Source organism: Setaria viridis, chromosome 9, assembly GCF_005286985.2.
Source record: "Setaria viridis chromosome 9, Setaria_viridis_v4.0, whole genome shotgun sequence".
NCBI classification, from domain to species: Eukaryota; Viridiplantae; Streptophyta; class Magnoliopsida; order Poales; family Poaceae; genus Setaria; species Setaria viridis.
The window spans coordinates 40698473-40765325 of NC_048271.2; the positions used below are offsets into that span (position 1 = coordinate 40698473).

Sequence of the window (66853 nt, forward strand, 5' to 3'; positions counted from 1 at the left end):
GCGGATGAAATTAAAGCCACGAGTGGCTATATGTTTACACTAGCAGTGCTACAGTTTCATGGAGGTCATGTAAACAGACCATTTTGACGCGGTCAACCATGGAAGCTAAGCTTGTAGCACTTGACACGGCTAATGTTGAGGCCAACTGGCTAAGAGAGCTACTAATGAACTTGCCACTGGTGGAGATTCCAGCAATCCTTATGTACTGTGATAACCAAACGGTATTGATCAAAGTTATGAGTACTAAGGATAATATGAAGTCCTCGGGACATGTGAAGCGGAGGCTTAAATCTGTTAGAAAGCTGAAAAACTCCGGAGTAATTGCTGTGAATTATATTCGCAGTGAGAAAAATCTAGCAGATCCTTTTACTAAAGGGCTTGCACGGGCAGCTATTTCTGTTGCAAACATGGACATGGGGTTGAGACCCATTTAGTTGCAAAGTAATGGTAACTCATTTCTTTTGATAGGAGATCCCTGATTTGAAAAATGAGGAAAACAAGTTATTGTTGTAACAGGGAGTACAGATTATTTAAAATTACCCATGTTCCATATAATGTACTCTCTTCTGTATGGAAGGCTGGCTATTATACCTTAATGTATTCTAGTGTCCACTGAGGGAAAAGGTATCATCCTACAGGATACCTAAAATGAATACACCTATGTGAGCTAAACTGTTAGGTCGCAGCTCGTGAGAGTGGGGTAATCTCTGAAAAGCTCATGAGAAGATCGGGGAGCAAGACCTTTAAAAGCTCCGTTTGGACTTGGCGTTTTGGCAGCCTAGTACCAGTTGCATCTTCAAAAGAAATTTGACAGCAAAAAACTATGAATTCAAAGCTTAGTCCATTCACAAGCTGCTGGAAGATGGACCTTGTTGATCTAGGTGTAAGTTCAACCCGTACGGGACTTATACCAAAAGTCTGGTATATATAAAGAGTGTTTAGTACAGCAGCTTTGGAATTGGTGGTGGATTGTTGGATTTTGGCCCATATGTGGCCCAATCTGAAAATTCCAAAGCACGCACAACCATTAGTTCCATATTGCTAATTCAAGGAGAGGTTGCCTTGCTTAAATATGGGAGTCTCCTTTCTATGCAAAATAGGTGCAAATGAGAGAGAAGGAGACTGTTGCTACACGCACGCGCAGCTCGCGCGTATTTTCGCGTGAAAAATCGCGTACGTGTACAACAAGCTGTTGTTTGTGCAATTACTATTTTTTTTTGCTGAGCCTAATGGCGATTCAATGAGATTGAAACTTTTGTTTTAAACAGCAATAAGAAGCGTCAGTTTCTACAATTTGATGGTAGCAGTTTCTGTCATTCAAAATTGGCAGTTTTTACTATTTTATGAGGCTGTTTGATGGGGGGAAACTGATGCACTATTGAGTCTATAATACTAGGAGACGTCTTGGTTGAATAGAAGCTGAAAACACGCTCGCATGCCCACTCGCTGCGCTGAACCTTTTGTTGCTGCGCCTCATCGACCTTCGAACTCGGCATGCACCCTGGATCTCCGAAACCACTGCCGCGAGACTCCTGCATGGGGCTGGCAATCAGATTTTTGAGCAGCGTCTACACGTGACCGCTTGGTGACTCTGCAACACCTACAACACGTTTGACCACGTTCTGCGCGAAATTATTGAGTAATGTCCCTGCAACACCTTGTTCTAGTCAATATGTTGCCTGTTTACATGTGTTGTATGCTTGCGTCAATTTTCATCTATGTGTTTTCCCTCCAAATAAAATCCGGAATGTTTTTAGGCACATTATTCCAACAGTAGGTTCTCCGTTCTCCCCGCAAAAAGCGTCCACAATAGAAATCTTGTGTTTCTGTTGTAGAAATCATCATAACACCGCATTGCATTTGTAAAATATTTGTGAAAAGTTTTGTAAAATCGATAACATATTCTTGTCTGTAGAATTTTTGTCTTCACTTGAACGGTTGACCCTGTTCGCTTCAGCTTATAAGCCGGCTGAAAAGCTGAAACGGCTGATTTGTTGTGAGAGGAAAACACTGTTTGGTGGCTGATAAGCCAGCTGAATAAGCTGAAGCGAACAGGTGCCATGTTTTACTAGATCTGGAATGGTTTGCCTTTCTGCACCCAGAAGACCATTCTGAACATTTCTCAAAACTTGATAGTATTTGTCCAACATATATTTACTCCACTAAAATGTTGAGGTTTCATCATTAGGATCTAACAAAGATCATAAAAATGCAGTACATGTATTGATGCCTATACTGATATTTCATATTTGAGTATGGTTCAGGAGGCTGGGTACCTTCAAGTTTGGACCTGAGGCAGGAGGTGGTACTGCAGCCTCAAACCTCAGACGTGCACCGTTGGGGACACAGCCTGTCGGGCGAATACTCAGCGAGCTCTGCGTACCGGACATTCTTCCATGGTGCGACCAGCTTTGAGCCGGCAAAGAGGCTTCGGCAATCCTGGGCTCCGGCGCTGCAAACTTCTTGCTATGACACCATTGCCGGACTGCTGACAGGCTGCCCAAGCGTGGCATGCCACCTTGCATCCAGTGCGATGCTCGCTTTGTGTGACGAAGCAGATGAAGATATCTAGAACCTCCTATGAATCATGCTTATTGTTGTCCACATTAGTTATGATGCATCATGTTCTGGTGGAAACTTTTTATGGGTCACGCTTTTTTTTTCGTATTCATTTTTTTATTGCCATTTGGCGAGAAATTAGCAAATGTGTGATCAGTTGCGGATCAAGTTGTATTCTGACTCGCATGTTTCCTTGTATTTTTCCAGTGTGCTGGCGCCTCTTGCTCAAACCTGCAGCCACAAGGTACAGCTGGCGAGTTGCTTCTGCACCTCTGTGCTCCTATCGATATTTCACTGTTCTGGAATTCCAGTGATATTTGAGGAATTTCACAGGAATCAGTTTGGACACTGAGTTGTAAAAGCAAAGCCAGGCCAACCGCGCCGTGAAATTAGGCCAGGCCAAGCAAAGTCTTAGAAGCAGAAGCAGTCCACTTCCTATTGAGTTTACCATCAAAAAACTCCTGCCTCGGCAAGAATATATCTGCTACATATTCTGCTGCATGATTGACCACACCATTCTCAAGGAGATGAGATAACGACCTGCACAGACTCCCTCCACTGCATCTGCTGAACCTTCTTCTATCCACACAATCACCAACTCACCTGCCGATCATGCGCTTCACACCGCCGACTGCTGAAGCGAAAAGACCCAGCGGCGGCAACAACTGCGTGGTGCAGCGGATGACCATGCATCAGGTCACATGAGGAACCAATCATGAGATGAGCCCCTCACCCTCAGTGCCTCATATCATAGGTGACATGAGTAGCACATCATGAGCCATGAGCTCGCTACTCGCGGTTAGTTTATGCCTGTTTCATGGATGCCTTTCCACCTAATGCCTCTAAAAGGGAACAAACATGGCATGCGAGATCTCCTGCAGGATTTGCATACAGCTATGGATGTGATGCTATCAATCAGGGGATTCTATAAGCTAGCTTGCTTGATTCGCTGCTTTGCAAGGCATGCTTGAAGCCTGTGGTGATGATTTGCTGGTTTGCCAGCTCTGGAGGAGGCTTCAAGTCTCTAACGATCATGAATTCTAACCTGCTTTAAGGAAAGCATGGTCTTATCTGACCAACCAGATCAGATCTAAGATTATGTATGATGTGATCCTGAATTCATGTGCTCAACGAGACTTGACTAGAATAGCACCTGAGAAGATAAAGATTAGCTTGTGATAAGGTTGACACTACAATATGTTCGCACCAATTGTAACAGAGAACCTAACTATGATCACATCAGATATCAGACTATTAAATATGGACTAGCTAGTATCTACTTTGAGGAACTTTGCTTGTCCAGTAGGGTAACAAGTTGTGGTCTGTGTGTTTTTGCATATTTTTTCGACCTTTTTAGATCATAGGGAAAAAAAGAGAGACAAAAGAAAACCCGCCTGCAGGATCATGCTTTGGACTGATCTTTATGCCCAACAACATTCGCAATTTGGGACGGCGCTTTCAACCACGAATGGCGTGTGTCACGTGTGTGCATCTCATTCCATCTTTTACTTCTGTCACCATTGTTTGAGCTTGGGAGGAGCCTATGTGAAGCCTGACAGGAGTGCCTAGCTAAGGTAGGATGAGCTAATTGCACGGGTCCACTGCTGCTGTGATTCAGCACTCAGCAGATCCCTGACTGGTGAATTCATCTTCTTTTATCCCCTCCAAAGAAAACAGAATTCCCTTGCTTTATTCCCACTCTAGAATTGAAGTCTGGTCAGGACTTGATCGTACGGTAATTAAGAAATTCCAGATACTTGAGATCCTTTTTCTCAGGGAGCTTTTGATCGTCGCCACAAATAATGATTTGTTGAAGCAATGATGATTGATCACAGCACAAGTTGCACCGCTGGTCTTTGATTTGCATACCTCGGAGTAAATTATTGCCACATTTGTATACTCCCTCCGTTCCAAAATGTAGGTCGTTTTGGATTTTCTAGATACATAGATTTTGCTATGCACCTAAATATAGGATTATGTCTAGATACATAGCAAAATCTATGTACTAAAAAAAAGTCAAAATGACCTACATTTTGGAACGGAGGGAGTAGATATTTTGTATGCCTAATTTAGGCACTTCAGGTCCTGAAACTAGAGAGCCAACCCTTGCCTGATCGTTTAAAGAACTCGTACACTTCAGGTCCTGGCAGGAGTGCCTAGCTAAGAGTAACATCTTTGACAGATAGACTATGCTTATGTTGCATGAATTCTGTTTTTAATTAAAGAATTTAACACCATCCTTATCTTTCATCAGGAGAGTAACTGTGAGTGCGACAGGCAGAACGATTACTTTACAGTCCAATGCTTTTTCTCCGTAGGAACCATTATCATGATAGCCCTTAATTTCTCAATCATCTGAATGCTTTACCAACAGAAAAAAACAAAATACCAGAACCCACTATTATTCCACTATTATTCCAGAACCCCGTATATCCCTTTTTGTTGTGCAAACTATCACTTTCCTTTTGCCATATATCTATTTTTCAAATGCTTGTGCAGCACCCACCAAATGATTGGGGAATAAGAACCCAAAAATGGCATAATTCTGATGGCCTCTGCCTCTTGCTTTACCCTCCAAATCTCACGCAGAATATTTGTAGGCTGGGAAAAAGTTTGTGCCCTTTCCTTCTATAGAAAACAACCCAGGTCCCTATGATACTTATTTCCTAGATCGGGATATAATAATCCAGTATTTAATTTCCTAGGGTTTTAAACAATCCAAAGGGTCCGCCGCCATTTTTGAACTCTTCCTTTTGGCGCCACTCTTAACCTTTTTCTCGGAGGACATGACTCTAGGATTAAGTCCCATGATACTCAGTTTTGCATTTTTAATTTCAAGTCGCACCATGCATGACGTCAGGCTAACTCAGCTCACAGATTTAAAACATGGTTAAAGAAAAGATGTTGAACACTTTGGATGTCACCTCCAATGTTATCCTACTAAAGTGGAAACAAGATATGGTTCTAGTTGATGAGACATGAATATCACTTACTGTGTTCTAAATGTGAACTCTTTGTGACCAAAATTCCCTGTGAATAATAATCTTCGGTTGTTCTTATATGTACTACATTTGGCCACAAATTATCATTTTGGACGTACATAAACTAATTTTGAAACTTGGACTATAATCATTTTTAAATACCTATATTTTCCCACCTTATTATCTCAGTATTTTCCCTATGATACTATTGGAGGATGCTTCTTTCCTCCTACTACATTTTCTCCAAAAGACAGCATTATGCATCAATCATGATTTGATCAAGGAGTCAAGCGATGCACCTTTTGAACAGATTTATGTAGGAGTACCACATCTTTATTGTATGGATAAGGCATATAAAAAAAACGACTGTACATACCAGTAATTTGTTGGTTCTAGGTTGTTTTCTTATCTTAATATGTGTATAGTCAATATTTAAAACTTAAAAGTGGGCATACAATAATTAATATGAGGAAAGCATAATTTTATACTCTCTCCCAATTTAAAATACAAGGCAAGGACACATTTCAAGATTCAAACATTGTAATCTCACACCAACAATTAGCCTCACTTATTGTAATTTTGCTTTTCAAAACAATTTCATTGGATTGACATTTAAAAAAAAACCTACAAAGAGTTCTGGAGACATGCCAAGTCAGACTACACCTTATATTTTTTTATATTTTTGATAAAAACAACAATTCGATAGATTGGATAAGTTAGCTGTAAGCAGCTGTAAATCAATCCGGCGTACTTCATTCCCATATAATTGAGAGAACAAGAGAAGACGAGGAAAGGGAGAGAATAGAGGGAGACACTGAGGCCTGGTTTGGTTCCATTTGCTTATTTTTAAGCAAGTGTCACATCAATGTTTAGATACTAATTAGGAGTATTAAACGTAGACTATTTACAAAATCCATTACATAAGTGGAGGCTAAACGGCGAGACGAATCTATTAAGCCTAATTAGTCCATGATTTGACAATGTGTTGCTACAGTAAACATTTGCTAATGATGGATTAATTAGGCTTAATAGGTTTGTCTCGCTGTTTAGCCTCCACTTATGTAATGGATTTTGTAAATAGCCTACGTTTAATACTCCTAATTAGTATCTAAACATTGATGTGACACTTGCTTAAAAATAAGCAAAGGAACCAAACGCCCCCTGAGACGTGGCGCAAATGGCCATGTCATGCGGTACAGGCAGATTTGGTGGATGGTTGAATGTGTTTAGACATCAAACCGCAAAAATGGCCAGATATGCCAACACTAATGTAAATTTTGAATTCAGACATGCAAATTGAAGGAGTTAACTCTGTTGTAATTTTCTCAGGATCAAAACAGGTGCAGATAAATTTGTAGCATTCAAAAATTGTCTTGCCATCAAAATTAATCAAGGTCAGGTCATTTGGCTTCCACATATATTGTCTGAAAAATCATAAAATTGCATTTTTGTATGAGGCAAAGGGAATAACAAGTTTCCATGTTCAAAGTATCAAAACCAATGATATCAGAAACGAGATGATGAAATGTGTTCTTTTTTGTTTTGGAAGGAGCTCGAGCTCAACTTTCTCTAGAACAAAGCATGCATTAAAAATTTATAAACCTCATTTCCATGTGTCACAAAAACAGCCTCAGACAAAAACACGGTATAAAATACATGATTTTTCTACAAAGTTCTCATGAGGCATTTTCACACGGTATAAAAACATTCAAACATGATTTCACATCCTAGACACTCACATCTAGTACATGAATATAAACACATTCGCTGATTATACGTAGCTACTTAAACTCGAATCGATCCCAAATTAAACACATTCTCTGGATCCACAAAGGCAATCAAACGGCGCTACTCATCCTGCGCGCCACGCCATGCGCTCTTGTGCTTCGTTCTCACCACCTCGGGGTGGCCTTGCACACGAGTGGCTTCTCCATCTCCAGCGACATGCCCAGGCGCTCCGACAAGTCCACGCCGCCGCCGTCCGCTGGCGCCCACTCGAAGCGGTGCAGCAGCTGCGCGAGCCACAGGTGGACGGTGGCGAGTGCCATCGCCTTGCCGGGGCACACGCGCCGCCCGGCCCCGAACGGCGCGAGCCGCAGGTCCCCGCCCATCACGCTCACGTCCTCCTCCTCGAACCGCTCGGGCCGGAACGCCTCGGGCTCCGGCCACACCGCCGGGTCGCGCGCGATGGCCCACATGTTCACCATGGCCGTGGTGCCCGCGGGGACCAGGTGGCCGCCGACCACCGCGTCGTGCACGGCGAGGCGCGCCCACGACAGCAGCGGGCCCGGCGGGTGCACGCGGAGCGTCTCCTTCACGACGCGCTGGAGGTAGGGCAGCAGGGCCACGTCGGCGTCCGACATGGCGGCGCCGCCGCGGCCAACGACGGCGTCCAGCTCCGCCTGCGCCTTCGACTGGATGTCCCGGTGCAGCACCATCCGCGCCATCACCCACTCCAACAGGATCGCCACCGTGTCCGTCCCTCGGAAGATCATCTCCTGTTGCATGCACGAAGAAATCGAAACGTAAACACGATGCGCATTTCGTAACTGATGTTACAAATGCAATGTTCATGGATGCATGTCACGATGTAACAATTCACGATTCACTAATTAACTGTTCTTGATTTATTTCTTACCCAGAGAACAGCGATCATGTCGGAGTCCGACAGCTTCTCCTCGCCCTCCAACCCCAGCAGGACGTCCACGAAATCTCCGGCGGCGGCCGGCTCGCCATTGTCGCCGCTCTTCTTCCTCTGCCTGTGCTCTTCGATGATCCTTGCCACGAACACGTTCACCCTGCCCACCAGGGTCCTGCACCTCCTCCTCACGCCCTGCACGTCCAGCCAACTGAGCAGCGGCAGGTGGTCGCCCCAGTTGAACACGCCGAGCAGGTGGTACCCTTCCTTCACCATCTCCTCCAGCTCGACGCCCTCCGGGCTCTCGGGATCGTAGCAGGAACCGAACACGGTGGCCATGACGTGGTCCAGGGAGGCCGCGTGGAGCACGCGCCGCATGGCCACGGCCTCGCCGCCACCGCCGGAGATGCGCCGGAGCATGCCCTCGCCGATGGCGGCGCGGCGCGGGGCCGAGGCGGCGACGCTGCGCGGGCTGAAGAGGTAGGCGGAACTGATGCGCCGGAGCGCGCGCCAGTAGTCGCCGGAGGGGGCGAAGCCCATGGCGCGGTGGAAGAGGAGCTCCCGTGCCGCGTCCTTGACGGGGCGGTCGGCGAAGGCGGCGCTGGACAGGAGCTCCCGCGCCGTGTCGGGGCGGCTGGCCACGACGAGGCGCGTTAGGCCGACGGAGAACGCCGACAGCGCGGCGCCGCCGGGCAGGGACCGAGACAGGGACGCGAGCGCGTGGTGCGCGGTGGGGCCCGCGAGCGCGGTGACCACGCCCGGCGCCCCCGGCGGCGGCGGCGTGGCGGTGCTGGCGCGGCGCCGGGAGACGGCGACCGCCGCCCACGCGGGGCCGCCGGGGAAGAGCCAGACCAGCGAGGTGGCGAGGAGGAGGACGGCGAGGAGCGGGGAGAGGTAGGTGGTGGCGGCAGGGAAGAGGAAGAGGAGGTAGTCCTGGGTGGAGCTGGTGAGGGTGGTGGCGTCCATGGCGAGGGCGTGGTGGTGGTGGTTTCCTCGGGGAGGTGGGAAGGCTGGATGGTGTGGGTTTTGGGAGGGTGAGGAGGGTTTATATAGAAGGAAGGCGAGGGAGGCTGCGTGCTGAGCGTGACATGGAGGAGGTTTAGATTTCAATAGTAACAGCTCAGGAGAAATGAAACTCATTGTATTCTTTCCCCTTTTTATGGTGGAGAAAATAGCGCAGAAGTAATCTTTTGCGTTCGCTTCAAACCATTTGGAGCATTTGGTCCATACAGATAATAGTTATTGTAAAAAAAAAACTAAAGCTTATATAGAAACCCTCCTATTTCTCTAAATCATTAGTGCAGCTCTCAACTAAAAACAACATACAACTTCAGGAAAAAAAATAATATGTAAATATTTAACAGCAAACCTTTTCGCTATTCATGTCTCTAACTAATAGAATAAGTACCATGAAATAGGTTTTTTTTTATGATTTGTGATCAATTGTATATGGAATTTATAAGCTGTAATCTTTCGGTTTAATGGTTGCTTGATCATGCTCTTTCTTGCTCCAGCTGTAAAGGCATGTTTGTTTGAGCTGTAGCTTTTGAACTTTTCTAAAAAGTTGTTGCTGACTTTTTACTTCTGAAAAGTCAATACTAGTTTTTTTTAAAGATATGTTTAGCTTTCTGAGTTCAAAAAACTATGAAAAGCTCAAAAAACTGAGCTTTCCAGCTTTCCATATACACCTAGCTTTTCTGGACTTCCAGCTTTTCAAAAGTTGCACGATTAATTCGTTGTTTGTTTGAGCTCCTAACCTTTTTCATGCTGAGAAGCTGTCCGGAAGCCCAAACAAACATGATCTAGGATTAGCAGGATCCCCTCGCACCTACTAGGTGCAATGCAAGTGCAATGCAATGGTTCCGTGCCTTTCTCCTCTAGCTACCGTTGATCATTCATGGTGAATTTGCTGTGTGGATGCAGCAGCAGCTCACTGCATTAAGCTGGGGCCAATGTAACCGCTGCAGGCTCAAGAAGCACTAGCTGGTCACCAGCCGTCCAGCCGTCACAAACGAATTACGGGCGCGTTGCTTGGAGCAATTGAATCGCCTTCAATGGCGGTTATTAATCCTGCAGGGCCTCGATCGGCAGTTGGGTTGGGCCCCGGACAGGCAGGCAGGCGCGGCCAGCCGGCTGCTAGCTCGCTCGCTCACTTTGGCCCCCCCGGCCCGCGTGTAAAGTTTGCCGGCGCCGCCGCAAAAGGGCGCGACGGGATGCGCCGCGCGCGCGGCGCGGCGGCGCCTACACAGCACGCGCGGAAGCGTGGTACTTGCGCCGCCGGGGCGGGACCAGAGCTGAGCTAGGCGAGCGGTGCTGCTAGACGAGCGAGCATGCATCAGGACTTACGTATAAAACACTTTTTCTCTCTCCTGCGGTTGGGAATTGGGAGCTCGAATTAAAAAATAAAAAGATATTGAGACGATTGTAGCGTTAAAAGTATCTAATTTTGGCAAATACTACTCCATGTCGGTGATGGGTGATATTTGCAAGCTGAGTAAGACATGAGTAATTTGAGAAAAAAGTCTAAGTAACCCACGTATTCCCCTGAACTACAAAATCAGATTTTTTTTTAATCCCTCATCTTTGCAAAGCCATCTAACCTTGGATAATTTCGCCTCGCTGGCATGCTGAGGTGGACTTTGTGTTGCTGATGTAGATCGCTTACACGTGAAGCTCACATTTTTATCTCATCTTTATCTTCTTCCTCTGCTAGCTTCTTCTTCCATCGTACCTCCTTCGGTACGCCTCTGTTTAGCTGCGCATCCGCTTTCACGCCTTGCTCCTCCGCTCGCACACGCATCGCTCCGCGCTCATGAATTCGGCTCCCCTGGGACGCTCGGTAAGGTGCGGCCCAGGCCACCTCCCGGAGGTGTGCATCGCGGGGATGGGGTCGTTCCCGACAACGTGGCGCGCGGGGCTGGGCCCGGGACGAAGGCCTCCTCCAGGCGGGTCCTCCTCCCGACAGCGTGGTGTGCGAGGCCGGGGGCTGAGACGACGGATCTCCTCCCAGCGGCGAGGCGTGGCTAAAGAGGCATCCTCCTGGTGGCGTGGCGCGCGGGGCCGGGGGTCGGGATGGGGACCTCCTCCCAGCGGCGAGGCGCAGCCGGGGGTTGCCTACGGTCCGTTAGAGGAAAGGTGGGGCAGAAGGTACGACATGTAGGTCCAGAATGTAATTGAGAGAGGAAAAGGAGAAATAATGTGTACACACCCTGGCTGGCATGTGGGCCATTGCCACATCATCGTCCATCGTCAACCATCATGGTGGCAAAACCATCTTTAATTGCCACATCGTCGTCCATCGTCAACCGTCATGGTGGCAAAACCATCTTTAAAACCGCTTTAGGGGGGTTATTTAAACGGTATTGTATACTCCATCCGGTTTTAGAGCTGGGGCTACTATAGTTTGGGGATCCGATTGATGAACTCCTCTGACGCTCAGCTCTCCACTCCGACAACCGTGCTTAGAGCTGGATCAGGACTTGCATTGCAGGGATCCATGTGAGGTGAGGAGGTGTCTCGACCTACCTCGGTGATCAGAGTGGCTGTACGAGTGGCGACTGTTGAGGCAACGGTGCTGCTGCCTCCAGCGGCTCCAACTGGTTAGCGAGGGGACCGGAACGAGCTCCTTGGATTCACAAGCGGACCTATTCTCAAACGATGGATGACTAGAGCTCCACATTTGTATTTTCTTGCAAGCATCGAAACAACCATCCTCGAGCCTGCACATCGCTCTTCCTTGACTGAACATCAGGATGCTGAGGCCCAACATTCGATTCTTACCTGCTGCAACCTAACATATATCGTCACTCGCGCGATGCACGGCAGCAGTTCACCAACCGCGTCGAAACGCAGAAGAGCAGATAGGTCCAGCGGGCAGCAACCATACCACACCATCACAGAGAAAGGGTGCAAAGTGCAAACGAAATAAGGTTCAGGCATACGATTTGCCCTGGAATTTAGCGACAGCTTACGTGCCCATGCCGGAAAGGTTTTTGCCGCATAGAAACCATCCGTACGCACACAGCACGGGGGGGCACACACATGAAACGACAACAACGGTTGTTCACGATTTTCAGATAACGATGGCGGCGCGGGATAACTTGGTTCAGATAACGATGGCGGCGGAGGATAACTTGGTGATCGCCAGCACCGTCAGCATCACTTCCCACCGAACAGGTAGTCCAGGGAAGAGCCACCACCGGGAGCAGCGTGGACCTTGGTCGAAGGACGGTCCTGCAAACATCATTTGATCACCACAACAAACCAACCGTTAGTTTCATTCCCATAATTCTGCCATGATGCTGAATCTGATTGGGCAATGTAAGGATGCAGACATTAAACATTGGAGTATATAGCTGTCTAGCTTAGCTGTTTACAAAGGACAATCAGTGGCCATTAAAGGCACCGATGCCCTCAATCCAAGCCATATCAAATTATGAATCCTATTGCAATTTCGAAACTACAGATTCATATGAAAACTAGTGTTGCAAACTTAATATTTTTAGTGCACAAATTGCAGACAGCAGCGACCAAAGTACTGAATAAGATGTTAACATTGATAATCCAAACATTCAATACCAACCCACCCCACAACAAGACTAGTACAGTCTAAAGTAAAATACCTGATGGAACAAAGTTTCGCTTATCAATATGATTCTAGTGGGGTGCAAGAACAAGAATATCATATGACAGCGGTACACAGACCTCCATAATGCTTTTAACATGATATTCCCCAGCCCAACATCCCACAAAATATGACATAATCGCTAAGAATGTAAATGTATGACTGTATGAGCAGTAGGCCAGTAACAATAAATGCGTGTCAAAAAGGTTGGTATGAGAAAATGAAGGAAACCAGAATACCGTAAGGAAGTTGCCGGTGTTCTGCCCATCAGCCCGGTGATAGTTGTTGGTTTGGCTGGTGACCCCTGCAGCAACCTGCTTAGTCACATCAGGCTTGGGAGGAGCTGGTTTCCCAGCAGGAGGAGCACATGCGGCTGGTGCAGCTGGTGCCACTGCTGGCTTTGGGGCCTCATCATTTCCAAAGAGGTAGCCCAGTTGACTTGAACCACCACCGGCACTACCACCACGACTCATCTTGATTGTTGAAAGGAGAAACTGTACAAAGATGCAAATCAGGTATCAGGCATGATTCCAATACACAATGCGTAAAGAGAAACATAAGTGCATCAATTTAATCTTCAACACTCCAAGTTAACATCGACAATGATCTGCCATCGATGCTTGATAAGGATACCATTCTCCCAAGATCAAATCAAAATAAAGAAGATTTGTTTTGACAGGACAGGCTCAGTTACAATTTAAGCACTGCAGGTGCAAGCAGACAGTAAAAAATAGCAAAATATATCCAGATCTGCCATTAATGGTTGGTATTTCTGATCTTATCTAAGTATGTATGGAACCCCATCTCCCAGAAATTTTCAAAGACATTAGTACAGAGACACATAGTTCCTTCTACGTTACATGCTTGTGCAGAAAATAAGAAGTGATAAAACCAAACATAAATCTAATCAGATTCAGGGAGCAGTACAGGGAAAGAAAACACCTTCAGCTAACTCTACTTGGTAATATATATATATGACAGGTCTTGTAAAATAACAGCAGAAAAGAACCTAACTGACAGCATTTCACTAGTCAACAAAGATCACCATGTCCATGATTTACAATCGGTTATGTGAACAGGCATCATCTGGGAAGGTACGTATCCAGTGATCTGATTACCTACGCAATTCAGCACAACAACGAAGTAACATTAAACGAAACGAATCGACGGATCCTCCACCAAAAACCACAATGCCCAACGGATCTACACCTTTCTCTGAAGAATCTACGCCACATCTTCCTCCAAAGAATCTAAATTCTAAACCACACGGCGCTATCGCACTGAGCCAGGGCCGGCGGGCGGGGATACCCTACGGATCGACGACGCTGGCTCCTAAACGCCAATGGATCCGCGTCCGCCGACGACGCGGCGGACGCGCGCGAGCCAGAAATGGACGGGATCTCATCTCACAGGCAGATTCAGCCGCTCACGACGCAGATCAGGGAAGCGAGACGACGAATCGAGGCTGCACTGGGCGAGGAGGAGGGCGGGGCGGGGGCGCTTACCGAGAGGCAGAGGCGAGGAGATCGAGCGCGGCCGGCGGCGGCGGGGTCGGTGTCCGGTGGGGAGTGGCGCTGCTCTTGCTCTCGCTTCTGCGCTCAACGGGAGGGCCAGCGGCTGGTTTGTATAGGGGGGCGGATGGGCCCACCATGCGGAGTGCGTGGGCCGATTCCCTGACCGGCCGTCCGATCTCGCCGTTGACGGCCGAGATGGCACGGGGCGCCCGCGTGAACGAGACGCTTCCCTCCCTGCCGCCTGCTGTAATCGGAAACGCGTGATGCTGTTTGCAAATATTTTAACGTTTGCCGTTCGTAGATATTTAACACAAATATCTACCACTGCATAATCTCCGTTTTGTTTCTTCAAAAATTCATAGGGGATGTTTCAGGAATATATGGAATTTAACGCTCACATTAAAGTTGGAAAACTATCCCGTATTCCAAACAGTACCAAGAAGACCGGGACGGTTTCCATACAACTACCGTACCCAGCCATTCACTGTAGCTGCTAACGTTGCCCCACTTAGGCGGCACAAGAAAGAAAATTCACCCTACTTTAAATCTCAGTTGTGATTGCTTAAAGAACTCTGGAATTCTTTTAACTAGATTAAGGGAACCAGATCAAAACAAGTGCTAAACAGAGCACAAAATCACCATTCTTGTAAATTACATTAAGTGATAACATTTGATACATACATCAGCATGGCAAACATCTCGAGCTTATACACTACAATATAACAGCAGCATAAAGGACACGGTTCTACGCTGGGAAAGGGTAGGGGGGCCAAATAACTCCGACGAAGCTACAAATCACAACAAAATACTCTTGTTTCCTCTGCAGTAGCACATGCCAACTTTGTCGTTACAATGTAAGGATACACCACTACCCCTTAACTAGTCGTCTTAGTGTACATGGAAGGGGGTAAAGCAACTAAAAGGTCCTAGAATACTTCTTGATTTCGAACAGGATGGAGGATATGGACACCAGGTCCTTGTTGAGAGCAGAACCGCCATTGATCCTCTTGACACACTCGGTGAGCCTGGTGTAGTAGAGTAGGAGCTGCGCGAGCGCCGCTCTCAAGATCTCCATCCCACACAGGAAGTTGCTGAAAGATGTGATCACATCTTTGTGCATCTGCTCAATCGCAGCCTTGTACCGGCTCGCAAAATCCTTTACCAGTGGTTCAACTTCGGCAACGCTGATTTTCTCTGAACTTGTAGCCGTTTCATCCGCTGATAACGTTAAAGCAAGATCGAGGTGTCATTTCATGGTACAAAAGCAAAAGGGTTTAAAGTTCGGAGACATTTCACTTACCTGGACGAGTTTTGACAAATCTGATCAAATCACTGAAATGCTCCTGGAGCAACTCTTCCTGCAGGAATATGCATGCATCGTATCAAGAAACTTCAATGGAACTTCTTAGAAAATGCTAGTGTATTAATGCATACAGGAAATGGACATGACATGTATGTTGGATAAGCCCTCAAACAGTGACAAACTGCAGTTCCTTATATTGTTACTAACATCAAAAAACAAGCATGCTGGTGTGTTGCCACACTCTATGAAAGCCAATAGGCATATCCTTGCTCTGTACAAAACTAGCATCTTTCAGTCTGTTATGAACACTTGGCATTCGGCAATCATATAAGAACCTAACACCTCCAACTAGATTTATGTGTTTGTTTGTTTGGGAGTTCCACCAGCAAGCTTAAGAAATGTGGTGAATGGTATTTTGCTCGCCATACAGAAATATTGTCCAATCTATACAATGGCATACCACATATATTGCAATGTTGCTCTTAAGAACCTCCTCGAAGTGGAGTTGTGCCTTCCCACCCTCTGTTCCAGCTTCCTTTTATGTCAAAGATCAGATTGAATGAAGTAATGGTTATTTTATAGATTTGTGTCGAAAAGTTACAGCATAAAAAACTGCCCCTTAAAATTAGTTACAGAATGGCTACCTTCAGAATGGCAATTGTTAAATCATAGTTGTTTATTAAGAAAATAGTTTGCAGCTTCGGTTTACTGAACATCTTGGCCAACTTAACGAGCAAGTCCTCAATAGCCATCCGCAATCGCTCCAAATTAAGATCAAGCTGCAGATAGAAGCCAAATTTTGTAATTTCCGTGAACTTCAAAAACAGTTGACTTGTGGTATGGCATGTGTGAAAAAAAAACAATCAGAAAATAGTGAAAGATTTGTGATCAACTAACCTGACCGTCCCCATGTTCAACATTGAGGTGAACTAGAGAAGCCGTAAATTCAGCATATCTCCTTGTGACATAGTGTGGATGGACATCGTCCTCCCAAAGAGTCTTAATATTTGCATTTCGCAAGCTGTTCAAATGCAAGTCAAACACCATCTTGAAGCGAGGCCAGAGTGACATATTAACCTGTCCATCGTCCATAAAATGAGCTCAGTGATTCAAAATAATGGAAAGAGAGCAGAAGAAAGACTCTCATGCCGGTTCAACACCATGCCTTATAAATTTTCAGAAGCTAAGAACCGATTCAGACCAGACCTTGTCTAGGTAAGAGTCCAAACATGGGATTCGCCGCTTGAACATGATGAGCTGCACAAAATACCCATTTCAATAAGATTTAGTAAAAGTCTAGTTCTGCTATCTTCATCAGTTTATGCACTGGAAGAGAGCTAACAAACTTGCAATTAAATTACTATTTATTTTTAAAAATGTAAAAAAAAGAAACAACAAAAGGATACAAAAAATTGGTTGATTGTCACCAGTTTAAGAGAAAACCCACACAGCTGGCTACAAGACGATTCAACAAAACATAATTTTTCTGTAAACTAATCCCCGAAACTGGGTCGAAACTGATAGCTTCCAACCCACTGAACTGAGAAATCGAACGGGTGAACCAATATCACATTTCTATAGTAGTCCAATGACATAGTTTATGAAATCCAGATATGAGCATGGATGTGTCACATTTCTATAGTAGTCCAGCGACCTAGTTAGCCAGTAATTGCTAGTGTAAACAGAATATTGTGCAGTTTGTACCAAACATTGATCACAAATCACAACCACACTGAGAAGAAAACACCATTGTCCTGAGGTTTATTCCTAAAACAGGTATAGAAATGTCGATACTACTAGCTGTTCCATCATAAGGTAAATCAAAGTTTACCTGGTGCTGATGAATTATTCTGATCATAAGCATTATTCCGATTGCATCATAACAGTTCAGGAGTACAGCATTGAAATATTCATCAACCACTTGAATTGGTCCTGAGGAGGAAAACCAGTTACCACTTCAAGCATAAATCATTTTCATCAAGCAGAATGGCAAAGATGGTAATGCTAAGGACAACTTTAACAGCATTTAGAAAGACCCTAAGGTGCTCCTCGATGGAAACACCATATTTGTAGCTGAGAGAAAACATGAATTTTGCGATTAATAACAGTTCCATTTTTCTTAATCATTGGATGTATGTGTGATATGAAACTTAAAAATAGGGCATGAAGGAAAAGCATCAAATGCACATGGTAAGGCAATGCTAGGGGTCAAATGTGGGTTACCTATCTGATAAGACTACGGCACAGGATACAAATAAATGTGAAACAAACTTGATGAAAAGTAGGATGAAAACCTGCAAATATATCATGGAATATGGATTCTTCACCGAAGAAATCATCAGTGAACAGGTACCTGCAGTTTGTTGATATATGTCACACTGCCACATTTTGCTATGATAAAGAGGGAACTAGACGGCAATCCAAAGCTTACTCGGAAGTGGCTGTGTCAATAAGAAGTTTCTGCAAGCTTCTGAAAAGAACTTCATATGGATATTTTTGTGACTTTGCTTCAGCTATATGAGGTATCAATGCTGGCTGATCGATTTCCTGATACCAAAGAAAGCAAAAGACAGAATTTACACTACTATAGTTGCCACTTGTCAGTTTTGAGAGAATAAATCCTTCAGGAACAATAGATAGTCCAAAAGGTAAAAAAAAAAATGTGAGGCAACATTCCAATAAAGGAACAAAATCTGGCATATCTCAAATTTATAACAGTTTCTTTATTACAATTGCTACTATTCATGGGTACAAGTGCAAATACAGGCAAGCTGAGGAACTATGAAAGTATAGATAGCAAAAATGTTTGGTCTCAGCATAATGGGCTATGCTCCGAAGCCATGAAGCTTGTTAGTGTATAAGTTCTGATTAGTTGCTATGTACCCTATGCCTCAACTACACAGTTTAGCTCCCATGCCATGTTGCCACTAATGAACTTCAAAATTCTAGACATACTGTGAATGAAAGTGTAATTAAGTAAACTACCTTTAATATGTTTATTCGTTCACCCAAAGCAAACACTGAAGAACGGGTTTTTAGAGATTCTTTTCCAATGGAGAAAAGGAAGCCTGTACTTCTGGTTTCAACGCCAAGTAAGTCGGTGGAAGTAGCTATGTCCATCTGTAGTTTCTCTAATGCTTGTATGTATGCACGAAAATGTGCACTTAGCACCTGTAGGTAGAAATAGTAAAAAAAATAAAATGTTAATATAACCAATAGAAGTTAGTAGTGCAGACATGTATAGGTTTTACATGGTTCTCTTTTTTCCTCCATGCTAGCAGACTTAAATAATCATGCAGAAATAAGAGAAGAGTTTGACGTAGATGAAGGTTGATGCCAAACAGCCAAAAGAAGCAAAGACAGGAAGGAACAGAAGCTAATGCTCCAGGTCCCAAAGACTCAAACTGAATAAAGTGGTAAATCATGACCCCAAGTGGAGGAGTCCATCAAAGCGCATCGCAACTCCCTTGGCTGTTTCAGTGTTTCTGCATGCTATACCAAGAGTTAATCCAGCATTAACATGTTTGAACCCTCAGGCATTAGTAATCACTACTTTTTGGAACAACAAGCATTATGTGAAATCCTCCTCACTGCCTATTGCCGCTATAATACTAAGCCACATGCTCCACTGTCAACACTTCCGTACACAATTCATCAGGGACGTTAAACATTGGTTATGTGGTAGTCATTCAGATCACGTTGCTAGTGTTGATGTGGCTAGAGATTTCTTGTTAAAATACCACGCTCACCTTATTCATGGTATCAATATATGCCGCACGAATTTCTGCATATATCTCCTTAGCATGTTCCTTAAGGAAAATTATTGTGTATCTGCAGTGGAGAAAGTGATGGCCAAAAGTGAGAAATAACGCAAAAGGACAGAACATGACAGATGCAGCAGCAATATAACCACATAGGCATATGCAATATTTGAAGAAAAAATCATTTCCAGTCAGTAAAGGTCTATTACAAGCATAGTAATTGAGTGGAGTGATCTGTTTGATGATTCATTAATCCAACCGGTGGTTTGTAGACTGGACTTCAAATTCATTAATGTAATCTTTAAAACTCGAAACATATTTTAATTTGAACTCAATTGTCAACAAAATGCTGCCACTCAATAGGTTTTTATTCCCCACACAGACAAGAAGATCTACACTTTAAGTGCCCTGGTTAGCTCTTTGGAGATGAACAGAAGTTTAGGCATTTAACTTTCAAACCTGAGCAGTGTAATCTGTTGACAAGATATCTGTCCAGTTTCAGTACAATACTGCATGAGTAAAACATTGCTGGTGACAGCCCATATATGGTTACTGAAAATACCAATATGGCTTTTCCATATGTATATGTAGGCAAATGCACTATCACCACCATATAATGTGCCTTTGATGCAACCTTCCAAATTCAAAGTACTAGTTTATACCATTGTCATTGTAATGCCCCTATAAATATCCTTGAGGCATTTCGTACATCTCAGTACATGTAACCTACATGTATAAGTGATTTTCCATTATCCTTAGGAAATATATGGTAAGTTTCTCCACTTGCAACTATTTTAGTAGGATCACAAATGGATGAATCGGACTACATTGAGCGCTGTTGAAGATAACGTAGTACAGATGAATTTTGAATAAGACCAAAACAAGACATAAATTAATATACTGGAACCACAATTTAGTTCACAAAACTTTGCACTGAGGCATGGACAGCAAGACAGGTATTGAAAGGTACAACAAGCCAAATAGGTATGTGATAAGAAAGCATGACATACTTGTATTTAAGAAGGACACTCTGCTGTAGAATCTGAATATTAGTTTTCGGTTTTCTCAAGGCATAGAACTTCTGGATGACAAACTCAAAAATCTGCAAGAAAAGTATGGATGCATTAATAACGGTGTTCTAGCCTAATATTATTGGATTTACTACAAAAAGAATCAGTGAGCAAAAGGTCAAACACAGGTTCTATTACAGCTTCCATGTATTAATGCAATTAAATAGAGATATAAAAATTTCATGTCGATTCATAATTGCGTGTCAACTAGTATGGCCTATAAATAACACTCGCCATTAGTAATCAATTTGGTTTGTCATCTGTCATCAAAATCTCAAGAAAAAAATCCGCATCTCACTCTAGCAACGAGTGATGCATCATGTTAACAGTCCAGCGTCCATCATCACTGGCACATACCAATTGCAAGTTTCTGACACTTCAAAAGATTGCATGTTGCAACTAGCAGCTATGTGCCAGTGGCCCTATTCGCCATGTCAGTGACATGTGTTTCCCAATTCATACATTACTGCAGTCCTACTAAGTTTATTCCCTTTTCAAGACGACCTAAGACTTCATTACATACATCTGATGAGTTTACTATATAATCAGGAAAGTTCACAAGCATTGTGATTTGTGAATCAACAGGGGTAGTAAGACACATTAGCTCTGATAGTCGCATCACATTGATAAAAACATGGACACAGGAACCCATGGAAGGATGATAAGTAAGATGCAAGCCAACAGGAACTAAAAACGACAATTGTTTTCCAGACCTTTGAGACAGCTTTCTGCCGTAGTCTCTCAACTTCAGGCTGAACATCTTTTAGAGCCTTGGATGATTTAACCATAGGATCAGCATCAATGAACTTGATCTTTTTGCTCAGAGTCTCAAGTGTTTTCATATATTCATCGTTGACCTGCACAATTGTTGAATAAAGCATTTTCAGAAATCCATTAGGAGAATCATGCTTCAACTGCAAACAAGCCATGCTGGCATAGCAAAACAGTAAACTCGTGTGACTTTTGATATATCAAAACTGACAAAGACAGTCTTTCTAACAGGTAATATAGCAGTTAAAGCTTGGGCAAACCAGCAATAGTTAAGATTTGAGCAAACAAATACATGCAACAGGGGAAAGAAATATCATGTAAGATAGGATACACCAGACTACTTAAACAGCAATCCATAGGATTCCCAAAGGAAGCAAAGAGACAAAATAGAAGAAATCTCATCGTTAAACATAGTAATCAAAATAGCAGAGTTGCATTATACTCCCTCCATCCCAAATTACTATTCATTTTGGCTTTTCTAGGTGCATAGCATTTGCTATGCATCTATCTGGGATGGAGGGAGTAGGTTGCAAATAAATGGTAGTAAGTTCAAGAGGACTGATCGTAATATATGCTAAACTAAATCATGACTGTACAACTAAACAAAAAAAAACAGTAATGTTGAGAGCTGCCATAATGAAAGAATGTAAGTAATCACCTCTCCATCAACAATTATGTCAATCATTCTTGGAGGTACTATTATATCCTCAACAAATTTTGACAATTTAGACTCTGCAGCCTGCAATTTGTTTTCCAAAAGATAGGAGTCAACATAAGAATTATAAAGGCAACTGAACATGGAGAATAGGGGAATACAATGCATAAAAGCTAGGAATACTGTGAATCGTTTCCACAATGAAATAATTTCTAACTGTTCAGACTTCAGCGGACAGTGACTATGCTTGAATGTTTCGGAGGGAACCATTGCTTCATAGTGGCACATCACTACTAATAAGATCTGATCTAAAGAGCAAAATGGTGTTGCACATGGTAGTACAACCTACACTGACATATCCTTTGGTAAATGTATCACCTTATAAGAATCATCATCTAAACTATAATTTTCCTAGCTATGCCACTTGCATGAACAGAGATCAGACAAGAATGCCAGCTAAGGGGATACAAAGATAACCATAAAACATGCAAGATGGAGAACATTATAAAGCAGCCTTAATTAACTAATAGAAAATCAAATCGACGAATGAAAGATACAAAATATGGAATGAACCAGACCTTACGATTTTTCAGCTTTAATCCCATGTCCATAGATTTCTCCTGAAGGACCTTTATCTCTGAACTTATGGAACCAATTTCTGTCTACCACAGAAGTCAAAAGATTGCAATATGACTTAGTAAAGAAAAGGAGGATCTGTTATTTCTATCTAAAGGTGAACAAATAAAGAGGACTAGAAAAGCATGAAACAGCATTTAACGAGAGTGCTGGCCATTACATTTAAGCATTATAAGTCGTGAACCATTATAAGCCAGAAATGGTGTTGCTAAAGTTATGATCGTTGAAGTTGTTAAATGGATCATATCATATAAATTGAAATTAGAATCCTTGGATAGCACGTGGAAATCGGAGTGCAGCAGATAAATGTAGTACTTGGTGTGAATAGCTCCATATGTGTTATAGTTACAAAAGGACATACTGAATGTAAAGGGGCATACCCTTGGTACATTTTCATGTAACTAACAGTTAAGCACACCCTGGCAAGCTTAGACAATGAATTGAACTGCTAATAACAACAAGAACACAAAAGCTCGCACGTTGCCGATTTGATAACATGTTTACAGCTACTCGCTTGGTTATCCAGCATGTTATATCTCAAATAGTACTGCCACAACAAATGGAGATCTGTAATTACCTGGAATCCAGTCAGAACCATTTCCATTTGGGACAAAATATTGTCACAATCGCGAATTTGATCATGCAGCGAAACTAGGTTTTCACTTTCCTTAATGTAATCCTACAAAAAAAAAAGAAAGGCAATGTTCCTTAAATCAAATGTCAAGACAGTAACCCAATAATAATTATTTTTGCAGCAGCGTTAAAAACATCAACAAATCATGAGTCCATGTTCTCCACATAGCTTCACTACTCTTGAACAGCCATTTGATGATTCAGCATAAAATTTTGTTTAATAGAATGACCTTACCAGTTCAAGATATCACTAAACAGGTTGAAATTCTATTGACATTTGACTCGTACAACAGCTAGCTCTACATTATGAGAACAATGATTGTCCGTCATAATTGACATGAACTACTTAACTAGGACCAGATAACATCTGCCAAAGCAATCACCTGTATGGAATCAAGCTCGACTTGGCGTATGTTATTCTCGACACCTTTTGTGTACTCGCGCAGTTTGATGCCGTTAGCCAGGATGTTTGCGACTTCCTGCACATGCCCAGAAAGAGAACAACAGTGACCAGCAAGGAGGAGGCAAGAGCACACTGTTTCATACAGCTCCTCGTCACCCAAACATTGCGGCAAGCTCAAAAGGGCAGCAATGCAATCTGCTGCTTCAAGGTCTCAGTAAGGCGTAAGCTACTACATAGCCATTATGCAGAAACTATAAAGTTTGCTGTATAGCAAAAAGCGATACCTGATCATTCTTGCAGTCGTCGAGCTCCTGCTGCAGCCCTTCCAGGCACTCGTCATCACTAGCAACGACGAAACAGCGCGCAAGCTTCAGAATCGCAGCCACAGAACGGTAGGGACAGCACACGACGCCATCCGAGAAGGAAGAGTGGGCGATCGTAGTACCTGGTGACTTCCTCGTCGAGGGCGAGGTCGCCGACGAAGACCCCGAGATCGAACCTGTCCTTGTGCCCGTCGAGGGCCTCCGCGGCGGAGACGGCCTCCATCTCGGGGCGGAGAACGCCGCGGCGGACGGTGTCGGCCGGCTGGCTGGGTAGCTACGATCTAGATCTGCCACCGGTGGCGGTGGGGGTTGGAGTCGGATCGGACGGGGCTGGGAGGAGGGTCTCCGGGAAATGGAGGAGACAGCAGACTGCACGGACACAACAGGTGGGTTGGAAGGGGCGAATGTGTTGGGCTGGACTGTGTTGTTGGCTGCTTCGTCGGCCTATTACTGTGGTTCTAAGCGCACTCGGCGTGCCAGGCCCAGTTAGTTCCAATGGCCGGCCCATATGTGTTTGCTCGGCCTAGTTAACATATTCGGCCATTTTATGACAGATTTTTTCCCCCTTTTTCGTTCTTTTTTTGCTTTTCCTTGTTCTTAATTTTCTTGTTTTTTTTGAACGGAATATGTATTCCAATTAACTTACGGACTCAGCGATATCGCTGGTCACCAGGTCCTCCATGCCACATGGAGTACCGTCCCATCGAAGGTCGGTACCTTTTTTTTTTACTAGTTTTTCTCCCATACTTTTTTTTTTTGGGGGGGGGGGGGGGGGAGTGGGGGAGGGGGGCGATATTTTTAGTCTCTCACTCTCCTAAACCTCCCGCAAATTTGCGTTCACCCGCATCCAGAGTTGTTCCGCCCGCAAATTTACACGGCGCTTTTCCTCCCCCAATCCACCTGTGCGCGACCACGCCTGCCATTCCCGCTTTTTTTTCCGGGTACCAGCGCCTGCCTTTCCCGAACGGCGGTGGCGCCAGGCCTTCCTAAGCGGCGGTGGCTGCTCCTTCCCTCCCACTCGCAGCAGATGCTTCCCGTGCTCATTTTTTTGCCGTGCGCGCGCACCACCCGCAGCGCACCGGCCGACGCCTGCTCACCCCGCATCGCTTGCCCCGCGCCGGCCGCCAATTGCCGCGTGCTGGCCAGCTGGGTAGGGAGGGAGGGAGAATACGACGCGGCCCTCAATGTAGCGGACAACACACTCGATGCAGAACTCGTGTGTGCAGTGGAGCTGTGGAGACCCTGGACAGTGGACAAGAGAGGTCGGTGATGGGTGAGATGGATGCGGGATGGTGAGGGGAAGCTGCTGGTGCGAGGAATCGAACGGAGGCGCCGGGATACGGCGGATTTGACCGGTGGTGAGCTCTGCTCGAAGGAGCGATGGAGCTATGTTCTGGAGGTAGGGAGGGGCTCTGTTTTAGCATAGCCCCTAATACATCGTTTTGGGGAAGAATTTTTTGAGGAAGTTGCTCTTAGTTAGCGGAGGGAGTAGGTTGTGCTAGAGAAATTCTTGACTCTTGGGTGGTGCTCTCGAATAATTGTATGTAAATTAACATATAACAAATATATATATATATATATATATATATATATATATATATATATATATATCGCGCGGGACGCATGCAAACGAATCCTTTGAACTTGTATATAAACGCATTTCGGTCATTCCTTTTTCAGTTTTCTTGGCGAAGCATGCGCGTGCTTGTACATTATTCTTTTCCATGCATTATGTTATGTGTGATCGATGGTTAAACAAATTACGCGAGCGCACAGAAAAAGCGCATGCGCATGGAGGACCTGCTGGGGCAATTGTTCGAAAATTTTTAGATGCAAGGATCTTCAAATCTGTCTTTAGTTAACTGCAGAATAAATGACTACAACCGCCACGAGATTTACTTTCAATATACATACAAAACTTCCAGCAGAAGTAGCCGAGGGTGATGTCCACTCACATGGGAGATCTTGCAACTTGAACACCGATGAATAATATACAGCTTATTAAGACAACGATGACAAGCTTGCTAATGATCATGGCAGATCCTCAAAGCTAAAAAAAATCAAGATATCATGGTATATCCTCAATTAAATAAAGGTTTTTTTATTGCTTTATTTTAGTTGGTACAAACTAAATGACACAGCGCACGTATACTAGCTGCTGTCCAGCCATTGCCCACCCTCATCATTGTCTCGATCAGCTTGGCGTACGGCCGGGGCGCTGCTCAAAACGCTTGCACAAAGAAAGCGCCAGAGAGATGCATGATATATGCAGAGATACTATACGAACGCGACCGCTAAGCTAACCTGCAGGCTACTACAGCTAGCAACTTGATCACCTTTGCATGCTGAGCCGGAATAATGCTCGTGCGTGCTGTTGTTGCTTTGTATTGTGCACATGCATGCATGCATGTACATACATACACGGAGGGGGCGTACGTACGACGCCGGTACGGTGCATCCGTGCATGCATGCATGCATGCATGTGTCGTCGTCTCAGCGATGCCGGTCGTAGTCGTACATCTGACCCTCTGTAGCTGTACTCTCACTGAGCATTTATACATGCAGTGCCATCAGCTTATCCAAGACATTTTTGTGAGGCGGAGGATCGAGCTATCCGTCGTCGGCCGCTGTCGCCATCGGAGGAAGATGGCGGTCGCCGTCTCGTGTACAGTGTACTGATGATCGAGGGCTAGTAGCCTAGTACTACGTGCAGTGGACGAACGTGGCGGCGGGCGGCCTGATTCACCGGCGGCGGCGTCGTGCACCCGCGCGTGGCCGGCCGGGGAAATGGCAGGCATCTGTCCTGGAAGGCTAGTCTAAAGTGGCAGCGACAACACCAAAAAAAGAAAAGAAAAGAAAAGAAAAGAAAAGAGCATCAGCCATAGAATATGAGGTGATGTGAACCGGCCGGCCGGCTAACATGCGTGCCCGTGTTCTACGTCAGTCCGTCTCCAGCTTGAGATTCAAAGGAAGCAGGACATCGATCCTTTCCCATTCTTCTCGGCTAAATACACTTGATTTTCTATAGTTTATACTGACTTTTTTAATTTTAATAGAAAAATCCCCAAAATTAAACACGGAATTAAAATAGTTTCGGTTAGGTTTATTCCATGTTAAACTAGAACTTTTCATTTTGAATTAACAATAGTAAAACAATCGTATAAAATGATAACATAAAATTGATCTAGATTTACATGATCTTTCATGATGCATAACGTTTATATTTAAAACAGTATATAATTACGTGTATGCCATAATTGAAGTTTAATGGACTTGCATATATTTAATTTGGAACAACAGGGAGTGTGTATACTCCTACATAGGCGAGTGATAACACAAGGAATCAAAGTCAATTGAGGCGGACAATGCAACGAGTATATATATTATATAGGCTTCAAGAACTAATAATCATTCATCATGCATAGCCACACATAAGAGCTAAGGTTCCAAAAAATACAGGTAGCGATCAGTATGCTGCATAACTGCCTGAACTAAAATATTCAATAATATTCAATACATGGTAACAAATGCTCAAGCACAGTTCCGTCAAGATTCAAGCACTACATGGTAACAGATCCTTGGTTTTTTATTTCGAATCATAACAAAGCAAATCTGGATCTAAAATAATCTACTGCAAAGTGCTAAAATTGGGGACCCAAGTCTTACCAAAGAAGCAAAGAGTATTTGGGGAAGTGGATAGCTTCTTGGAGCAGGAGGCGGACACCGCCGTCATCGATTTGAGCATCAACGTTGCAGCCGCCATGGTTGCCGCTCCCTAGCTACCTCGCGAGCTCCGCCTCCATGGCTGCCCACTGCAGTGCCGACGACGCCGAGCCACCGTCAGCACAGATGCTGAGGAGGCCGCGGGGGCGTGCATCGGCTCGCCGTGGTGGTGACCGTGCAACGCCGCGCGCAGCCAAGGGGAGGAAGAGAAGGCACAGCCGACCGCCAAGCAAATGTGCCATGTCATTGGCAGTTTAGCAATGGCAGCTCATGCAAACCGCCAAGATAAAACACAATTTTCTTGGCTGTTCTCTCATCTCACGCCAAGAAATATATACATTTCTTGGCTGTTTACTAGCACCGCCAAGAAATATACATTCTTTCTTGGCGGTTTCATTTCAGCTGCCAAGGAAATGTCCAGACGCCAAGGTAATCCAAGGAGTGGCAAACTCGTTCGCTAGCTGGTCGACGACACGTGCCGTGCATGCGTATGATCCTGCTGGGACGACAATGCAATGCACGCGGCGTATACGGACACGCGTACATGCATACAATATTGTTCGGCTGTTGTTGTCTCGCACTCATATATATATGTATATGCGCGTGAATATACATGCATGCTTGGGTTGTCGCCGTCTCGGTCTCCGGGAGAAGATGGCGGTCGCTGATCTCGTGACGGGAGACGACGACGAACGGGCCCGGCCGGCCTTACCGGCCGGCGTCGTACGGCAGCGAATGAGGCAGCTTGCTTGATCGCCAGCTGTATAACATGCACGCCCGCGTGCCTCCTTTGCTTTTCACACTTTGCTAGAGATTTCAAAAGCTTGAAATTTGATGATTATGCTTTCAGTTTCCAATCTGCAATAATGTTAATAATCTATCTAAAGAAAAATCGTCCTTGTTCTTTCCTACTTGATGATGCCCCGGCCCAGATTCAGGTTCTAGCAGAAACAAGATTTGCAATTCAGGGACATGATGTCAATGGCACGTGAGGGCCTTGTGTATCACTGAAAAGCGACAGGCTAAGGGAGGGAATTTGCAAAATTGAAACGACAGGGAAATGGTCATTCCTTGAAATTATATACATAGGTCCATCGATATAATATGGAAAATTTGTATCATCAGTGTAGTCGTCTTTAGAAATTATATCATAATTTTATTATCATATTTACGGTGTAGATAATCCACAATATAAACATTAGCTTCAAGTTAGGAGTACATCTCAAAGGACCGCGACAAGTCAAAAACAACCAAGAAAAAGAAAAGAACGGACTGCTGGTAAGGAGGAGAGTACGGAATCATCATGAATCGAGGCGGACAAACATGTAGAGGCGAGCGTAAACCGACTAGAAGATATCGTGACCACACCACAGAGCAACACCACAGCACTACAGCTAGCGATCAGAGTGTGCAGTGTAACTGCCTAACAAGATCTGCCATCACCACACCGGTCCCCAAGCACAACACATTAGCTCCAAAACTAGCAGCAGAACACTTGCAATCTGGACTCAGCTTTGCACAACTCCAGACGCTAATAAACCCGTGTTCGTCATCATGAATTCCTTATCTGTAGAAAGCGATAGCCGATAGGTTCTGTAGCCCGTCCTCCGATCACAAGGAAAACAACAGCAACAGGATGTTGCGATGCCGTAGTAGGAGCAGTTCTTTAATCACCTACTAGGCTACAAAGAGGAATCTGTCAGTTCATGTATCGCGGAGTTGTGGAGCTGATGGGATTTCCTGGCATGTATCAGCGAGGGACCATCTCGCGTGTACCATTCGATCGGCGTGGCAAACGTGCATAACTCACCCAGGCACAGCAAGAATGAGCTGTTCTCACTCTTACCTGCAGTTGAATGCGTCAGTTCCCCATTGTCCATGCAGGGGATGCGCTGCCAACCTTCGACCGAACAACTGCGAGCACGCTCGGCCGCTCGTCCTCGTCCACAACGTGATCCACATTCCACGGACGTAATAAACTGGTCGGACAATTCCGGCATCGTGCTCCGGGAAGCTGCACATGCTCTGGCCGTCCGGCGCACCGCTCGGGATGGAGGAAATGGAACACAACCGTCCACACCCAGTGAGAGATAGAAGAAGGAAGAAAGAAGAAGCTGATCCGGCACGCGCTCCAACGCAGCTCGCCATATGCGGATGCGGCGGCGGCTTGGCTTCTCCGTTTCTTTCCATGAACGGCCGAGGATGGGAGTGAATACGGCGAGGGGGAGAGGTAACCCTTCCAATGCCGCTGTTGCCGGGCAGCTAGCCGGGGGACCAGCGACGCCGCCGAACAAAGGAGCACGGTCAGAGCCGCTGCCGATGACCATGACTCCTTAACAAGTTAACATTCCCTGCCCTTCCTCCTCCAGGCCACGCTGAATGAGGTGGATGAAGATGGGGATGCATTCTGACAGCCATCACATGCCCCGCGCCCACAATGATCGGCCCACATGGCCTGTTCACTGGTATTGTATTGCGGGGTGCTGGTGCAGGGCCAGCCACGCCCCCCCTTGCACTGCAAGGACGACACATCCCCCTTCTCCCTCTCATAAATCCACGGCGCCTCTTGACATCTTCTCTCTCCCTCCTCATGACATAGCTGGTGAGCTGCCCACGAGCAACATTCCACTCAACTCTGAGTCCACCCATAGACCATACTCCGTAGAGACAGAAAGAAACAGAACAGAAATGAGAGCTCTGTAGTCGGCACCCGCTTTCGTTCTCTTCTGGTTGCGAAGTTCTTGCTGTTCTGGCAGATATATCCTCGGCCTCCAATGGCACCAAGTCCAAGGTGATCAATACCCAGTCTTCCAAAGGATTGTTTGAGCAAGAGCTGCCCAAAATGCCGGCCAGAATGGCGAAGGGCTTCTCCCAGGAGGTGACGGAGTTTGACCGGCAGATGGGGTGCATGGCAGGCATGTTCCAGATCTTCGACCGCCGCCGCCTTCTCACCGGTCGACGACGTGGCGGCAGCCCTGGAACCGGGAACGAACTGCCTCCAGGTACTTCTCGTTCTAGCAGCTCTGCTTTTGTTTTACTTCAGATTTTCAGAGTTTGTTCTTGCAACAAGAGTGCCTGTTCCAAGTCAAAAAAAAAGACTATCAGGAGACAGGTCGAGTTGTACAGCACATAATTCTGGAAAGTATAACCTGCATGAAGCCAAATAAAACAGGGTCTAAAGTTTACTTCACGTAGAAAGTACCATGCAAATAAAAAAACTCCCTTTCTTGGGATGCACATGGACAAGAAACTGACACCATGATGACCAAAGGTATACTGACAGCGAAGCAGTTGCAGAAATGTATACACACAGAACAGATAGAAGATAGATGGGGCCAAGGAAGACATCAAAAGTTACACAGTAATTATATTCATGCAAAAGAAAATGATCGAGGGTTCATATGTGTTCCGATGTTTACCTCTTTTTATTTATCATGTCCATGGATTTTCGTGATCACCTGCATCGCATGATAAATTGCATATGTGTTTCCTTTGTCTAGGTCACGATCTTCCAAGTAGCAGCACGTATGCCCTGGTGCATAATTCAGCTAATCCAAACACCACTCCGGTAATTTTCACATGTTACAGTAAACTTATATCTCACTCCTTGTTTCACCAAACCACGGATTACTCACCTTAAATTGATTTGAATTACTTGTGCAGGAGAATTCGTTCAGCAAAAGTATGGCTGAGAACACTATCCTCTCAATGGAATCATCAAGAGTATCTTCATCTTCGTCATCCTGCTCTTCATTATCATCCCTGGACGGCAGCAAACCAGTACAGCAGGAACTCCCTTACATCAACAAGGATCCTGCTGTAGGAAGGACAGTGAGGAGCTCACGAAGCTTAAAATCTTGCAATAAAGAGGTTAAATCCAAACAGAGAAATACTGATTTTAGAGATGTCGTAAAGGACTCCATCAACCGGGAACCTGGTGTCCTTGCCATCAAGACCACAACGATGGCGCAGAGAAATGGATTGCACAAAGACTCACCAAGGCCACTGTTGATATCCAAATCAACAGATGGAACCTACGTGATTGCGATCGATAGGAGCAGTGAGCTTCCAGCATACACTGATGAATCTAGAAGGCAACCACGTTTCTCCTGTGACGATCGACAGCTGCTGCAGCAGGTAGAAGCCCAAGATAGCCAGATGCCTTCATCAAAGCTCAGGGAGCTTCCTAGGTTGTCCTTGGACAGTAGGAAAGAGTCTGTCAAGCCAAGTTCGCATCTGAAAAACTTTGGTTGTGCAAAAACCGATGACAGTCTCTATGATAATGTGAAGAGCCAAGAATCCCCAAGCCATCGGCGGGCAAGTGGTGTCATTGCCAAACTCATGGGGTTGGAAGAGACTATAGATAGCTCTGGGCCTGCAAGATCACATAGACAAGCCCCTGACATTCAAAATGGTAACCCGTCAGACATCCCCAGGAGTATCCACCCTGATCCTAGTGTATCACAGCTGATGGCTCAACCTCCTATACTGAAAACCAAACCTTCCACAAGAATTGTCCCTGAAGCTGCACCTTGGAAGCAGCAGGAGAGGGGTATAACAAGATATTATGATGAAGCAAGGCCAATATCTGTATCCACCTATAATGACATAGAGAGAAGGCTCAGGCATCTCGCATTGTCTGAATGCAATAAGGACTTGAGGGCTCTCAGGATACTTGGCAATTTACACACAAAGCACACACCGTGTCAGAGAGATTACAGTGCCAGATTACTGCCCATTCAGAAGGCAACTGCTGAAGGAAACACTACTGGTAAAGACCTCCAGTCTCCAGTTGTGATCAATAAGACGGCAAGAAGAATCATGAGATCGAAAGCTTCAGTTGCTCCCCTTGCAGCCCCAAAAGTCCACCGAAAGTTGCAGCATGAAGAGCGTCCTTTCACCAGGAAAAGTGACAGCAGTGGCAGGAAGAAGATCCATTCTCACAACAAAAGAGATCATTCCAGGGCAGAGGAAGCTGTAAGCAGCATAATCTCACCACCGCCTTCTAGATCGTTGAGCCCAAGACTTGTGCAGAAGTCAGACTGTGGACGGATCCCTTTGGCAGTTCCACCGATGTCACCAGCCAAGACACTCAATGAAGTAGTGTCCCCAAGAGGCAGATTAAGGTCAAAAGCTTCACAAGCAAATAGCATCTGCCGCGATGATAAGATGTCAATAATTCCTGAAAGTAGAATTTGTTTATCCAAGCAGGTTGATATGGGCATTATCGATTATCCAAATCCTGTTAATGTCAACACAGCATGCAGCCAAAGTAATACAACTTCAACGTGGAATCATGAGGTACAACTAATTCCACAGTAAAGACCTGCAGTTGATTGTTGCATGTTTCCATCCTTTATCACCAGATAATGGTTATTGAAAGACTCCCTCCTTTTTTCCCCCAGGAAACACCTCCAATTCTATCTTCTGACAAGAAGAACATCCATACGCTGGAGAACATACCGAGTCCTATATCAGTCCTTGATGCCACGTTCTGTCAAGATGGACTGTCACCTTCTCTGAGAAGCATTTCAAATTCTTTCCAAGGTGAGAAATTTGTCTGTCAAACCATTCTTCACACAAGTATTATCATTGGGTTTCCATCAATCCAGAAACCATATTGTTCGTCACAGGACAAACATACTTAGCTGTAAGCACATCCAACAATCATAATGACAAGCAACTCATAATCAATGCAACCAAATGTGGCTCGTTGTCCAGCATACCAGGAAGAACCACAGTAAATTGGCAGTGCTTGTGCGAACCAGTTAAAGAGCACCAATTCTTCACTGCCAGTAGTAGTCCATGTCTGCACCTAACATCATGGAGCCCCACATGTTGCAAATGCCCATACAGGGACATAGTATATGTTTTCCTTGTGCATACATACTTATGTAGATGAGCCCACAAGTATAACTGATTTTCTTAGCTGGACTGTTCATGTTTAGCTTGTTCTCAGAGCCCCCACATGTTTGCTGGCTTGATCGTTCTAGCCCTTAACGCTCAACTAACCTTTTATCTTAACTTGTTCAGATGTTGCGACACATACATTGGATGAGTGCTGGAATCCAGTAAGCCTCCCTGACACCCCAACATTGAAGAAAAATATTGAGGGTAACCACATAATACCAGAAAACATGAAAGCCCTCATCCAAAAGCTTGAACTCTTGCAATTGTTGAGTGATGAGGCTCCCAGCACAAATGACAATTTGTTGACGGTAACTGCCAATAAAGACCGCCATTACATTTATGAGATACTCTCAGCATCAGGCCTCCTACGCGGTGAACTAAGCTCCAAGATGATCCCCTGTCGGTTCCAGTGGAATACACCATTATCTTTGGAAGTGCGTAGTCAATTCCAGCTGCCAAGCTATACAATCAATCCTGAGATTTTCCTTATCCTTGAACAAGCAAAACCAGCCGCAGGAAAGCTTCACCGCAAACTCATTTTCGATCTTGCAAATGAACTCATTGCTCAGAAAATACACGGTGGCGGTTCTGTGAGACAACAAGTGCAGATGATTATATGTAAAAAATCAAGCGGATGGCATCTTTTCAAGGAATTATGCTCAGAGATTGAAATGCTCCAACCTGAGGCCTCAATAATAAGATTCTCTGAAGAGGAAGAGGAAGAGCGCAAGCTAGCAAAGAATGCAGTACATGAAATGGGAAAATGGAAGAGTTTCGACAGCGAGCTACAAGGGGTGGTTCTGGACATTGAAAGGCACATCTTTAAGAATCTCATTGACGAGGTCATAAGTAGTGAAGCCATGAGAAAGGTGTAGGAAATGGAAATATAAAGGGACAGTTGTCTTTGAGAATCATATAGACTAAACGGTTTTATTGTTTTCCTATTTTCCATGAAGTTGACCTGATGGTAAATGTAATTGCATTTTAGCAGCTGTAAAGTATAATAAGTTGTACAAGTATATATGAAAAATCCTGTACAAAGAATTAATTACCCTACAATCTTTGATAGAAGATGCAAATACTACTGAAGAATAAAGTTGTTCCCTTGGCCATGCGAAGTTCAAATTCTAGCTCCTACGAACACCTAAAACCATCTGTCCCTACTATTTAAGCATATGTTTGGGCTAACGTGATAATTAGAACCACCTGGCATCAGCATTGTTAGAAGCATCTCACATTCTTACAAGCAACACAAAATTTATCTGATAGATCACAAATAGGAGTGTGTTTGGCTGGACCCAATGCTTTGGTAAATCAGTGGAATCGTACAAAAAGATCTTTTTGGCTCTTATGGCATCAAATCTTCTTGGCGTACTTAAACTTTGTTCTTAGAAAAAAAACATGGCTATATTTTGTCAGTCTTTAGTTACAGACCAAATATACCTGGACCCTAATTGACACTGGAACTCTATACTTATTTTTTTTTCACCTACGTTCCTTCAACACCTGCTTAACTGGGTATCTCTAACGCGAATTTCTCAAGGTGAGACAATATTCATCAGGCATTTGGAAGCAGGAAATGCTCCTAGGTTTGAGTCCATTATGTATTTTGGCCCGAAGGTGGTTAGGATCATATAATCCCCAGAGTTGGAGGCATCAAAACCTGAGTCCGATTCTTCGTTCCTAAACAAAACTACATATCCCAAAAATATTAAATCATTCGCTGCAAGGAAATGCGCCCAGACGAGAAGGAAATCATAATGGATTCGAGATGGCAATAAACAAAGGTGGGGTTTCGAAGCGCAAGGACCTGTTTACAGGAATTGTGAGCAGCCCTAGGACCAGAGCCATAACTTCCCTCGCGGTGGTCCGGGCTTCGGGGTAGCGGCTCCAAGAAATGGATCGATTCCTTCGACGCGAATCGCTAGTTCGGCCATGGCGGGGATCCTGGCCGAGCAACGCCTTCCTGTACTGTGACAATGCCTGAATGAAGGATTGAAAGGCGAGAACGAGTGCAGAAATGATGCAATTTCCTTTTTTTCCTTCTAAATTTACGCAAACGTAATGCTAATTGAATAGTGTTTTGTGATATTCCCTCAAAATTCATGTAGAATGAAACAACTAACAAAAATTCGGAGGAAAAAAATGTTTGGTAGAATAAAATTTCTGTGAAATTGCTTCCGAATTTCTTCGTAATCGAGCCCTCCGCTAGGTCAGTGACGCAGACCAGTGGACCCCACGAGTCAGTGCAGCGGTAAAAACCGCGACAGGGAAGGCGAGGGAGACCCCGTAAAGTAAAAACCACACGAGTGCGCGTACAAAACCCTTTCCAGCTTTTTAAACCCCTCGCCTGGCCCCGTGTAAAACTACCCGTGTTCGCCGCCGCCGCCGCCTCCCTCCTCCTCAGCCTTTCCTAGGGTTTCCTCCCGCCCCACATCCGCGGCCGCCGGCGGCGTCGTCTCGCGGCGGCGTCGGCGAAACCCGCCCGCCCGCCTCCTCCTCGGTCGCGCCGCGCCCCCCTCTCCTCCGCGACCAAGGTATTGCGCCTCTTCGACTCTCTGTCTCTTCCTTCACTGGTGGCGATCTCTCCGTCCTGTGGGTTTTGATCCGTCTCTCGATTGCTTGGCGTCGGGAAATGTCGCGGGAGGGTTTCGTGGGGTTCCTATGCTCGTTCCACCGGAGGGATTTGATGCCCGGCGCGGATTAGGTTTTTTTATTCCTCTACGGGCTTTGGACGAGCGCGCGGCGCTCGCCGTGGTGCTAGTGGTTCAATTTTTTCATTTTAGCGCGGATCAGGTGAGAGAATAAAGCGAGGGTCCAATGATTTTGTTTTGTCTCTTATGGAGGACTGGAATGGTTGATTAAATCGTCGAGTTTGTAGTCCTCTCAATTTTGCTTAACGCAAGTCCCTCTTCGGATTTGCTTGAAATCTTTGAATTCGATGGCTGTGGCTTTAGTGATTCCTTATGCTATGTGTTCATGGGTATTAATGAATTAAATCAAAATGGCTTCTTTTTGTGGACATGGGGTTCATACTACTCAGATTAGGTAGGACAAATTGATCTCATGTGTCATAATGTTTAATACCCAGACATTATAATTTTTTTAGGATAGAGAGATTTTGCATTGCATATTTTATTTGTTTCATGTGATCAGTAGCTGATACCTGATGAAATCTACTGTGCATAACAAATCACGTTGGACATTGTTGATGGAGTTGTGCAAACATGTCGTTCTGTCAGGGGATTATCTGGGAGATGCTGGTCATCACTCTAGCGAAAGTGGGTGGTCTGGAGTACTAGTAACCAAGAATTTCATGTTTTTTAGCCTTTTAGCTGCTATTTGCTAAAACTAGACCTGTTGTCAATATTAGGATTTATGAAAATCTATTTTTTTCTTATGTAAGTTTAGAGATAAAAAGTAATTCTGATTTCGCTCTTAGTATTCTTTCATTTACGTCCTTGATTGTCCACTCATTGCATTTGTGCTTGTATTCTTTCATTTCCGTCCTTGATTGTCCACTCATTGCATTTGTGCTTGTGGTTCTTGTGAGGTAGTATATTTGTGTCACTGTATACAGTCAACTACTGAACTACAATTTTTTCAGTACATGTAGACATTGTGTTTATCGATCCATCACCTTTGTTTTGCCATGTCTACTGTTTGTATTTTTCTTGGTTTTGCAAATGTTGCAGGCAATCATCTATTTATGTCTTGAAACTTCCATTCAAATCTTCTTTGCTAAATATAACCATCTAACTGTTGTTTGCGACAAGGCACTAATCTGTTCTTCCCCTCAGCAATGGCAGGGCAAGCAGGAAACCCAGCAAACCATCATATAAGTCCCCACGTGGTAATCTGTGTTCTCATTTGTTTCAGTTCAGTACTTAGAATAGTTACCAGGCTTGCTGAATGTTATTTTATTGTTTACAGATAGGCGGCGCGTTTGTTCAGCAATATTATCACATTCTACATGAGCAACCAGATCAAGTGCACAAGTTTTACCAAGAATCAAGTATGCTTGGTCGACCAGAGTCCAATGGAACCATGGTGTATGTAACCACTCTTGGTGTAAGTTCTAGTACCAGGATCTTCTGACTTTTGCTACAGTAGGCATACTCTCTGAAACAGAGATTAACTCTTGTGCCATCCTTCTTCTGAACAGAACATCAATGAAAAAATTATGTCTATGGACTTCAGGAATTGCTTAACAGAGATAGAGACGGCTGATGCGCAGTTATCTCACGAGGATGGTGTGCTCATTGTTGTTACTGGATCCTTGACTTCAGATGAAGGCGTTTGCCGTAGGTTTACCCAGTCATTCTTCCTAGCTCCACAAGAAAGTGGTGGCTATTTCGTTCTCAACGATGTGTTTAGGTTTATATCAGAAAGGAAACCGGCTGAAATTAATCAAGTTGTTACTCAAGAAAATGAAAGTAGTCAGAATGGTAGATCTGCATCTGAATCATGTTCAGCATTACCAGAACCTACTCCAGCTGACAGGAGTGTGATCTCAGACCATGTGACAACTGAGAATATTGTCACGGAGAGGCAAATTAGCAACCCCCCTGTTAATGGAACTGCTGTTGAAAATAATGTTCATGCCGAGCCACCTGTGCAAGTGGCCAAAGAGGATCCTAAAAAGGCCCCAGTCGCTGCTCCTCCCCCTCCTGCTCCAACTCCGACAGATGTTACTAAGAAATCTTATGCATCCATTGTAAGTTATTTATCATTCTATTCAGTTTATTGGGATAGACATGCTATTTTTAGTAACTCAAGTACCTTAGTGCTGATGCCTTGCTCTAAGTGTTGTGCAGAAATGATCTGGCTGGAATCACTTTGTGGACTTTTAGTTTGCTTCTTCTAATTACATACCTGTTACGACTTCCTTACAGGTGAAGGACATGAAGGAGGGCCCACCGACTCCACAAGTTGCCAAAACAACTCCATCAGTTGCCAAACAAAAGCCAGCTCCTAAGCCAGTGTCCAAGGCTGTCGAAGGCCCGGAAAAATCATCTGCGAAACCTACCCAAGCTAATGAAACCAGTGATGGGATTGTTGCCCAAAACAACTCTTCTCGCAATGGTTTGTTTTGGTTCTGACTTTTGCATTGCTTTCCTTTTTGGTGGTATTACTCTTTTAGCAATACTGACACTATATTGCCTGTAGAGCCAGGCTATTCAATTTTCATCAAAAATTTGCCTTTCAGTGCAAATATTGAAATTGTCGAGGAGGAGTTCAAGAGATTTGGCACTATAAAGCCAGGAGGCGTCCAAGTCCGGCACAACAAGGTTGGAACTTTTAGTTTTTTTTCTATTTGTGATGTTTAGTTTTAAACATTTCTTATTGCGTTGGTGCAGGATGATCGTTTTGTCTTTGGCTTTGTCCAGTACGAGTCCCAGCAGTCTATGCAAGCAGCAATTGAGGTTAGCCTTTTATTCAGTTCCTTCTAATCACTGACTGTTTGTACTAGTTAGCATCCTTTCTGGACCATGCCTTACTTGAAAAGTGGTAAATTTTCAGTGATCAAAGTCATCCTTTTTTTTAATCAAGATTTTGAAAGTTTTCAGCCCCTAAAGTACATTTACAATTCGCATTTATACTTTACTGCAAATTCACTGCATGTGTCATGCGTGGATGGTGCAGCTGGATATGTATATTTCAGATAACTGCTAAATCTTTTCTGCCTGATAAATATTTGATTATGATATTGGTTGTGATGATCTGTCCTATTTGTTTCTGCAGGCATCTCCGATTCATATGGAGGAGAAAGAAGTCCATATTGAGGCGAAAAGAGCCAATTCACGAGGTAGGCAATCTACCTGATCTGAATAGTAAACTGTAGAGAGTTTTATGCCAAGATGTATCCATTTCACCATTTGGTACTGTAGCTGTGCTAAATTCTTCCTGTTTGGTATTAAGTACCTTCCAGATAGTTTGACTTGTCAAAATGGTTTGTGTGTCTTGCAAATATGTGTAGAGGACATGACAAGATACTTTTTAGGGTGCTATTACCTGCTCACCTTGTTATTAGTGATTATTGGTTGGTATTATTTTGAAGTGAATATTCTAAATAGCATTATTTCATTACTTATTTTGCTGAGCATTTTTAAACACTTTGATGCTATTGTTTGATTTATGCAAATGTCTATGGGTACTCAGACTCTGTACAATGTTGTAGGTGGTCGTTTCCAATCTGGCAGGGGGGTGTACCATGGTGATAACTTCAGGGGACGTGGTGGCAGCTATGTGGACAATGCAAACTATAGAGGCAGCGACAACTTCAATCGCAGGAATGAAGGCGAGGGCTACAACCGCAGGAACGATGGAGACTTCTACAACCGCAGGAACGATGGAGAGATCTACCGCAGGAACGATGGAGAGATCTACAACCGCAGGAACGATGGAGAGAACTACAACCGCAGGAATGATGGCGATAACTACAACATCAGGAACGAGCGGAGTGATGGTGATAACTACAACCGCAGGAACGAGAGGAGTGATGGTGAGAACTTCAACCGCAGGAATGACGGTGAGAACTTCAACCGCAGGAATGATGGTGAGAACTACAACAGAAGGAACGATGGTGGCGAGAACTTCAACCGCAGGAACGATGGTGGCGAGAACTTCAACCGCAGGAACAACTTCAGAAATCACAATGAGTTCTCTGGTCGTGGACGGGGGCCACCTCCACCAGGGAATGGTTACCACCAGAATGGGAATGGTCTCCACCCAGCTCGACCCTTCCAGAATGGGAACGGGAGGTTCGGCCGTGTCAACAGTGGCCCTAAGCAATCGCCAGTTGCTGTGTAGAGGCATCAGGCGTCAAAGTAGGATGCTTAAGGCTACATTCAAGTGAGTGTAAGGATTATTTCTAGTAGGAGCATTGCTGATCAGACAGCTTCCAGGGGCATCTCAAATTCTTTTGTACTGTGTTGGGGTCGCTACAAGTTTAGTAGTGGCAGTCGTCCATTGATGGTAGGTGAATTTTGTTGCCGTTGATAAGCTTATCAACTGGTTGTTGGACTGGTGGTCCGTAACTTGTGTCATCTGCCGATCAGGATTGGGAGATTGGACACTTATCTTATGAAGTGGCGCATACAGAAATTTGTGCCCATGTTTACTACCGTTGTTAGTGTAGGAGAGGCAATGCGCTTGTTGCTATATCTTTACATGAAGCATCAGTAACTGCATCACCTCTGTTCTTGAGTTACTGCCTTGAGTTTTCCGCTGTGACAAAGCGAACGGCTTACGAGGAGAATATCAAACCTACGTAGTGCTTTTTTTTTAATTTTTTTTTCCGATATGGGATCATAATCTTTTGTATTTGTCCTGTCAGGTCATATTTGTAATATATTACGAAGTCAATTTGGCAATGAAAAGAAAACGAGGTTGGGGGCAAGGGGGGTATATAAACCCCACCTTCTGAACAATGGTGAGAAACCAGGGTTCGACCCTTGGTCGGCTAGGGCCTCCCCAGGGAGACTAACCAGCTGCACTACGGACCACGTCTCTTGATTTGGAAATGTAACTGTCAAGCATCGTAACAGGGTCCCAATGAGATATAGCTCCTGATTTACCCAGAGAAGTTTTTTTCCCCCAAAAAATTCCTATATTTGGATTGATGGAAGATGTAATTTTTCTTTCTATCTGTTAAGATCGATGAATCTCGCAGAATGGACACGGTGCCATGCATGGTGTTGGGGGTGCGGCAAGGCTTGACGCCTGAGCAATGAAATTCCAGTTTGTTGGGCCACTCGGGAGAGGCTGTTAACAAGCAAACAGCCAACGGCCGCCTCGTCCACCCCCTTGCTCGGCGCTTGGCCATTGCCCTCTCTCGAGCTTGGCGGATGCGTGGTCTCCTCGAGCACCGTACGTACGTACCCAGCTGGATAGCGCGATGGCCATCTCCCTCGTAATCTTTTCTTGCCAACTGATATAATCAGTAGCGTCTAGTGAGCTTTAACCTTGGGCACGGCCGCACCCCATACAAGCTGCTACTACTACTAGTGGCGAGGTCTCGACGGCGACGCGTCGAGGCGTGGTTGGATTCGCTCCCGATCCGGTGGATCACGCGCGAAAGCGACGGTTGAAGAAGGCCATGGGAGCACAGCGGAGCAGCCCGTCCGCGTCGACTGGTCAGACTCGACGGCTCGCTGCTCAAGTGGCCGCTGCTGCGTGCTGGCCGGACGCCCGGACGTGACCGCCATGGGACGAGGCCTACCTCTAGTGTACTAGTACTCCAACCCAACCCAGGTTAGTTCTGCAAGTGCGGGTCCCTCGGCGCTGGACGCCTGTCGCCGTCCGATTCGACCTCGTGGTCGTGGCTCGGGCTCGCGGCGTCCTCCTCGAGGTCGGTGGTCCGTCCGATCCGGCCCGATCCGACAGCTAGCGCAAGTGCGCGTCGTGGCGTGACTGCCAGGCCGGCAGCGGCGTACGTGGCGGGTCGGGGCGTCAAACACGACACCGAAAGGCGGGGCAGGGCAGCCCCCACTTGCAGCACCAGCACGACGGTCCTTTTCCTTCCTTTTTTTCCCCCCTCCTTCCCATTGGATGCTGCCGCCTGGGCCCACCGCCCCATCCGGCCACGGCCCCACCGGCAACAGCAAGCGCCCAGCTAGTTGCAGCGCCACTTGCGCCCGGTGGTCTCTGACCCTTGGCTTGCCACGCACGTCCGTACCTGTTGCTTGCATAGTTGCATTGCCTTCACCTTGAGCTCTGCGCATCCTCCTCCAGTCTCGGCTTACGGCGGAGCCAAGCCGAGCCGAGCTGCTGCTCCTGCGGGAGCTCTCTCTCTCTCTCGGCTTGACTCCTCATTCCTTTCCCAAGAGAGCTTGTTCCAGGCAGGGATCCAGCTCAGCTCGGCTCGTGCTCGTGCTCGTCCCGGCTCTCGCCGGCCCAACACGTGTCGGCGCCCACCACCGTCGCCCACCAAACACGGCTCCCCCCAATTATCTATAGCCTCCAACCCACTTGCCTCCCGCGCTAATCAAACAATTATGGACACATAATCCCTCCCTCCCTCCCTCCCCCACCCAAAGCGAGAGAGAGAAAAAAGAAATCCTTTCCTTTCCTCCCCCAACCCAATCAATCGAGAGGGAGGACGAGCAGCAGAAAGAAAGCGAGCGAGCCATCAGATTGGACGGCCACGTCCCCCCTGTCTCCTCTCACCAATCCCGCCCTTCCACCACCACCCCCCGTCCCTGCCCTGCAAGCTGCAGCTACCTGCCAGAGAGAGGGAACGGAGAGATCTGATTGCTTCCCCGCCCCCGGGCTTATCTCCTCGCTCCCCCCATCTAGCTTTCCAATCCGCCACTGTCACCATATCTTCCGCCCCCGATTCTCTTGGGCGAGGAGGGGGCGGGCGGGGGGGCTAGCTAGCTGCCTGGGCCGCCTATCCCTTCGCTCGCTGTTGTTGTTCTTCGGTGCCCCCGCCCGCGGATTCGGCGCCGGTTCTCGGGAGATTCGGCGGCATGTGTCGTGGTCGCTAGCAGCGACCCGTCGGGGCTTGAGCTCACCTCGTTTGCTCCCCGATTTGTTTCACCCGCCCAGCCGGAGCATGGATTCCTGATTCTGATCGTGCCGGAGCTCGTTCCTTCCTTCCTTCCTTGCTTGCTTGCTTTGGGAGTAGCTGCCCGCGTCCGGCGAGGGCTAGGGAATGGCGTCCAGGGACTTCCTGGGCGCATTCGGCGGCGGCGGCGTCCGAGGCGGGGGCGAGGGGGCGCGGCCACAGGCAGAGGACGCGGCGGCGGGCGGCGCGGCTGGCGGCGAGTCGGACGACGTCGAGCTCAGCCTCGGGCTCTCCCTCGGCGGCCGCTTCGGCACCGAGGCCAAGCGCCAGCGCCTCGCGCGGTCCTCCTCCATCGCCTCCGTCTGCTCCGTCTCCTCCCTCGACGGCGACGACGCCGACCCGTCCCCGGCCGCGCCGCTCCCGCTGCTGCGCACCAGCTCGCTGCCCACCGAGACCGAGGAGGAGCGCTGGCGCCGCCGCGAGATGCAGAGCAGGCGCCGCCTCGAGGCGCGGCGGAAGCGCGTCGAGCGCAGGAACTCCATGGGCGGCGCCCCGCCCTCGGCGCCGCCCAAGCCAGGCGGCGAGGCGACCGCGACCGCTGCCGCCAACGGCGTGCAACTCAGGAGGTCCGTCGGCTCGCAGGGGAGCAACTCTGTCAACACCGCGGAGCAAGGTATACGAGGATGAATCCTAACATTGGTGCCCTTAATTCGTTCCGATTCCTCTGTTTCTCGTGTTCAGCAGCTACTAAGGCTTTGTTGCTACTGCGTGTTCTCGATGGGATGCATACAACTCGATTCACACCGCTAATGCACTAGTCAGCAACTTTTAGTATCCGTTATGCGCACCAGATTCCTGAAGTAGATGTGCTGGGTTCAAAATTTTGCCGTGTGCTGCCTTGGTTCTCCAGGCTGACACGTGTGCGAGTAGTCGCCACAAATCCGAGCCAGCCACCTCATCACACGTTTTACTTTTGCTTGGATCATAATTGCAAAATGTGCCAGCATGTGATCCAGGCTTTGTAATCTATTATCTCTGGATTGGGCTTGACAATATGGCAGAGGAATGTAAAGTTGCCTGCGCAAGACGAATCATAGCAAGGCAGCACCGCAGCTGGATTCGTCACTTGAACATTGCATCCCGCAAGCTGTGGTCATATTGGCAATGAAAAATATGAGCGCTGCAACTTTGAAGTCCAAACATGCCCTAAATGTCTAGATGAGTTGAGTTCAAAATTTTCACTTTGCCCCTGGTTTTGCTTGAATCGTTGATTGGTGGCTAGTCACGTGCCCCTACGGGTCCAGAACTAGGCAGCTGCAATTTTGGCATTTATTCTGGATATTATGGTATTAAATCCTGGAGCTCCTCAGTTGCTGACTCTTAGGAATTACTAACTAAATTTGGTGTCAGTCAATGTGTCAACATGCGATCTGAACATGACAGTGTCCAATATTTGGCACACTATAATGTGATAGTGAGATGTAAAGTTGCATGCACTTAACCAACCATAGCAAGGTAGCTAGGGCCTAGGGGGTCATCATTTCAGAACATTGCATCCCACAAGCTCTAGTTGTATTTTTGGCAAGCCAAATTTTGAGCACGACATTCTGAAATCCAGACAAGGCCAAAAGAGGATGATTTTCATGTGTGATGAATTCGGTGTTTGGGGTTGTGGTTATGAACAAAAATGTAGACAAAACCCCTTTAACAAGGTTAGCTGAACCCTTACTAGTTACTACTTGAGTATCTGGCAAGCATGCCCTTTCGAAACCGTCTCCCCCCTCTTTCAGTGAACATTCAAATGTCATTTCTCCTCAACTTACAGCTGGTTCCTGGGAATTCAGTTGCTAGTTGGCTATCTCCGTGCTTACCTTGACAAGGGTGATTGGATGCCAATTAATACACCACTATAAATTGATTCAACAATCTAATTTTGGACAGTATCTTGATGTTTATCATGCAAGACCGCATGCCTGGTTGAAACTTAAAAGTGAGGCTTAACATTAGTTTGATAGGCACTTGTTTCTGAATCACAGAAAGCTAACACACACACACACACACAATTCGGAAGTTCTACAAGTTTTGCATTTGCATAGCATGCATATCTGAAGTTCTGTTAGTTTGAATCATGGACCTCTCAATCTTTCTGAAGTCTATTGTTCAAGGCTTGAAGCACACCACATGATATTTGATTGATATTCCATTCTGTTGTCGGTAGTTGGACGAAATAATCTTGCATTTTTAGTGTGATGATTGTTCTGTCATGAAATGGAGATCAATCTAGTAAAAAATAAACTGTTCCTTCAGTTTCTGCTTGCATTTCCCCTCATCGTCACCGGGAATCTAAGTCTTTGCTGTTGTCTTCGCAGGTATTGGTGGAAGCGCAGTTTGCCAGTCCACTGACTCAAAGAGTCCATCAACCTCTGATAATACAAATCAAAATAATATGCTTCCTCCAACCAAAGCAACTGAGAAGCCACAAAATGGCACTTCGACAGAGCAGCCTCGGCTGCGGACGCTTGGGTCCCTGACAACGAGAACGAGCAGCTGCAGTGATATCAGGAAGATTATGATGGAGGACATGCCAATGGTCTCATCCAAGGTGGAAGGTCCTAATGCCAGGAGGATCGACGGTTTCCTGTACAGGTACAAGAAAGGTGAGGACGTGAGGATAGTCTGCGTCTGCCATGGTAGCTTCCTCACTCCGGCAGAGTTTGTGAAGCACGCTGGCGGCGGAGATGTGTCGAACCCGCTTAGGCATATCGTTGTCAACCCCTCGCCGTTCTCCTGAAGACTGAAGAGAGGGTTACCCTGTTGTTGGTACCTATTGTGCTGTAACATGTAGGCTTCCTGTTTCAGAGTCAAACGGAAAGTCTCTGTATTTTACATAAATTGAGAGAATGACAGCAAATTCAAGAGAAACATCAGGTGCAAAAGTTAGGGTTGTTTACAAAATTACAATGATTTAGCTTCTGCCCGCTGGTATAGGACACAAGCCTTCTGAAATTGCTGGAGCACAATCACCAGGAACTATCCTTTAATATTAATATGCCTGAATTTACTCGTGAATTTTGTTTCCTTTCAAATTTAGACTACACGATTTCTTGCAGGCTCGTGACAGTACATACTTTTTTTAAAAAAATATTTGCACAAAATCTCGAAACAAGTTTTCACTCAAGTACCGTGTACAGAAACCAAAAAAGGTAGCAGAACTCAGCGTTATGGTAGCCACCACGATAAATAGGCCAAAATTTAGAGAGGATAACACCCATTCCATTACTGGTGTACAAAAATCCCAAGAAATAACACGCCTAAACCCTTGCTACTTTTTTCCTAACGATCTTCGATTTCGTGTTTTTCTTCTGCTTCTTGTACTCCTTGTACATGTTTATGGATGACAATGTGTGGTTCAACTCGGCCCGCAACCTCTCATTCTCCGAGATACCTCTTAGTACTGCAAAATGGTTCTGCAACTTCTCTTCAAGCTTGTCTTTATCCACAGAGCAATCTGCCTTCTGAAGCACATCTGGGCTTAGCACAACAAACTCCTTGCCACGCCGTTTCTTTTTGAGATTCAGTGACAATGCTTTGCTCGCTGGCTTTGATAATTCCCGTTCAATTGACAAGTCTCTATATGCTTCCAGGGGGTTCACATTCAAAATCGGAACAGGGTTCTGGGTGGGATTCAAATTTGCCATGCTCAAGATATTCGATGCCATTGAAGAAACAGAGATATCGTAGTGCTTCTCCAGGAGGCTGAGCTCCCAAAGGACCGACGCCAGTGCGCCACTCAGATATGGATCTTTTGCCTCGGGGTTGTATTTCTGGATAAAAGTTGAGGATCATGATCAGAAAAAATATTAAATGTCGATTGCCTATTATAGAAAGGAGATGATAAGATAAATACCGCAACTAAGGAAGAAAGAGAACCACCACCAGAATCATTTTCCAACATGTTACGGCACTTGCTATTCTTTTGCAGGAGATGCTTCAGTGTGATTAATGCTGAAATATTCATCAAATATGCACATCATTGTGTCAGCTAAATACAGGAGACAAGATTATGCTTGCATAACTAATTCTCATAACACTAGCCATGGGATTTGATGATGGAAATTATTAATTACATACAGGCCTAATACTTATAATACTATTCAAGGCAGAAGGATTTTTGTGCCTATCATTAGCAAACTACGGACAGCAAAACTATGTATAACAGCATATGGGTATAGCTTATTGAATAACTAAAAGTTGTCCACAAATAATCGTGCACATGAATGGATAATCAGTTCATGCATCTTTGCATCATACCATATCAATCAACATTATAGTAGAAAGTTTGGCAGGTATAGCTCAAAATCAGTTAGCACAACAGCAATATCAGAACTCAGAACGAACCTGCTATGGCTTCTGCAGAGCCAAATGAGAGAGCAAATGTGGCCAAACGTTTAATGAAAGCAGCAGCTCTTAGCATATCCTGCTGCCTGCCTTCCCAAAGAAGTGTCTTTAGAGCATCTGCCAACACCTCACCACGATCCCTGGATGCAACAGAAAAGAGTTTAAATATGCTACTTCATGGAGAATAACCACCATAATCGCTCCAAATGATGTTTCACATTATCAATGTAGGGACAAAAAAGAGAAAAGATGACAACTATAAGCCATGAAACTATCTACATCATCGGAAATTCAAAATTAGTAATTCATGGACATGAAACTATGAGTTCTAGATTGCAAGCATTTAGAAATAAAAGATAAAAGCATATGATGCACATGACAAAATGCATTGTCAGCCTGTCCATGTGGATTCAAGATAAAAATTTGCTATCTACAGAGTATCTTTGTTTGAAAGGAATAGTGCAGTAACACCAAAATCATCTAAAATTCTTAAGATAAATCATAAATAATGAAAAACAAAAGCAGGTATTCTTCCTAATAACTATCACCAAGATTAAGAGTCAAAACCTGTCAGGACGATACTCCAATATGAGGTTATAGAGCTGTACAAAGAAATCCTGCAGGTCTACATTCAATGCCTCAAGGTTGCTCCTCCAGACTTTAAAGGCAACTATGCAGCATTGCATGCGTTCTGAGACAGACAGTGTGTTATCATGGGGTGTTTCATCCTGACGGTCGCTGTACCCAGAAAGTTTCTTGAGGCAAGAGATAAGTTCACCCATGAAATCCAAATCAATTAAATGTGAGAATTTTCCTAAGCCCTCCAAGCATGGAGCGAGTAGTGGGTGTGAGGCACCAGGTGAGACAATATTGGCCTTGGACCTGGAAATTTGTAACAACATAAGGGTGGTAAATTTCTATTTCAAAACTAAGTGACCTTTCATACTATCAAATCAACACAGATCAAGTCTAAAAATAAACTCCAATCAATGTGTTTTATTTGTTCTGATACAACTATAGAAACCACATTCAAGGACCCACCTTAGGTTTGAAGTGCTCATGGTATGCTTCAAAATACGGAAGTAAGTCTCAAACAGAGCAGAAAGTGTTTCTCTTTGTATCCCTTTTCTCTCCTTGGGATCAAGGGTGAAGGAAACCGCCCTAAGATCTGCATCAACCTGAAACAAAATGGAAGTTATTACGCAAATTCAAACTGCAGTCCTATAAAAATTATGCCATATCTGATGTTACCTCCTCTCTAGCTTTTGAGATCAGTTCCCGTCTGGTTTTCTTTTTATCGCTAACAGGCAATTGCTTTGGGGCCTCCTGATTTTGCCAACGTTTATTCTTCTTTGGTTTCACCTTTTGCTCCTCGGTTTCATGTTCTCCAAGATCTTCATCAAATCTCAAAGACAGAAAGACCTAACAAAAAGTCCCAGCGCATAGTCAGCAATGATATGATATTGACTCATGCTCAGTTTTTTCCCATGGAAAACTACATGTAAAAAGAATAAAATAAACATTAACAATATGTGAAAGATAAGAAGACCATAATCACCACATACCTCAATGCTATCAGGATGGAGCTGGCAATCATTGAGCTTCACATGATCTGCAATCAACCTTACTGCTTCAATTGTTGCCTCGCCACGATGTTTTCCTTCATTTATAAATATTGATCTTATTGTTTCACAACACATTTTCCTACAAGGAATTGTAAAAAGGTTGCAGGTTAGGTCTATGTGCACTACTTCAGTGATCGAAGACTCGAAAAATTCTCCGAAGCAAAAAATTCAATACATTTTCTGATGAAATAGTCCTTGTTTTACTGATTACTTATAAAATGATGTTAAAGGAGTAACAAAACATACCACATCTGTTGTTGGGTATAATATATTTGCTCAAATAAAAGATATGTGCATTTTATCAGTTGACAATTTACACAATTTTAAATGTGATTTAGATCACTATAAGAGCAACCAATAGAGGCATTCTGCTCCTCAGCTCTATGGTGCTCTACGGTGCATTTTATCACTCCATGGTACACCAATACTTTTAAATGGTGCTCCGATACATTATTTGAATAATTTCAGATCAGCCTAAAGTAAATAGAGATAAATGATTATTTACCTTACTACATCATCTGAGGAGCTTAAATTTTTCACCACACTGGCCAACAGGCTTTCACGGAAGTTAAAATGTGGAGCTGTATCCAATAAAGCACACATGCATCGAACAGCCACAGGATAAAAGTGGCGTTGCTTCTCCAATGATATCAATTTCTGTAGATATGTCTGAAAATGCACCAAAGAAGAAAATAAATCCACCTCCACCAATCAGAACTTTGGAAGCTATCGTGAGCACCAAAATTCAGACATATGCAAAATGGTACTTAGAAAGAAAGGAACCATTTAGCTTAGTTCATGATCAGAGAATTATTGACTTTCTTTCACTAGGTACGAATGGTATGAAGGAGATCCTGACCTTGTAACAGCGGAGAAGTGTGTACTCATAATATCTAGTCTTCTTCACTTCTTTCGAAACTTCTACTGCTAGCTCCTTTTCTGTCAGCTGCCTAATCCGATAACTGCAGTGCGCATACAGTGACATGCATAAGTAACTTGGGGGAAGGAACAAATACAGCTAGGTAACAATAAAAATTAACTGTAAGTTACCTTGGAATAATGTCCTTAAACACAGCAAGCAAGGACATCAGACCAAGTTTAACGACCTTTTGGTCTTTGTCATTGCTTATGCTTAACATATCATTCAGAGATCTAATATTCAACTCAGGATCTTCAAGCATAGCCATCCCCAACTCAGCAAGTTGGGCTTTCTTTTTTTCGAATAATTCCTCAGCTGAAAGTTCCTCCTTCACTTCTTCCTGTTATGCATAGTAAAAAGGCATGTGAGAAAAAATCATTTTAATTAGAAAATGTTGAAATTATGGGTAAACCAGTTATAGAACACTGCCATTCAAAACCCTATGTAGTTTGTTTATATTGACCCAGTATTTGATAAACACGTTGAGGTAGTTCTTTTGGTTCAAAATTCTCCTTTTATTCTAACCTAAAGCATTGCTATATCAACATCAGTGAATTACTTAGCCTTTAAATTGGATATCATTTTAGATATCTTGCTTAAAGTTGATGATGCCTAAGTGTTATTTATGACCAAATGTAGCAAATTCATTTACATCCATGATATTAATATGATAAGTAAGCTTACTCTGATGAAGAAGCCAAATACTTGGTACATTTATTCTATCGACATGCTGAATGAATAGCTAGAAAGGAGATTTCAGAAAATAAATTTTTTGACTGGGGCAAGCAAGGAAAAGGAACCAAAGTAGTACCAGCACATCTGAGTGTAGCTTCCCCTTTGGAACTTCAGTTTGAGATTGCGTATTTTTCACTTTATCATCTCCCTTTTTGTTTTTAGACTTGCCCGTCGGTTCTTTTTTAATACTCTGCTTGGCATCAGCACCATTCTCTTGAGCTTTAGACTTCATGCTGCCAGTATTTTCTTCGTACCTTGCTTTCTTTGCTGCATGTCATAACATAAATGCAATATAATTATGTAAGTAGATTAACACTACAGACAGCATAAAACTGAAAACACATCTTTGTTCTTCAAAATTCAGATGCCAATGTAAAAAGTCATTTGCAGTTGATAACATGTTTCGTAAGTTTCAGCAAAGCTTGCAGGCGCAGATGCAATTTTCACTACATTTCTGTTCTTTTTAGGGCAACATTTCTGTTTCCCGCAGGGTTGAAAGTTGTTACTACAATCATGATACCAGAAACTCACCATACTTGGCAGTTATGATTTAGTCAGTGGCATTGCGCATCTACTGCAATCACGAGCAGTTTACCTTTGTTGTAGACGAGCTCCCCTTGCAGGGTCTTGATGGGGAGCGCGTCAACGGGGTCCACCTCCAAATCGTCATCCTCCTCCTGGGGTCTCCTCGAGGCGTCGGTGGCCTTCCTCTTGTTGCGCTCTTCATAGAGGCGCTCGACCTCGGCCTCGTCGTGGCCTGCGGTCCTCCCGACGTACCTTCAAAGAATCAAACCGGAATCCCACGCTCAATCAACAGCAATGCGAGACCAAAGGGATGCGACGAATTTGGAAGGCGCAGAGCAGCGCAGCGCGGCCGTAGCCTAGAGGCACCAACCTGTCGATGGACTTCTGGTCGAAGGTGTGGAATCTGTGGCGCCCGTAGAAGTCGATGTCTTCCTCGGAGACGTAGACCTCCTCGTCGTCGACCTCCGGCGGCAGCTCCGGCGGGAGGATGACCTTGTTCTTCTTGTCCTTCTTCTTGGCGCCGCTCCTCTTCCCCATCGCGGTCGCCGCTCGGTGGTCCCCGGCTTGCGGTGCGGGAAAAGGAGAGGGGAGCGCGGCGGGGGGCGGGGTCCGGGTTTAGTTAGGGTTTCTGTCCCTTCGTCCTCAGCAGAGAGATGGCGGCGGGGAGAGGGGAGGAGGAAGAAGACTCACCACGGGCTTTGGCTGCTCGCTTTTCTACCGAAAAATGGGCCTTCGCGTGGCCCGCACGTTCGTTCGTTCTCAGCCTGGGTGGTAACCAGGCCCGTGGGCTTAACGTCCTCGCGTTTTACCAGAGGCTTTTTGGTCCAGAAGAGCGTTAAGGGAGTGTCTGGGCTTCAGGTTCAGCCCAAGAACTGTTACAGTCCGTTCCTGATGATGCTGTCCAGCTCCAGCTCCAGCTCCTTGATCACCAACGGGGTAACACGCCATGGACACGGACAGTTGGACTGAGGTTGCAGATCAGCCATCGCGATTTCAGGTGTTGGAGCCGTACTCGCTCGTGCTTACTGTATAATGATTTGCCACAGAGGTTCTCTTATTTCTTCCTAGTTTTGCCGAGGTTCTCTTATTTCTTCCTGATACCGGTGAACGTTGGAGCAGGACTCTACCAAGTCATCGCAACTCGATCGCTGTTCTCAAACACGTGCATATAGATACACGTAGAATAGAATCGTCGGCAAAACCAACAATCTCTCAGATCGTCGGCAAAACCAGCAAGGATATGGCAAACAACGGATGTACATCTCAAGAGCAAGTTGCGGACTGCAAGCGTTTGCTAGACAAGCTTGCTATGCTACACAGGAGTTAGTTTCAGAATTCAGATCAGAACCAAAAAAAAAACATGCACTGTTATAGACCAGCGCGGTGGAATCCTCCCAATTCATTGAGCTCAACCCTTCGGTCACAAGGACAGAATCAGATGGATACAGAAGGTGCAATGACTCTACAATATGAAGATGCCACTGGTACATGTAACGGAGCGTCCACTTGACCACCTCTGGATTTGACAAACTGCGTGAAATGATTTTGATCAAATTAGACAAGAGACAGCCGGGATCTTTCTGAAGGCATCAAATTAGCTAGATCTTTCTGAAATGATTTCTCCACCCTTTGATCATAGTAATATTGGAATAAGACTTACAGAACATAGCTAGATATCTGTACTTAGTGAATCCTAGCAGAAATTCAACAGGTCCAGAGATTAAAACTACAAAGTTATTAAGAAAATGCAGGGCAATAGCTTTTTTTTAAAAAAAAATCCAAATATGAACCTTTCACACCCAATTTGATGTTACCCTTGCTAGGTTCTTTCATGATATTACCCTTTCTAGGGATTTGAACAAATTTAAAAAATTCTTGAAAGAGCATAGTTTCAGCTATATTCTCCATTTTATTAGACCAACAATGAAAAAGGACACAACAGCCAGAACTGCATCAAAGCAGCACCAACCATATCTTTCATTGGCAACATAATTTACAGTTTGGTTATATACCTTTTCGCTGTTGTATACTGCCATGCCCAGGGAAACATAATGGTCATGTAGTGGTTGGACCAAATTGCCGAGGTACGCTCTTTCCCTCCAACCTCACAAAAACTCCCCATAAGTAGCACTCACCATCTATCCCTGTTACCATGATAGAAATTAGAATATCACCGAACATACGTAGTACATTTGATATCTTTTCACGACACTGAAATGTATTCGTTTCCAGGTTTGCAATGCAAATAAGTTGGACAAGAACCATCATATATAGTGAGAAAGCAATACAGGTGGTTGCTTTTCTTGTATGGAAGGGAACAGAGAATAGAATCACTTACATTGAGAGTCATGCGGAAGCACTTCTGACGAATATATCAACAACTTTATGCCATTAATACGTGCCCTTAGAACATAATTATTGGATTCTTCGAAAAGATAAGAGTGCTTTTTACGCCTAAAAACAAAGGAACGAACAGAATAAAATTGAATGTATGAAAGCATGGTTACTGACTTAATATGTTTTAGCACATATCTTGAAAGAGCATAGTTGTAGTTATACTTGTAGTAAAATATGCATGAAGGAATGTTGGTACGGTAACCAACAGAAACCTACCCATCAGGTTCATTAGGAAAGAAGAACAAACCGATGTCTTCATAAACTGGACGACAAGCCTCAAAAGACTTTGGCCAGTCATTCATTCGAGGTAATAACTCCAACTCTAGATTACTGGGTATCATCTTCACAATATCATAAACTTTGGATGACACTTTTGATGGAAACTGAGCTTTGAATCTACCAAGGTTAAGATTTATGCCAACATCAGAGACATGAAAGCATCCCCTAAAGAGCAAAAGAGAGTTAAAGAGCATCAGTCCAGCAATGCAACATTGTTAGAATTTCTTACAAGTTAAAAATACAGCATCAGAAATACAGATAACAGCAACTACATTCATATCATTAAGAAACCATGTCTAGTTAACTAATTACTGCAGTTAGAAAAAATCCATAATAAAGGTAAATATTGTTGCAATGAAGTTATTGCAAACTATCAGGGTGTACAACTCACATCCAACAAATTGCAGGTGGTGGGCGTCTTGTATACTCCATACTTGGATTGATGGAGAGTATCACACCTCTATTCTGGTTCAGAGACTCCGCTTCAGATTTGCTTCCAGTATCACTGCCTACTAGTACATTGAAAAATGAGCACAATAATGATCATTTGATTAGTGCACTTAAATCCTCAGATTGCATCAGAACTTAAATTTAAATATAGCGCAGAAATAAATATATATCGAAACTAAGCCCTTTTCAAATGTCATGATACTGGAGGATGGGAACTGAGCTATTCCTGAACCGCAATATTAAAACAACAGGATAAAATATGCTTCCATAGTTACATACCTGAAGCAGATAATGTCACATGTGGAGGAGACGCAGGATGAACTTGACTTCGCCGCATAGCAAAATCTGGCCTGCCCTCAATCTTTGCTGGATCACGACTTGCAGCAGCACATTGTTTCAGGGTTTGGAATTGCATATCACTCCTACTGGGGGATATTGACTTCATACTGGATGGCTGCTTCACACTTGGAGGAGATGCAGGATGAATCTTCCTTTGGCACTTAGCAAAATATGACCTATCCTCAATTTTTGTTTGATCATGACTTGCAGCAGCACATCGTTTCAGGGCTTGCACTTGTGTGTCACTCCTGCTGGGGGATATGCACTTCAAATTGGGCGAATGTTTTGTATTTGGAGGTGATGACGGATGACCTTTACTTGGGCACACAGCAAATCTTGACCTAACATATGGTGGCCTCCCTCTATTCAATAATGCCACTTCTTCTGAAGAAATGAATTTCACCTTAGCATTTCCAAATTTATTTGAAGATCTGGGATTAATTTGATGTGCCACATTGTTGTGACTGAGGTGCATGTTCGCAGTTTCCCTTTCCTTCATCTTATCACAACCATGCCATGGCTTTTGGAGCTCAGTTTGCCCACCTTCATCATGATCAGAGAAGAACTTTTAGAGTAGTCAAAATCGAGTTTATTAAAGATAGCAAAAGTGAGATACGTGATCAAGAACAGTGAAAAATACCTTGACTAGGATTTGGGCACCCGTTAGCATACTCCTGGCATCCAGCACAATACCATTCATTTGGAATCACATATGTCAACACCTTCATACAATAACTTCAAATGGAAAAGAACAAAACTTTCAGAGAGCTAAATAAAAGATTTTGATATTAATTCTAAAACATAAAAAATTTATTGCCACAGAGTATATTAAAAGGAAATAAAATATTATAGAGTAGCTAAAAAAGTTTCAAGCCTAGTTCAAGTACAATTTTTGCATGTGCTATCTATCCAGAAGTCATACTGGTTTCCTATCACCAATTCACCATAGATATTCAGCTACCATCTACTTCTCCTGCTGGTTGCTGCTCTCAAGGCATCATTACATAGAAATGGGTCAAACAATTAACCAGCATAAACACACGCATATTCAAGGCAGACGACCAGATGTATATGTAGATTTTTCAAGAGCTTAGGATGTGAAAATAAAGGGCGGAAAACTAGATGGGGCATTGAAATAAAGGAGTACCGGTGCTCAGAAGCATTGCACCCAGCACAGTTTACAATCAGATGAGGGCTGCTACCACTGCCACATGTCCCACACACCACGGCATCCTGCATGAAAGGGAAAGTATAGCATAGTGTCAAAGACAGGTTTTCGTGTTCATCTAATACTTCCACACAGATCTTTGGGAAATAGCCCTAAGAGAAGAAGAAATATACATCGCAATAAGAAAAGTATGAAACAGACATGACTTTGTCAAAGAAAATATCTGACAAAACTAAATCCACTGAACAAGTAGAGTTTATCATCACACCAAACCAACTTAAATAAGATGCATTGAACTGACTACGTATAAACAAAGATATAAAATAACAGCCAAGCATCCTAGCTTCCATAAACAGGTATGCTACTAATGTTACTGAATTCGCATGCCCACACAAGTTATGGATTATCGGCAGAACACTTTTAATGTGTGGGAAATAACTCCTTTAACAAGAATAATGGGGTTTTTAGAGGTTGATGTATTAATGAAAGTACAAGAATAGCTAGTCATGGTAGTCCTGTTAATTACCACTGTCCTACTTTTTCGCATAGTAATTATCCTTGCATTTGTCTTTATGAAAGAGACTATTAACCAAGAACCTTGTGAGAGAGAAATCAAATTGGTCGAGCATGGCTGTGCCAAAGCTTTGAGCCTCTGCTATCCCTGTCCTAAAAATTTACTCAAAAGTTTCCTAACGATGAGCACGAGCATGCTCCAGTAACAGCTACTAACACAGTGCAATAAAACTAACATCCACTTGCAATTACTGACCATTGACAGGATGGAACATTCAAGAACAAAAACATTTTTTTAAAATAATCAAGAACAAAAACACAAGCACTGAATTACTGAACAGGTGAACACAATAAGCAAGCTAAGATTACAGAAAACCAAAAACCCTAAGATTAAACCACCTGATTGAGTTCATGTTTCTCGAACAAGAATTGGACCAATGATAACAAAGAAGCCGGTGAGATTAATTCGAAGGCCGCTCCAAATTACCGAGCATTAACAGGATGAAACAATCAACAATACAGAACACAAACTAGACCAGACGCACGAGGGACCACCAGCAATCCCGTAAAGAAGGGGGGAAAGAACTCTAAAAGGAACGAAAAAAGGAACCAAATCGTCCAGTCACCAAGAAAGCGTGAAGGGCGCGGAAAAGTTGTGGGTTTTGAGAACTTGCAAGCCCAAAATGCTGGAACCGAATCCAAGAAGACGAGTTCGTTTTCGCGTCGCCACAGATTCGGCTGAGCAAGAACGCAAAAGGCGCGGCCTTCCAAACCCCTACCGGAACCACACCGCGATCAAAGGAGAGGAACCAAGAAGCGCAGCCGCAACCAAGGACATGCTCGGACCAACGCCAAGAGGGCGGAATCCAATCGGAATAACAAGCAGTCCCCACCAGGATCGCAACAAGATGCAACCTGCTGACGCCCCGCAACTCGAAAGGAAGGAAGAGCATTTTCTTCCCGGAAAAAAGAAGAATCAAAGAACCGAGGGGGGGAGAGAAGCACCCGTCGACCAAGAAACAAACAAGGGCGATCAGAAAATGCAGTCCGACCACAGCGGGGAAAGAAAGGCGCCGCGAGAGAGCAGTTCCTCACCATTGCGCCGTCGCACCGCCGCGGTGCGGGTCCAAGGCCACGCGAGACGAGATGCCGTGATTGGAGGAGGTTGGGTGATTAGTAGGTCGGGGGAGGGAGAGGAGCCGAAGCCGAGGAGGAATGGGGTTTTCCTCTGTTTTCCGTTGCCAGCGAGCAGAGCAAGAGACGCGACGCGAGTCAAATGATTTTCACACCCAGCAACTGTGGGATCGTGAAAGGTCCAAACTGCCCTCTGCTGAGATGTGCATTCACATCTCACTTGCTCACTTGTGTGTTCCTTCTGTCTGTGATATAATTCCAGAAAATAACTCCTTTTCTAAAAGATCCAAAAAAAAGAGCAAAAAGGGGCGAACGTGTCGGATTTACTCACGCTTGAATTCCACTTACTTTGTCTCGAACAAAACTGACATGGCACATTAACCTCGTTAGCACACGGTCAAAAAACGGGAGCGGAGTTGTTATAAAAAAAAACGAAACAGCAAATCCATGAAGCCGAGTTGAGTTGGCTTGTTCAAACTATACTGAGCTTGGTATACCACCAAGATGTCATTGACATAAAATAAGGCAAACTTGCTAAAACCCTTGATCCCAACCTACTTAAAAAGAGCCCAAAGGCTGCCCAATAACCATGAGAACCGTTCGGTCCCAGGAAGTCACAAATTCGTTTTTTGACTTGTGCTATTTATCATATGATGATAGATTTAAGAGCGAAAATATTGAATTCCTCGCCATAGGATTTGATTCGAGATTCAAACAACCTTCGCTTCTCAAACAAGTCTATAAAATCTACTACTGAAATTAGAATTCTATGTTTAGACACCAGAAGGATACGTAGTTTTCGCTTGAAGAGGGATGGCTGGGGAAGTTGTAGGACCATCGGTGATGGGTAGAAGGGTTGAGCGGTACCGACATTGAACTATTCAAGTGGTTACCAAAGAGGTGATAAAAAAAGTGGTGGTGGTGGATCCATGTTAGGAGCTGCCGGAGATGAAGAAGGAAACTACCCACAAATAAGAAGCGATGTAAGCTTAGGAAAAGACCATCCATCCTATTAAGAAAAGACAATTTTGTGCGGAGCTCGTGAAAATGTGGGTGTGTTGTGTCGGTCACAAGGGCACGGGAAAAAGGTAAATAGGCATTAGGGTTGGGACACACGACTATTTACCACATCTTTTTTCTCTTGTGTGAAAAGAAAAAAAAGATAGCACCCGTCAATGGAGTTGGCCGGCCATATTGGGCTACGATTTCGATGAGTCATGTTCATGTTGGACCGAAAGTAGTCAAGTTTGTGCAGCAACGGCGCATTGCTTTGCTTGGAACCGGGAAGTGCAGTAACGCTCAAAATCTCTCCAATCAGCTCTCGCCTGCCCAAGACTACCGAACGAGTGACCGACTTTGGGCGATGGATCAAACTCGAACCGAACCCATCGATCGGGGACGACAGTACGAGTAGAGTGGGGCAACGTTGTATAGGAGTTCTACTGTCCTGTACAAATCTTGTGCATTAAACTCGGGCCTCCTCCAACAGCACCTACTAACTTTAAGCACAATAAGAGACGACCTTTCCAATAATCTAGCTTTTAGCGCATAGTTCTGTTGGGGGAAATATTAATGACCTCCTAATGCCCATAAAAACATCAATCGTGAAGGCCCAGACCCACCTGAGATAATGAAGATTGCCGTCGGCCCAACATGAGAGGGGAGAGCCCCGCTCCGCCTCGCCCGACCTAGTGCCCGGGGTCGGACGAGCCCGACCCCTTGACGGATAGACTCCGTCTCGCCCGACCCCTTGACAGACAGGCTCCGCCTCGCCCGATCCACGAACCTAGGGTCGGGAGCGCCCGACCTCTCGCCGCAAGATTCCGCCTCGCCCGACCCAGGGCGCAGGGGGTCGGACTCACCCGAGCCCTCAAGACAAGTATCCGCCTCGGGCGCAGACTGGAAGATAAGAGCGCGGATCTCGTGGGCCCCCTGTCGATCTTGCCATAAATGCGCCGCGGCTCTGGCGCGCAGAAAGGCGCCCGCGCCCCCGACGCGACCCGCCACAAGTACCCATGCACGACCGCACAACACAGGCTACAGTGGCCGCGGCTCTCCCCGATTAGTTACAGGGTACTCATGACAGGAGAAGGCCCCGCCCGTTCTCGCGCCCCACGCATCCGGCGATAGGGACGCGACGTCCGTGTTCCGCGTGCCATCAGCAAGATGGCGGGATCAGCCGCCTTCCCCGACGGGCACAGATGCCACGGCCGGACACCATCATCATGCCTGGCGGCAACGGCCATCGGGGAGATCGTCGACAGGATTCGAAGGCAGCCACCCTCTTCCGACGGACGCGCTGACAGGAGCCGAAGGCGGGAGAGGAGGCTGGCGACCCAGGGACTTGGTCCCTCCTCTTGTGTTGTATTTTACTTTACCTAGCTTATCTCTTTTACTTCTCCTCACATCCGGTCTCACTTGTAACCCCGGTGGCCTCCTTGCGCTATAAAAGGAGAACTAGGGGCCCTGAGACGGAGGACTCGGGGAAGCCAACAGAACACACACACTCTCCTTCAGAGCATCAGTGCACACACAAGAGACTTGGGACCAGCTCCCTCTCTTGCCTCCTGTAACCCCTACTGCAGACCCTGCGTGGGCAACACGAGCAACACCTCATACTGGACGTAGGGCTTTCCCTTTCCCGAACCAGTCTAAACCCTGTGTCTCCACGCCACCATCCGAAGCCTTACGTGCATAAAAGAAATTCACTAGTCTTAGTCTTGATCCGCTAATCTCGACAACGACAGTTGGCGTGCCAGGTAGGGGACCTTTGCGCGTACATCACCGGCTTCAGATGGCCAACCACGACACCAGCTTCGCCCCAGGCTCCCTGGTCCGCTTCGGGAGTCTGGACTTCCTCACCACCGGGGAGGGGATCGAGTTGATCCCTCTCCTCATCTTGCCCGCTCGCCCCATCATCTCTAGCTCCGCCACCGGGATAGCGGCGAGCGGCCGGGCGCGCGCCGAGGGGCCTCCTTCGGAGGGGCGGCCCTTCGGGCTGTGCAATGCCATGGCGACCTACGGTCGTCTCCTAGCGCGGTCCATGATCGTGCCGCCTGCGAGCAACGAGCTCATGGGCGTGGCGAGGACGACTTCCGACGCCGGCTCCAACAACGGGAGCCACCACCTCTCGCGCGAGTGTTTCATGGCCGACGTGCACTCCGAGGGGTCCAATGACGACGACGCTGAAGGGAGGCCGAGGACTCCCTCACCGCGTGCCGCGGCTACAACTGGGGCCCTTGCTAGGGCCCCGGTGCGACCTCGACAGTCGGAGGCACGCGCAGCGCCCCCCCAGGAGGTCGAGCGCCCCCGCAATGATGGTGGGGCACGACAACGGGCGCGCGACGTCCAGCAGCGCATCTGTGCGGACGAAGATCGCCCTCAGCTCTTCGCCCGCGCCAGCCAGAACATCGCCGCAGCGACGGCCTTACTCCAACGAGTCCCCGAGCCGACGATGCCCGAGGAGCGAACAGGTGCACCAAGAAGTGCGCAACCTGCTCGAGTGCGCCGCCGTCCAGCAGGCGGAGAGCTCCGCGTCCCGACGACGCGGGCAAAATGCCAGCAGGGCAGCGCCCACCGCACCCCCCGAGAGGCGCGGGGAGTTTGTCCACCAGCCTCCTCCTAGGGTGAACCAGGCCGCGCCCGCTCGATGAACACCGCCGCCCGCAGGAGGCGGGGCTCAATCCGTTCACCGACGTGTTGGTCCCATCCGCGACGCCTGCGACACCCTGGACGCGTGGAGGCGCTCCCGCGTGGACAGGGAGGAGGGGGTGGACCGCGGCTACCATGTCCACCGTGGCGGCCGCTACGACAGCGAAGAAGACCGCAGCCCGAGCCCCGATCCGGCGGGGCCCCGGGCCTTCTCCGCGCGTATCCTGAACGCGCCGTTCCCGCCGCGCTTCAGGCAGCCAACGAACGTGGCCAAATACTCCGGCGAGACGAACCCCGGACTATGGCTCAGCGAATACCGGCTTGCATGTCAGGCCGGTGGGGCGGATGATGAGCTGTTCATCATCCGCAACCTTTCCCTCTTTCTGGCCGACTCGGTGCAAGCCTGGCTGGAACATATCCCTTCGGGTCGGATCCGCAGCTGGAACGACCTAAAGGAGATATTCGTGGGAAATTTCCAGGGCACGTACACGCGCCTGGCAACTCCTGGGACCTCCGGAGCTGCCGCCAGGGGTCAGACGAGTCCCTCCGGGACTACATCCGACGCTTCTCCAGGAAGCGCACCGAGCTCTTCAACGTCGCGGACGCCAACATCATAGGGGCTTTCCTGGCAGGAACCTCCTGTCGGCCCCTCGTCCACGAGCTGGGGCGCCAAGGCCCGCAGACCACGGAGGAGCTCCTCAACATCGCCACCAGCTTCGCCTCGGGCGAAGAGGCCGTCGGAGCGATCTTCGACCGCTCCAAGGGCAAGACGAATCGGGAGGAGGACGCCGACGAGGGCGCCTCCAACCATCAGCAGAAGAAGAAGAACAAGCAGCGGCGCGAGGCTCCCCTCGTGGCTGCTGTTGAGCGCAAGCGGGGACAACAGTTGTGGCGGAACCGTCCAACTTAAACTGGTTTAAGTGCGCCTAATCGCTGCCGACGCAGCAATTATCCGAAACGCACTTAAAACAGTATAAGTCCGGTCGTCCGTCGAGTGTTCCTAGGACTCCTCGAAAGATCCACGTCGTGTCTCATAGCCATACATCAGGATTGTATCCGCGATGGGATAGCATCAACAAATATTACATTGTTTACATACATACACGAGGTACGAGTTATTATAAGATATAGTTTGAAGCAAACTTAACAGTGCAGGTTAGACAGAAGTTCTAGGATTTTAAACATAAACGGTTCGGGTGGAGATGAGCATTTAAGATTGCTTCTAAGGGTATTGTGAGACTCATAACAATACCCTAGGGTTTCGGGGCTTCCTCCTCGGTGGACTCCTGCGGTGCTTTTGAAAATAGCCACAAGGGATAACCCTGAGTACGAGGTACTCAACAAGGCTTACCCGACTAACCAATATAATAGTTTTTCTTGGAAGTACATGATAGCTTTTTCGGTGTACTAGGCTAACACATTTTTGCCAAAAAGCTTACTAAAAAGTGAGACCTTAGCTTTATCTTTTATTTGGATTAAGTCATTACCTAACCGTTCTAGGTGATGATAAAAGACTATTTGCAAACATCAAGGTATTAAGTCATACACCAAACATTAGTAGAAAGATATAGCACTCATGAAATTATGCTACGATGCTCAACAGTGATCAAGTGCATTCATAACCGAGAATTGCGGCGATCCGGATCAAATTACATCCTGCAAGAGAGTACCCTGATCACCAGTTATATACGACTGTCCAGGTCGTACGTAGCTGTAATAGCTGCCAATCTAGCCATCTAAATGACTTTGAAGAATTAAAAGCAAAATGAGAAGAAAAGGAAAAGAAATGGGCCGAAAATCAAATTCGGGTCAAATTTGGTCAAAATTTGAAATTCAGAAAAATTTGTCAAAAATTTGGAATACAAGTGTAAGAGTGTTTAGGACTGAAGGATCAAAAATTTGGAACTGAGCTAGTGCTAAATCTCTCAGAAGAATCAAAGAAAGAAAAAGAAAAAGTGAAGTACTGTTTACCGTCCGAAAATAGGAATTCAGAGAAAACAGCCTCAGAGTCCATTTTGGAAATTGATTTCTGGAGAATTTTGCAAATAAGTGCACCTGGACAACTACACTATATTGAAGTATGAACTTTGGACTACAATATTCAAGTGATGTTGGCCAGGAACAGTGAAGGGAAGGAAGTCAAACTCAAGCCCAAAGTCAGCACCTTGTCACACTTATCTGACACTCTGAAAAATGACTAAGTCTGAACAGCAGCACAACATCAACTTTGGACTTAAATTCAGAGAAATGTAGCTAAAAAGGGGTACTTGTTCATGAGCAAAATGGAACATTGGGATATAGTAGAACATGTTTGGGAAGAAGTTGGACTTAAAGGAAGGGAATTGGATTACTAAACTCGAGCACAAAGCAAGGTCAGTGACACTGTCATGAACTGATGAACTGAAACTCGAAGTTCAGTAGAAATTCAGTGAAGCTGATAAAAGAGTTCAAATTCGCACCATGTTTGATGTTTATCTCAGGGTAGAGCCAAAATAAAAGTTGGAGAGCTCGAGTTTATCTGCCACTTTGGTTAAAGCATCTGTGCACCGTTGGATTGGGAATCAGCCGCGGTGAAGCTCTGAAGATCACGGGCGGTGACAGAGCACCAAGACGTGTCGCCGCCGCCGTCGTCGGTCGTCCACCAGCGCGTCTAGCTAGGCCACCTCCTCACCACGCAAGCCTACGGGTAGGCCACGGTGTCGCCCATGCGCGGGGTGAAACGCTTGAATAATTACTGCTCCCGCGCCGCCGTTTCACCGTCGTTCTTTTTACCGCCGCTAGCGCTCCTCTGTCAAAGCACCGCTGCCGAGCAAAATTCCACCGCCACATCTCGCCTCCCGTCGATTCCTCTCGTCCACTCCTCCACAGACACCCCAGCTACACCCCAGGCCAGTTGTTGTCCAACATCCATGCCAGAGTAACCGTGTTCGCCGTCGCTTCTGTCCGCCACCGTCGCGCCGCCCGCTCACGGTGAGAACCACCTTGCGCTGTTTCTCTTCTGTCTTGAGTAGTCGTAGTTGAGTCTCTAGGGTCCTAGGATGGAGTAGAGGTAGTTGTTTGAGTCGGTTGTGCCATTGTCATGAGTAGCCCCGGCCGGCCGAGGGAGTCACCGCCCGTCGCCGTGGAGGGGATGGCTTCGGCCATCTCCCGGGGAGCTGTTGCCGCGCGCGGGGCCGTATAGGTGTAGAAGTGGTGTCGCGACCTAGTCCCGCCGCCGAGAGGGCACCGGCCGGCGAGCCGCGCCGCCCCCTATCACGGGCGCATTTTGGCGGGAGGAAGGAGAAGAGCCTGGGCGCCGGGGCCCGCGCGTCGGTAGGAGAAAGGGGGGGAAGCAGAAGCAGGCCGGCCGGGCGGTCGGTTGCTGGGCCGCGGTCGTGAGGCCCAGTGACGCGCGCGCGAGCGACCGTAAAAGAAAAGGGCCGGCGCGTCGCGTAGGCCCAGGAGCCGATGCGGAGTCATCGGACTGGTTTGGTAGGCCGGGGGCCCGTGAGGTCCAGCTGGCCGGTAGGCCAGTAGGGCAGGCTGAAAGCTGCACGAAAGGAAGAAAAGGAGCAGTGGGCTGTTGGGTTGGAACCGGGTTAAAGAAGGATAAGGAAAGAAGGAATCGGCCCAGTAGGCCCAGCAGAGGAGTTTGGGGCCGGCGGGTAAAGGTGAATAGGAAGAGTGGGGTCCGCGCCGTGGGGCCCAGTGCACGTGAGAGAGGGTAGAAGGGGGTTGAGTAAGAAAAGTTTTTCCGGGAGTTTTTCGGGAAAATTAGATTTCCTTTAGCGAAATAATTCGTTTAAATTCGTTTTACACCATTTTAATCACAGAAATTTGTAGGAGTGTCCAAAATTAGTGAAACCAATTTTGTTAGGCTTGTTTTATTTTCCTTTATGCATTAAAATTTTTACACCCTAGAAAAATAAATAAAATTCGGGTATTTATTTAATGCCTTCCTTTTAAGGTAATTAAATAAATACTTAATATTTATAAAATGTATAAAATATGAATAACACTTTCTTAATCACAAATAATTCTTAACTCATAGGAAATTAGATTTTCAAGTTAGGAAATAATTACCACTTTTTCTAAAAAAAAAAAGGAAAAGCTATAAGGAGGGTTATATAAGGAAAATAAAATTATAGGTTAATCTTTTAGCTTTTTGTGTGTTGGCTTGCAACTTTATCATGATAAGTCGTATAGTCCTTGTTGGCTTGCAACTTTATCATGAAGGAAAGTTGTATAGTCTGTTATTCAAAAATTTTGCATTTCTAACCCCTGCATATATTATGCCGTAGATCCTGAAGCACCGGAAGGAGATTATTGGGAATTTTCAGAAGGACCTTCGGAGTCCGAAGAGGTGTTTGAGTTCGTTCCCTGTGAAGCCAATCCGTCAGAGTCTACTAATCTTTTTAGCGAACAAGGCAAGCCCCGGTGCATTTATACCTATCTATTTTGGAATCGTTATTTCATGTGACTAGTTATAGGTTATTTGCTTATTGTATGCACTAGGTCTAGGAGTTGATTGAAACCTATTCTTGTGTATGATCATGCCTTGTTTTAAGGATATCTTTGCCACTTGTTCAAACCTTAGAAAATACCCAAGTCTAGAATTGCTTACTTGCTTACATGCTTGGTTTACCAACCTTAAGGAAAACTCTTAAGTCATACATGTTGCTTATAAAGGATAACTTGGAAAGTAAAAACAGACATAAGCTAGAGATGTAGTTCTGTCTGCTAGATTAATCTGGTTAAGGCCCAATTCGTTGTCTTAACCTTTGATCAAGTGATAAGCATCTGATCACTTACTGGGTATGGGACCAGTAAAGCCCAGTAGGTTAGTAAACTCTGTGATCAGGAATACTTCGTACCCGCGCTTGACGTGCTGGAGATTGGCAGGGGTGTAGCCTGAAACTCACATGGTGATCCGGCCAGACGTGGGGTCCCATGTGGGGGTGCATCCCTGGGTCCGGGTAGTCGTATTCCTAATCATTGAATTTGCTAATCGAGAGGTTGTTAGATACGACCTGGACAGTCGTATAACGCTGGTGATCAGGGTACTCTCCTGCAGGATGTAATTAGATCCGGATCGCCGCAATTCTCGGTTATGAATGCACTTGATCACTGTTGAGCATCGTAGTATCAATTCATGCAATAAGTATCTTCCTGTTATCAACTAATGTATGATTTAACAGCTATGATTGTTTTACTTCTGATATCATTTAGAATGGTTAGGTAATGACTTAACCCAAATAAAAGATAAAACTAAGGCTTTACTCGTAGTAAGCTTTTCGGCAAAAATTGTGTCAACCAAGCACACCCAAAGGCTGACATGCATTCCAAAGAAAACTATTATATTGGTTAGTCGAGTAAGACTTGCTGAGCACCCCGTACTCAGGGTTTTCCCCTTGTGGCTATCTTTCAGAAGCTCCACAGGAGGCTACAGAGGAGGAGACCCCGAAGCCCTAGGGTATTGACCTGAGTCTCACAATACCCTAGAGAAAAGTTTACTTACGCATCTTCTCCTGAACTATTTATGTTTAAATCTTAGAGCTTGTCTAACACTGCATCACTAAGTTTGTTTCAACTTATGTCCTGTAATAACTCGTACCTTTTGTATATGTATGTAAAAATGTAATGTTTGTTGATATTATCCCATCGCGGATTTTATCCTGATGTATGGTTATGAAACACGCCGTGGATCCTTCGAAGAGTCCTAGGGA

The 66853-nt window shown here is 45.5% G+C and overlaps 8 protein-coding genes across 10 annotated transcripts; 3 read left to right on the forward strand and 5 right to left on the reverse strand.

Moving 5' to 3' along the window:
- Positions 1-7173: 7173 nt before the first annotated feature.
- Positions 7174-9388, reverse strand: LOC117836818 (cytochrome P450 78A5). The gene is made up of 2 exons (XM_034716327.2): positions 8179-9388; positions 7174-8038 (listed from the first exon to the last, which is right to left on the reverse strand). The coding sequence occupies exons 1-2, from the start codon at positions 9316-9318 to the stop codon at positions 7433-7435; spliced, it is 1746 nt and encodes a 581-aa protein (XP_034572218.2). The 5' UTR covers positions 9319-9388; the 3' UTR covers positions 7174-7432.
- Positions 9389-12092: 2704 nt separating this feature from the next.
- LOC117836819 (protein SPIRAL1-like 1) lies at positions 12093-14467 on the reverse strand. The gene is made up of 3 exons (XM_034716329.2): positions 14308-14467; positions 13042-13296; positions 12093-12411 (listed from the first exon to the last, which is right to left on the reverse strand). The coding sequence occupies exons 2-3, from the start codon at positions 13273-13275 to the stop codon at positions 12337-12339; spliced, it is 309 nt and encodes a 102-aa protein (XP_034572220.1). The 5' UTR covers positions 13276-13296; positions 14308-14467; the 3' UTR covers positions 12093-12336.
- Positions 14468-14935: 468 nt separating this feature from the next.
- On the reverse strand, positions 14936-24237 carry LOC117836817 (vacuolar protein sorting-associated protein 52 A). Its single transcript, XM_034716325.2, has 19 exons — positions 23994-24237; positions 23833-23890; positions 23529-23624; positions 23090-23191; positions 22455-22538; positions 21880-21960; positions 21164-21307; positions 20391-20482; positions 19369-19450; positions 18605-18790; positions 18051-18166; positions 17914-17972; positions 17451-17551; positions 16826-16876; positions 16517-16696; positions 16264-16398; positions 16080-16154; positions 15617-15674; positions 14936-15534 (listed from the first exon to the last, which is right to left on the reverse strand). Exons 1-19 carry the CDS (start codon positions 24092-24094, stop codon positions 15233-15235), a joined length of 2103 nt encoding a protein of 700 aa, XP_034572216.1. The 5' UTR covers positions 24095-24237; the 3' UTR covers positions 14936-15232.
- Positions 24238-29788: 5551 nt separating this feature from the next.
- On the forward strand, positions 29789-34552 carry LOC117837832 (protein LONGIFOLIA 2). Its single transcript, XM_034717607.2, has 5 exons — positions 29789-30596; positions 31095-31162; positions 31258-32895; positions 33000-33141; positions 33628-34552. Exons 1-5 carry the CDS (start codon positions 30437-30439, stop codon positions 34377-34379), a joined length of 2760 nt encoding a protein of 919 aa, XP_034573498.1. The 5' UTR covers positions 29789-30436; the 3' UTR covers positions 34380-34552.
- Positions 34553-35866: 1314 nt separating this feature from the next.
- On the forward strand, positions 35867-40627 carry LOC117837833 (nuclear transport factor 2). The gene is made up of 9 exons (XM_034717608.2): positions 35867-36041; positions 37305-37357; positions 37438-37575; positions 37670-38221; positions 38400-38589; positions 38674-38795; positions 38865-38930; positions 39250-39313; positions 39686-40627. Exons 2-9 carry the CDS (start codon positions 37307-37309, stop codon positions 40315-40317), a joined length of 1815 nt encoding a protein of 604 aa, XP_034573499.1. The 5' UTR covers positions 35867-36041; positions 37305-37306; the 3' UTR covers positions 40318-40627.
- A 1944-nt stretch (positions 40628-42571) lies between these two features.
- On the forward strand, positions 42572-46084 carry LOC117837108 (ninja-family protein 6). The gene is made up of 2 exons (XM_034716694.2): positions 42572-43688; positions 45385-46084. Exons 1-2 carry the CDS (start codon positions 43163-43165, stop codon positions 45804-45806), a joined length of 948 nt encoding a protein of 315 aa, XP_034572585.1. The 5' UTR covers positions 42572-43162; the 3' UTR covers positions 45807-46084.
- A 75-nt stretch (positions 46085-46159) lies between these two features.
- On the reverse strand, positions 46160-51896 carry LOC117837107 (nucleolar complex-associated protein 3). The gene is made up of 13 exons (XM_034716693.1): positions 51588-51896; positions 51288-51469; positions 50769-50959; positions 50089-50297; positions 49898-50000; positions 49544-49707; positions 48979-49117; positions 48665-48835; positions 48455-48591; positions 47981-48295; positions 47414-47553; positions 46923-47020; positions 46160-46839 (listed from the first exon to the last, which is right to left on the reverse strand). The coding sequence occupies exons 1-13, from the start codon at positions 51752-51754 to the stop codon at positions 46327-46329; spliced, it is 2529 nt and encodes an 842-aa protein (XP_034572584.1). The 5' UTR covers positions 51755-51896; the 3' UTR covers positions 46160-46326.
- Positions 51897-52458: 562 nt separating this feature from the next.
- On the reverse strand, positions 52459-57641 carry LOC117836973 (uncharacterized). Of its 3 annotated transcripts, none has more exons than XM_034716501.2 (9): positions 57459-57641; positions 55830-55915; positions 55323-55417; positions 54623-55225; positions 54285-54405; positions 53831-54058; positions 53556-53671; positions 53230-53361; positions 52459-52747 (listed from the first exon to the last, which is right to left on the reverse strand). In XM_034716501.2, the coding sequence occupies exons 1-8, from the start codon at positions 57459-57461 to the stop codon at positions 53273-53275; spliced, it is 1341 nt and encodes a 446-aa protein (XP_034572392.1). In that variant the 5' UTR covers positions 57462-57641; the 3' UTR covers positions 52459-52747; positions 53230-53272. The 3 variants fall into 3 exon arrangements, with proteins under 3 accessions (XP_034572392.1, XP_034572393.1, XP_034572394.1); XM_034716502.2 differs by having other exon boundaries at positions 54285-54402; positions 57459-57637; XM_034716503.2 differs by lacking the exon at positions 57459-57641 and adding an exon at positions 56763-57387.
- Between the last annotated feature and the right edge of the window lie 9212 nt (positions 57642-66853).

Bases quoted from the DNA above. Each gene is read 5' to 3' on its own strand.
- LOC117836973 (XM_034716501.2), bottom strand. The intron at 54,059-54,284 runs GTGAGTTGTACA...TTTGCTCTTTAG, and splicing joins CCACCTGCAATTTGTTGGAT to GGGATGCTTTCATGTCTCTG. The intron at 53,672-53,830 runs GTAGGTTTCTGT...CTTTGTTTTTAG, and splicing joins TTTCCTAATGAACCTGATGG to GCGTAAAAAGCACTCTTATC.
- LOC117837832 (XM_034717607.2), top strand. From the start codon at position 30,437: ATGCCGGCCAGAATGGCGAAGGGCTTCTCCCAGGAGGTGACGGAGTTT. The intron at 30,597-31,094 runs GTACTTCTCGTT...TCCTTTGTCTAG, and splicing joins CGGGAACGAACTGCCTCCAG to GTCACGATCTTCCAAGTAGC. The intron at 32,896-32,999 runs GTACAACTAATT...TTTTTCCCCCAG, and splicing joins CTTCAACGTGGAATCATGAG to GAAACACCTCCAATTCTATC.
- LOC117837833 (XM_034717608.2), top strand. From the start codon at position 37,307: ATGGCAGGGCAAGCAGGAAACCCAGCAAACCATCATATAAGTCCCCAC. The intron at 37,358-37,437 runs GTAATCTGTGTT...TATTGTTTACAG, and splicing joins ATCATATAAGTCCCCACGTG to ATAGGCGGCGCGTTTGTTCA. The intron at 38,590-38,673 runs GTTTGTTTTGGT...TATTGCCTGTAG, and splicing joins AAACAACTCTTCTCGCAATG to AGCCAGGCTATTCAATTTTC.
- LOC117837108 (XM_034716694.2), top strand. From the start codon at position 43,163: ATGGCGTCCAGGGACTTCCTGGGCGCATTCGGCGGCGGCGGCGTCCGA. The intron at 43,689-45,384 runs GTATACGAGGAT...TTGTCTTCGCAG, and splicing joins TGTCAACACCGCGGAGCAAG to GTATTGGTGGAAGCGCAGTT.
- LOC117837107 (XM_034716693.1), bottom strand. From the start codon at position 51,754: ATGGGGAAGAGGAGCGGCGCCAAGAAGAAGGACAAGAAGAACAAGGTC. The intron at 51,470-51,587 runs GTTGGTGCCTCT...GATTCTTTGAAG, and splicing joins GACCAGAAGTCCATCGACAG to GTACGTCGGGAGGACCGCAG. The intron at 50,960-51,287 runs GTAAACTGCTCG...TATGACATGCAG, and splicing joins GGAGCTCGTCTACAACAAAG to CAAAGAAAGCAAGGTACGAA.
- LOC117836817 (XM_034716325.2), bottom strand. From the start codon at position 24,094: ATGGAGGCCGTCTCCGCCGCGGAGGCCCTCGACGGGCACAAGGACAGG. The intron at 17,552-17,913 runs GTTTTCATCCTA...TTTCCTCCTCAG, and splicing joins ATTCCATGATATATTTGCAG to GACCAATTCAAGTGGTTGAT. The intron at 16,399-16,516 runs GTTAGTTGATCA...TTCTATCTGCAG, and splicing joins TTGAACATGGGGACGGTCAG to CTTGATCTTAATTTGGAGCG.
- LOC117836818 (XM_034716327.2), bottom strand. From the start codon at position 9,318: ATGAGTTTCATTTCTCCTGAGCTGTTACTATTGAAATCTAAACCTCCT. The intron at 8,039-8,178 runs GTAAGAAATAAA...TGCATGCAACAG, and splicing joins ACATGATCGCTGTTCTCTGG to GAGATGATCTTCCGAGGGAC.
- LOC117836819 (XM_034716329.2), bottom strand. From the start codon at position 13,275: ATGAGTCGTGGTGGTAGTGCCGGTGGTGGTTCAAGTCAACTGGGCTAC. The intron at 12,412-13,041 runs GTATTCTGGTTT...TGATGTTTGCAG, and splicing joins ACACCGGCAACTTCCTTACG to GACCGTCCTTCGACCAAGGT.